We start from the raw sequence: 71,867 nt of genomic DNA on the forward strand, positions 1-71,867 counted from the left end.
AAATTTGAAAATTGTTAGTTTAACAAAACCAAACAGAAGGTCCGTCCTGTGAAAAGATTAGAAGATTGCAACGGGGTTAGCCACCAACTCTACTCCTCATCAAGTTTCTCTGATCTCGGCAGGACAAGCGACGAGGCTTGAGCAGAAGGTACTAATGCAAACCAAAAAATATTTCATGAACTTCAATTCAAAAAGAACAAGACAAACGAATAAACTGGCACAAACGTATCAACTCAAAAGAAATATGGCATACACAAAACACCACTCTCTCAACAACTATGTACTGAGTCATAGAAAGTTCGGCTAGCTATGTACACCTCTTACCTCCTATCTCTGCCCTCAGTAGCAACGCAGCCATACCGTGATGGGGATGGGCACCTCTTTAACGACAGGGGTGATGAAGTGGGCAGCGATCGTTTCTGGCAGCGCGTTCGGTGGCGCGTGCTCATTGCTCTCCTAGAGGTCTCCGGGCACAGGGATGCCGCTCCTAGTTAACTCGCTCACCTTCTCGATCTTCCCCTTATGCCAGCGGTGCAAAGCCGCTGGTGTGCTGGTCGTCACCGAACACCACGAGGCCAACGGAGCAAAGCCGCTGGGGCATGGAGGATTACGGGGCAGCAGCACCAACTGATCACCTGCGCGCCACGTTCCACCCTTTCTTCTCTCGATCCTAGTCCGCCTCTTCAACTCACTTTTCTTGTGTCGGCATCTAATTCACCGCCACTTTTCTTTTTCTCCTCCCTGTACGCGTCACTTCTCCATTGGTCTATTTTCAAAACTTGCCTTCTGGTCTTTTCACTGGCTGGTTTTCCTTCCTTCTCTTTTTACTTTTCACCGATTCTTTATATATTCTCTTCTTTGTGCTCTTTATCTTCGTTCCCATCTATTTACCACATATTGCCCCCGGTATTGTAGGGGCTTTTCCCAAAAAACTGCTAAGAATACCGCTGTTGTTAGAGAATAACACTTCATAGTCCTTGACGCTCCACAGTCCACAGTCCCCATTATTTCTACAGGACTACTAATGTGCACCATTACACTCCCTTAGTTCGCCCTTCACCAAAACACAAAATTCAAGCCCTGGACACTAACACCTGCCCCTATCACCTTCTACGCTAATCTGCTCCTGCAATCTGCTTTTACATTTTACCTTCCTCTTATGTACTCAACATGAAACCATTTTGTCTCGTGTCTCGACCGGCAGAAGGAAGAAGAGGGGAAATGGGCAGACTTAACAAAACAGACATTTATTTTGAAGACAGTACAAAAACAAAACAGCAAACAAATGCACGCAAGCTAAAAAGAAACTCTAAACCAACAAGCAAGATGTCATTCCGAGATAAATTGAACAGACCTCTACTAGTAAATATGAAGTCTTACAGTATAAGTCGATGGAGATGGTAATCTAATGGACCTACTCTGACCTGGAGTCACTGTATGGCCGTGAAAAGCAGGTGCCCGCTGTCTGTGGTTGCTACTAGAGCAGCCTGCGTATGTGCACGTCGGTTCAGGAGCGTTGCCGTTGTCGCGGCCGTCGTAGCGGGAGACGACGGAGAGATGCCGCTGCCCGAAGACAGTCGCCCGTCGCCCCTGGGGCCGCCAAAGCATGGGTTGACGGCGCGTCTTGAAGACTGGAACCAAAGAGTCACCGGCCCACTCCTCTCTCCTCGCTACGCAAGCCGTCCAGGCTTCGGTAGCGGCCCCGGTGCCCTGGCCACGTCACCGCTGCCTTGGCCATTCCCAGAACGTTCTCACTGCATGCCATTCTTGGCTGGATCTCTCTTGTACGTCTGCCTTGAGCTATAAGCTTACATAAGCTCTTCTGTCCCATCGTGGCATGTCTTAGTTGGTTCTTCAAGGTGCATGTCGTGCTTTCCTTGAGGGTTGATGGCTGATTGGTCATGCCATTCTCGCGCTCTTCCCATCTGTCCTCTTTATTTTCATTTGTACAGCCTCCTCTTCACGTGATTTCCTTTTCTTTTTGTCTCCGGTGATTCCCCCGGCTCATGGCAATGCCCCCCAGTTAACTTTCAAAGTTGTGCTCGGTCGCCGAAGTAGATGATCGAAAAGATGATCCGGGTATCGATTATCGCTGAAACAATGACTAGCTGGCTCGTTGGCCGACGGCACATAGCCGACGACGGTCTACTCCAAGTAACCTCAAAATGTACAATATGTGCACTTTATTTACACCGCGTATTTACAACTTTCAAGGCTCATCATCGCATACAGGAGGTCGGGCAAGGCCCGCGTCGAGCGGGGCTCGCCGCTCTCCACCTTCCTCTCTCCTATTCCCCTCCTGTGCCGTTCAATCCTCCAAAACATCAAACTCTTCGGTTTTGCCACTAAAACCGCGCCAACAAACGGGACGTCACAACTTGAGAGTGAGGATGGCTCATCGATTGAGCCACCCTAGGCCACTCATTGGCCACCGTGACAAACAAAGCTAGGTGCGTTCAAGATACCCACGTGACCCACCTCTCTCACTCTCGTACAGAAACCCAAAGGTATTCCGCAAAACCCAAATATAGCAGAAATGAAACTAAACCAGACCTAACGACGGTAAGCGGCTGTCGGGCAGCACGTCTTAAAGTATTGTCATACCGTGCACGCCTATGTCCCTGCGCCGCCAAAATTCCTTTTCTTTGGAGACACGTGGAGCGCTTAACAAAGCCTGGTCGCCTACCTGTTGACGCATCCCAGCCGCCGAGTCGACAGGTTCAGACGTGTGACGAACTCAAACTTCGCTCAGTAATTTTGAGCAGTGCCACTGTCACAGACAGAGCATCTGGTGGCCTCTTCCTGTGTTTGACCCAAGGTTTGACCCCTTGACCGACCTTGAGCTCCCGTCCGGTTCGGGGATTCTCGTGGCGGTAATCGCGGTCATTAAAATGTCAACGGTACCCCTCCGCCGGCTTCCCAAACGAACGCAAGGAAATCCTTTTTGAAAAGCTGACATCGTTTTCAACTATTAGGAGGTTACCGACGCGTTTGTATACGTCGTCTCCGGGCCCGCTCGTCGGGTGGACACAAGAAGCCCCCGCCGTTTCTCCTTACGCCCCTCGCGCCCAACTCAGCTCCGACGGCAGGGAAACAAACACAACACAGGTAAACAAGCTATCCCCAGCGAAAGATATCTAGTGGCCGGGCAGTTTTAATTAATAAGTGAGAGACCCGAACTTAACACCCCGTCTTTGAGTTTTCCCCATAAAGCTGCGTTTCACGCACAAGCAATTTGTCCTCTTTATGAGTCCGATTTCTGGCCAGATCTAGTCCGTGAATGCCGTAGGCTCTTTAAACAGAGTACATTTTCAGCTTCTTACGCTGCAGCCATTCATTATCTTTCTACTGCACTATGTCCCCACGATACCTCCCTGAACGGCGTCTGGAGACACGGGTACCTTTCGATTATCCTCGCTGCTTAGCTGTCGCGTATACGATTCTCGGGCGTGTTACTGGAGCTTGTTCCGCAACCACTTTTCCATCACGCACCGGACCTTGCTTTCGGTGCTCACTTTCAGCCGGCCATTGCTCTTTCGCATTGTCGTCACTCATCCTTCATGGCCCTCTCTGTCCTTATCCGAACAGTTAGAAGAAACAGCACCCTAGCCTTTCATGAGAAAAGACTACCGTACGTACCAGCAGGTTTGTCTCTGCGGAACGTGAACGAAATCCCTCAGGCCTCGCGCTATTAACGGACGCTCACTGTACAGCAGACACATAAGTTTCGGGCACTTATCTTACGAAGTCTCCGAATAAAACTCGACCCCTCCGAAATCATTGAGATGAGCCCCTCTTCCCTGCCTGCCGTATTCTCAACACGTGGATTTCCCCGGGTCTGGACTCTTGCCGCAACACGCTCGCGCGTTCACCACCACAAGCTACAAACGCACCCTCATCTCGGTCGGTGGCGATCAAGGAGGTTAAAAAAAAATTGCTGGAGTGGAAGGGGCGCCCGTAAAGTGAAGCCGCAACGCCATCTTGCTAGGGGAGAAGACGCGTAGTTGTTGCAGCGCGCGTTCCTTGCGTGCACGAAAAAGTGTTGTTGATTCGTGTGCGCGCCATGTAACGAGATCAAAACAAGTATGGTTGGTTCGTGTGTGGCTTACGATTAACCTTTCTCTTTGTCTTATATTTTCTTCTCTGCATCATCACTGACTGAAATGCCCTTGCCTTTCATCTCACGTGCGGCGAGTTCCATGATCTCTGCTTGCTTGTAACTTTCTTGCACAAGGCGCCGCTTTGATTATGCCTGTTCTATTTTCTTGCGTTAATCTTTTTATCTGCCTCAAAGATCTCCTGCTCTCTGATACTCTTCCTCGATTAATGAAACTGCCTGCTCTTTGTTCAAACCGAGCGTTTAGGCTAAAATTAGCCATTTTCCCAAATGCATCTTTTAACCTCGTCGAGACAAGTGACTGGGAATGGGCCAATCCTGGGAGGCTCGCAAAATAGTTGTTACATGCGTCACCAGGCTAAGAGCCCAGGCTCGAGTGGAGAGCTTTGATGGCAACACATTAAATTTGGCGAACTAAAATTCAAAACGAATAGCACAAACCAATAAAGTTGCAGAGGCGTATCAGATTAAAAAAAATAGGAGATAACACAGAACCGAGCGGCACATACCCAGGTCGCTCTACAGAACGCGGGCACCATCTTTTCACAGCCGCGCTTCGAACCCACGTCAGCGTCAGTCACTTATGGTTGGCATGTTCGTGAACTTACACTGCAAGACTTCATATTGACTGCAATTGAGGTATGTTCAGTTTGTCTCGGGACGTAATATTACTTTTTGTTTTGGAGTTTCTTTTTCGTTTGTAGTGATACGTTTGCTGTTTTGCGTGCATACGCATCCTGACGTTGTGGTAAATGTCAGCTTAATAAGGCTGCCTCTGTTTCTTTTCTTCTTCTTCTCTGCTGGTGGAGACACATGAAAAAGTAATTGGCGAGCCTGCCAAGTACATAATCTCTTCAGTCCTATTGCGGCATGTCTTAATTGTCTCTTCAAAGTGCATGTCGTGCTCCCCCTGCGGCTGTAGCGAGTTGCTTCGCAATCTGCCGGTTGCGGGAACTGTCACCGTCGATCCTTGCGAGTCAGGACTAGGCAACATCTTCGGGCAGAAATTCAACGAGTTTATTTACATGTTTACAGTGAGCTGATCACATGAAGACAGGAATACCTCGGTGAGCCGCGGCCCACCCTTCTTGTACAAACCCGCTCCCTAGGCCCTTGGTTGGGAATCACCATCAGAAACAATGCAGACCAATGGTGATGTCAACCTCTTCATTCGGCAGCATTGCCCTTAGGAAGGGACACACCCTTCAAGTAAGAACACTTACACAAACGCACAGCACCCTTGTGATAGCGGAGACTGAGAAGGTGCGGAAGACGTTGACGCTGCCGCGGCGGAACTCTTCTTTGTCGGCGACGTGACTGTCTTCGCACTGGTCGGCCCTTTCCGCACAGCATTTCTCGGGCCTAACAACACCGGTCCTTAAGACGCGTGGGAATACCAACTTCCTTAACCCCAGCGCAGAGCGAATCGCTTGTCGTCAAAACAGTCGTCACTCTGCCGCTGCCCCCTCCGGGGTCCTATTGTTTTCTCGGTCGTTGGTTTCTTACGGTAAGCGCACACTTCGGAATTTGCAGAGGTAGGGCGCCTGAGGTCCCTGACTCCTTCATCGCCTCAACGGCAGCACCCTTCGGTACTGCAAAGCCGCCGCTTCTTCTTGTCGGCGAGTCTATGGGTTTAACGCCCGGCAGAGAAAGGATTTTTTTGCTAGCCGACCTGCAAGCGGCTTGTGAACCGTCATCTCATTCTCCCTTTCTATCTTTTTTCTGTCCACCCTCTGTTCTGTCTATCCTCCTCCTAGACTCAGTCTAGACTGAGTTGCCCTCAACTCGAGAGTTAGTTATCGGCGGAGTCGACTTTCGTTTCTCTTCCCATAAAGCATCTCTCTCTCTCTCTCTCTCTCTCTCTCTCTCTCTCTCTCTCTCTCTCTCATGCGAACCACGTGACATTTGCTCGGCGGGAGGTCGGACGTCGGACACGATTTGTAACATGCTTGCCAGCGGCGGTGACGCGATGCAAGATACCAGCACAGTGGCGCGCGGCGCCGTGCGTGCGCTGACCACGCGACCGCTTCCTGAGACGCACCTGATAGCGATGAGACTGCAGTTGGCGGTACACACAAATTTCGAATTAAGACGTATAGTAATTGTCAGTGCATTTTCCCCCTCTTGGTCTTCTTTTGTGCCGGCCGCCGCTCCTCCTCTTTTTTAATGTCTTGGGTGGTTGCCCCGGCCTCATGACATTAAGAAATATTCGCGTGTCGCATGTCTTTTTCACGTTGTGCATGCATTAACTACCCTTACATTCATAATGATTACAGCAAAAAACAAAACGGAAACACGCAAACGAAGGACAGAGACAGTGTTTGTCTGGATCCTTTTTTTCGGTTTCAATTTTTTGCGCTGTAATCACCATGTATCCCTTCCAAGTAGCCCAACTCACCACACTCCTTTGTGCTCATCCCTAGCGTACCACCGAATGTATTCGCAAGTTTTAATAGCATTTCCCCTGTGTAAATTATGGTTTTGCTGACCAAGAGCAACACAGGAGGCGAAACAGGGATTCCGACGGCGGCCACATAACGTCACAAGCCTGTTTCCGGCTTTTGGCATCTGTCGCGGGTGGATAAACTGCGCGACTGCCGCAAGGAGCATTTCAGTACGGGCTGCGCAAATGAATTGCGCTTGCTATCACTTCGTCTACCCCACGCCGATGTTTCCTTCGCGGTCGCAACTACTAAACTTTGTAGTTGGCGCTTGTTTTTCGTTGTGACGTTATCTGGTTTCTTAACCGCGCCTGCCGCAATGGCCCATTCCTCTTCCTATATTTATACTAACTTCGTGGGCTTGCCTCTCTACGAATGTATATATGCCGAAGTTTAAATGACACGGGATCCAGACAAGAGAGAGACGTGATTCTGTGTTCATAATTTAGCCTTTAAAGGGACAGACAACCGATTTTTCTCGAGTATATATTCTCTATCCCAAACGAAAGGACCTTGACGAGAAACGTTATTGCTGATAACGCCCTAGAACTTTTTAAATCTAAATTTTGAGACCCACTAGCCGTATGTGTCCCTGCCAAAATTAATGCTGGCAACCAAGACATAGGGTACCTCGGCAACATGCTTTTGTCTGTATGCGAAATAAAAAACGGTATTTAAAAACTTGTCCACAGCTAAAAAAGTTTGAATCGCAGGCTTTTCTGTTCCTTTATGTGTTTTTTTTCAATGCTACGATCTATTATTGTGGGCATGGAGGCTCAGTTAGCCACACTGAGAGCAACCCAGCGGACGGCGTGTCTTTAAAATTCTCAAAATAATGTTTAGAAATACATATACAATTTAACCTTGTACAAATACTTGTGTTAAAAGGTTTTCAATACGTAAATAAACGTTTCAGCAGCTACAGTAGCTGCTAGGTTTGCAGGTCACGTGACAGGGACACATATTGTGGTGTTAAGTTTCGACACTACGAACCGCCACCCTTCCGATGTCAGGAAGTTTGCTGCCAAAATAAGATTATTTCCGCCAATTTGTTTAAAAATTGCTTGTGGTTACCGGGCTATATAAAACGCTGGCTTTCATATGAGCTACAGAACATATACGCGACAAAAAATGGTTGTCTGTCTCTTTAAGAGTGGCACAAAGGCATAATAGACGCGGTGATTTACTGGGCGTTCTTAGATGTATGTACCTTATAGGGATTTCACAATTTCTGAAAGCTCTGTGGCCGCAAAAGTTCGAGTGATCCAGCGTCTGCTTTTATGACCTCGTCGTCTGTTGCAAGAGGATTTGTTAAATGCAGAGAAAGCAAAAAAAGTAAGCGCGAAACACGCTAAGACTTGCTGTTCGAACAGGTGAACTCCTTTCACGAGTCGTAATGCTCTCGCATTGACGCCACGAAAGTTCTCTCAGGATTTTAAAGGGAGTCTCTGTGCCGTTGTACACCGCTTCTTCATAGATACTGTTATTTTTGAGGGACTTTGTGACCCGCTTATTGCATCTTCCTTTATGTACAGCCTACCCCGAGTGAAGGCCTTAGAGAACACTCTCTCTGAAAAATTACATTACACACGAAGAAGGAGTTCTGCAGAACCGCGAGTGGCAGCACTTGGATATTTGTCCGCACATGCAGGGTTCGTCTGAACCGGGAGATGCTTGCGGCCCTGTGCGTATGCGGCAACATGACCAGCGTGGCAGGTAGCATCGCCAGTTACTGGTTCATGCCGGCCGCGGAGGCAATCGTCGCCAACTTCGACGGGTACGTGTTGTGAGGATTGGTTTGACTTAATCACGTTGTTTCCTTTTCCAGTACTGAAATAAATAAAAAGGCCAGCTTTAATTGCTTATGGGCTTTGAAAGAGCTTGTGAAGACCATTTTCATGAAGTATTTACTACCCTTCAACGATTAAGTGTACCGTATTATCAAAAAATAGCGATATGATGGCTCTTCATGGGGAAAGTAAACTAGCTCTAAACGAATCTACGACCTCTCACCGGAAAATCCAGTAAGTGTAAGGGGAAGGGGGGAGGTTGTTAGAGAATCATGCGACATTACTACCTGCGACCTATTTTTTTTTAAAGTTGGCAGCGATTGAATACGTGTTTGCATGGCGGATTGTTGAAGTGCCTTTTGTCTGAATGCGGTTGGTTGCGAACCCATGATATAGACAAGATGCTTAACGCATTCAGGCAATTTCTGCTCAGAATCGACGATGATGCGTTTTCATGCCGAAATGCCAACAAGAACAAATAGCGCCACGAATACCAGAACCAGATTCACAAAGGCGCGGAAACGTACTTTGAATGACCACTACATCGTTCCACTTGGAAGAAGACCGGACCGTAGGCAAAGCCTTCCCATCAAATAAGACGTCATCTACTATAAACAAGAATTTGTTTCGTCAGTGGTCCACAATATCACCCCTTAAGCCGATTGCCATAAAACAGCACAGCAATGCTGAAAATGGGAGAAATACGCTAATGGAAGAGTGCCATTCATACACGTAGACTTGATGCCTTTCCAAAACCGGTTGTAATCCGCCTCGTGTATGAAGGAAAGTTTGACATCCACCTGAATGCAGCCAAACGGCTACAAAGGAAAGCTATACAGCTTTCTCAGAAACTCCGCATTTGAAGAAAAATTTGTCCTGGTCGTTAGCCCAGCGAGAATGTCCCCGTCTCTTCTGTTGCATGCCTCTGGATTTCTTCCTAATGGAAGGAGCGTCGCATTTTTGGCCAAGTAAATTATAGGAATCTTTTTGCATAATTGCTAATCGCAACATAATTTGTCACACTAAACTAAAAAACTCTGAAACCCAAGCTACACCATCTTTTCCCATGAAAATGAATATTTTTTGGCGGATAGCATAATTCTCTTTGTTTGGTGCTTCATGTTTTTTTCGGAACCCTGTTTGGTTCGCTGAAGGTGTCTACAAATACTGGGTTGGCAAGCATGATACAGACAGAGGCTCACTGCCAGTTCCTTCTCACACCTAGCCGATTTTCACTTACGCACAGATGGCCGCTTTCCTTCTGGAGCTGGACGCTGATCACTCTTCCGGTGTCACTCGCAGCGTCCGCACTCTCCTCCATCTGCGTGTACTACGGCAGCCTGCGAGGGCAGTAAGTGTTGCAAGACATAGCTGGCTCACATGCTACAAAGTTAAAACGAAAGCGGGCACCTCTTTACCCTGTTTCTCTTGCATTTCTTGTGACTATAAAGTACGTACTAAATTGTACAGGGCAAGCTGGGGACCTATTCTTCATTTTGCGGTGTCCCTGCCGTCTTCCCTAGTGCCTGCACTCAGTGACTTAATTATTTACTACAAAGATTGGAAGGATAAAAGAAACGGGTTGTTTCTTGACGCCATCTTGAAATGGAGGGGCCATTCAAAGTCGGTAATCAATGCCTAACTGGCCTCAATAGAATGGGCTTGATTACCAAGGGACGAGCAAAGACACAATACCGCCTGGCAGTAGGGACAGCAAAGCCACAATTGCTAAAGCAGTTGTCGACTGCCTCGTTTCGAGCTATTTGCGCTGATAGTGTTCTTTCATTTTCCAAATGGATTTTGTTAAACAGGGGGCTATAGCAATAAATGAGCATATTGCAGAAAACCTTCCTAGCGAGAGCTACAATGGCTGTATTCTTGCCGTTTCGCTGCGGCCGGTGGCCGCACCGCGAGCTGAGCGGTTGCATAGCTACCACCGCAACTGGCAGCGCCGCTCGCCGCGCTATATGGCATGACGGCAGAGGAGCAGCCGGTGAAACCGCGTTGCAACAACAGAGCAGAAGCCGGCGTTGCATCGTATATGTAGAAGGGGCGGCTCGGTCGGATTCTTCGTCAGATATGCAAAATGAGTCGGAGGGACTTAAAGAAGCCAGGCTTCGTCGTCACAAAGAAACCAAGAGGAGGAAGCGAGCTGAGGAGACGGAGGAAGAACGATCCGGACGCCTCGAGAAGCGTCGTAACCATGCAGAGAACCAAGCTAAACAATAACATTAACCGAACCTCTTGCTACACACACCCAAGCGTAACTTAGTTAAGCCACAACCAATTTTTTTTTCTAAGCAAACCGCTGTTCTGCTCACGCTGAAACTTAACACGAATGACGAATTTTGTGGGCTTTTTTTGTTTACCAACACGCTGCTCATGCGCTTAATAAATTGGTCGTGTTGGTCAATCATGGGCAGAATGGTGTTACGGTTATAACATCCCCTTGATGAACCTGCGTTTTCTGCCTGTGAGTGTGGGCTAAATGTGGGTTTGCGTTTTGTGTTGTAAGCCCGGCTTTTTACAGAAGTTCATGGCGAAAGAGCCACATGCGCTGTGTTTCTGTGTGGGGTTGCCAACACGGTACAATACTTAAGCCTTCCATGTACTTTCGGATATATGCGCAGCAACTCACAATAAAGAAGTAGGTTCGCGCGCATAAGACGTTTATTCGGGGGCGTTTCCCTGTGTTGTTACCATTCAAACATCCTAAGGCTTTTAAATCACATATAAATGTAGAAGTGTCTAGCGTTCCGTCCAGACGGAACGCTAAAAACTGATAAAGTTCCGTCCTGACTGAACGCCATATCAAAACCAGCCGATTAGCCGCCATTTCTCGTCCCGGGATTTGGTGTAGCATTTCCGCCGCTGTCTACGGACGCTGTAGTCCGTGATTCGATTCTTGAAACTTTTTTTTTTTTGCTGTTGTGGTTAGCGCTTTGTAATAGATATACTTCACGTTCGCTTTGCAATTCACGCGATGAAAGCAGTCGGTCTTGGTTTTTTACTCAAGCGGGCGAACCGCTCCCGCTCACTGGAGCTAAGGCCGACGTAGCCATCCCCAGTTACGCCCGATCTCCTGTGATTATTACCAGTGATTAATAATTAACAGTGACTCTGGCTAGTTAGTGAACGCAAGCGGTTTGGCCGGTTGGGTAAAAATCAAGACCGACTGCTCTCGCTTAATTAATGTGAAGCGGGCGTCGGGTGGCGGCTTTGATATCCGTCCGGATCTGTATCATCTGTACTTATCAATAATGATTAATAATTATCAGTGATTCTGGCTAGTCAGTGAGCGGTAGCGGTTCGGCCGGTTAGGTAAAAATCAAGAAAGACTGCTCTCAACGCTAGTTGTGTTTCCGCTGGACGAAACTTTAGTGACAGTTGCCGTTCCGTCTGGACGGAACGCTAGACACAGCCTATAAATATTGCTTACCTTATTGATACAAGCGCTTTACTTTCATGAAGGGGAGGAGGCGACGGCAACCGTTCTTCTACAAAAAATGTATAAGAGCTAAGTGCCTACGTATCGGTAGGAAGACTCGTAGGTGGCCAGCGTAGATATGCAAACACCGCCTATCGGGGCTCTCTACACGTATAATACACGTGAAAATTGGTTCCAACTGTATCTAGCTAACACACCGTGAAACAAAGGCCGTTGACCCGCCGCGGTGGCTCAGTTGCTGAGCCGTTGTGCTGCTGAGCTCAGGTACGCGGATTCAATTCCAGGCTGCAGCGGCCGATTTTCTGATGGAGGCGAAAAGCAAAAATGCCCGTGTGTTTGAGATTTTGAAGCACGTTAAAGATCCCCAGGTGGTCAAAATTATTCCGCAGCCCCCCCCCCCCCCCCCCCCCCATAACCTGTGTACTTTCGGCGGGTTAAACCCCATAATCAAAAATACAGTTGCACCGACCCAATATTAGTCGCTTTTAGGACACACGCTTTTAACGGGCCATGATGTGTTTTACATGCCACGCATAGCTCCATTCATTGTTCATTCCTTACGTAAACCTCGGTTCGAGTGTGCATTGCTAGCATACTCGTACTTTGGTGGTGCTGAACAAGTTACAGTGGGCCTCGATATCACAAGCCCTGCCGTATGTCGTTGCACAGCTTTCTCTTCTTTTGCTATCCGAAGCTGGCCCGCTTAGCATTTTTCTTTTTTCACTTCCCTGGCCACGGCCGCTGGATTTAAACACCTTTTTCCATCGAGCGGCCCTGCCTTGGCGAACGCCACGCCTAATCGTCCTGTTTGGCACCCGTTTCTCGTAAGCGCTGGAGGTGGTTTGGCCAGTTCTTACTGTCTTATATCTTGGCCCTTGGTGGTACATCGAACCCGTGTGTTATGTAATTTTAACTCATGTCCCTTCGATTATGGAGGATCATTAAGTATTGAGACTTTACCTTTCTGCATTGTTAACGCTTGAGAAAGTTGCCCACAATCGGAATCACTATAATCCAGCCGCTGCTGTCATGTGTCGTTGTAAAGACCTGCCTTTAAATTAGTGAATAGTTTTGGTTCAGGTCAACCTTGATTATTTTTATGATGATTGGTTAGGTAAAAAAAACTTTCATCACCGTACCTCTGCTGTGCAGTCTTTTTTTCGTACAAACAGCGTGCCAAAAATACAGCCGCAATCCAGACCCGTCGGCGCGGTCAGGAGAAATTTGTCAGCTGCATCATGGGCGCGTGACCCTTCTTCACGGGACGAACGGACCCATGACGGAAGTTTACAAACATGCTTACATCAAGCCACAAGAAAAATGTCTTAGGGTCGAAGCCCCTTAGGGGTTCAACCTGTCGGCGTCCCCTGTCGTCGTCATCGTTTCATGTAGTCACGGTACTAAAACACGCGGACAGTCATTTTCCAACGCCTTGCGCCAGAACGTAACGCGTACTAAGAGAACATACTATAAGACACTCGTTTTCCAACGCCTCGCGCTAGGATGCTTCGTGCTTCAAAGACACGAGATTTTCACCGCAAATCTCTATACCTCTGCTCCCCAACGGTTTCATCTCTGTGGGCAAAAGCGCCAATGCGGCAAGAATACATTCATACACTGAATGCTTCGCCGCTCCCCAGGTTTCAGGCTAGTGGAATGGCCCGGTGGCTGTCACTTCAAGATGTGGCAATTACAACATGTAGGTGTTTTTAGATGCGACGCTCAGAGCATCTCTTGTCGGCGGCCCTGTCCTTCCTGCGTGCGTCCGTTGTTGTCCGCGTGCGTCCGTTATCCGCAGCCACTCTCCCCCTCTCCTCTCCGATAGCGAACACTATCTCGCGAGGGGCATTGGATTGGATTCGATTGGATTGGCTTGGCTTGGCTTGACTTGGCTTGGATTGGATTGGATTGGATTGGATTGGATTAAAGTGGATTGTGTTGAATTATGTTGCGTCATAGCCGCGGCAATCTCTCCGCGGTCTCCTCTCCTTCGGGCGCGCTGCGCATATGACCGGTGTGCCGCTCTCCGGCGGCGTTTCGGTCGACGGTTACTCTCTTCTGGCGCTTGAACCCCCCTCAGCGTCGCATCACACCAGGCTTCCCGCGAGGGGAGGTGGGGGTAATTTTTATGAAGTGGCGCAGTAATTGAATAAAGTTCCACTGCACCAAGCCGCCGCCTAAGTAAATTTGATAGGATGGCATAGTAAACACATTTGGAAAGAGCAGGTATCGTTTCTACATTGTAGTATCTTCGCAGGAATTCATAGCAAGTGTGAATTCGTTTGGTTGTAGGGTTGAAAAGCTAAAGTGTGTACAGTAGAGGAGGATTGTGTGTTCGTATGTCAACACTGTAATGGAATCCTAGACACTTTGTACACATCACAGGTGCGTGACCGATTCAATTTCCTTTCTTTCTCATAGATATCCTAATATAGCACCAACCTGCTTAGGCTAGTTTCAAATGTGTTTTACCGAAATAAATCTGCTATGCTTCGCTGTGTCAATTAATTCAATGTGCAATACATGTCAATCTGAACTTTAATGTTCTCTTACTTTCAGTGAAGGACAGTTCACTGCGGAAGCGGAGAAAATCATGTGCTACTACGCAAAACTGAAACTGAACCAGCTCGAGAGATGCAAGTACGTCTTTTTGCGCTCTGTATTGGTTTCTTGGACGTTCATACAGCATCGTCACGAAGCCAATATATTGTTTAGAACATGCAGTTAAGCTATTTGATGGCGAAAAAATATAAATATTGGGTGGTTTCAAGGCATTTTCAAACAAAGCAAGATTCATACCTTTTGGAACTACGTTGCGTTATGGCTGAATACTCCAGCTCTGTGGTACACACCCCGATCTAATGCAGAATAATGAACAGCCAAAACTTGCGTCTGTTTCACAACAAAGCCATGGCTACCGCGTCTTGGTACGCAATATGTCCGCCTTTATGCAAGGTAACCATTCTGGACTGATTAAATATTGAGCATCATCTCAGCTGTCCTCTTCATTTCCACAGCCGCCACCGCTACAACTGCCGCAACCACCGCAGTTACCAAGAGGGGTTTTCTGCTAATTAAAAGGAGGACTTTCCAACATAACCGGAATCGCCCCTGCATCGCGGTGCCCAACTCGTATTTTGTCTTTTTTTTACTTTATGCCTCCATTTACTGCACTTTGCAGTTATGTGTTTAGCTAGCTGTCTACCCGTCCAATTGTCCACCTGCTGTCAGTTTTCTGCATGGCACGTCCAGCCCAGATACCTTTTTGGTTAATCTCAGCTTTCTTCGGTAGGTGCTCCAACAGAATTATCTTTCTAGTGTCCTCTGGTCTCCCAATTCTTCCACTACGCGGTGGGGCCAACGGAATACTGCATATTTTCGTCATCCAGAAACGCCTTGTTAAGGGTGTTGCTATATTCACAGGATCTGTTGCATTAAACCGGTCACCTATTGAGTCATTCATTGAAGGATTGTGGGGGCAACGCTTAGGAACAGGAAACGAGTGTCTCGGATATTTCCGCGAACCGCGCCGTAGACAAGGTTGTAAAAATGAGGAGGAGTTTACGAGGTATCGACATGTAGCGCAGCGAATTGAGGGCCGGCTACAATTTGAGTAACAGAGTAGATACCCAGATCGATATTGGACTTAAATTATAAAGTGAATAAATTATTTATTTATAAATAAAGGGTATGCACCCTCTGTCTAACGACGACAATGGTTAACCGCGAAGATTTCTTGTTATGAATGCGTTGGTTGGCCGATCCCACCCTTCGAGTATGTGGTACTTGGAGGTACGCAGCAATTTTCTAGAATTCCCACAGCAGTTCTCGGGTGTGCACTTCGTAGGCCTAACGTTTGGGGTGTACGGCGCGAATCGGTACCTGTTGCTTGGCGTTCAGTGATAAAATTTTTGATTGGGTGCCGGTTTGAGATGTCAAACCCTACGATATGACCCTAGGTCTAACTTCCTAAAACCTCATAATGGGAACTCAGGCCTAACGTCGTGTGGCTAACAGACTTCAGGCGCGCAGAGCAACATCATTGTTCTCGCGACGGATGCTTCGTCGTCCGAGTTTTCCAAACCGCTTCGACCATGTCCAGATGGAGCAATCGGATAGACGCCGCCTTTATAACGGGAGGGACCCAGGTTCGGTTCCACCACGGGAAGCGTTTTTTAGCGGTGAAGACCCTGAGGGGCTCAGGCTGTCGGCGTGTCCTCCCGTCGTCGTCTCATGTATACGTGCAAAACGCCGGGACACTCGTTTGCCAGCGCCTCGCGCTGTAACCTAACGCCTACTAAAAGAAGAGTGTATGATCAATAAAACCACCATCCCTGTCCGCTCTAGCAAACGGAAAGCACAAACAGTAGCTGTTTGTAGCCGGGTTATAATTTGTGCTACAGTCAAACACCCTCCGGCTCTCATCGCAAGGCGTGATCGGGTCGGGCGGTCGGTCGAAGCAAGAAGGGGCATTCTTGAATCATGCCGAGGTCTCGTTGTGCACGGAGAACGACCCCCCAGGGCGACGCGCGGGCATTGCACTGCACTCGCTTTGGCTCCTGCCACTACCCTAAACTGAGGCAGATGGGGCTTGCAAATTGCTTAAATCTAGTTCAATGCAAGAGAGGGCGCCACCGCCTCTCTTCAGCCCTCGCAGTGTGGCAGTCCGCGCAGTGCGGCAAAAGAGAGAGACCCAGTCATTGAACACAATTATACACTGCATGCTTTTCCCCTCCCCAGGATTCACGTTAGTGGAGTTGGCCCGGGATTTTTTCTTTCACTTCACCCACTATCATTCATCATCGTCGTCAGAGACAGTTGGCTTTCTTGCAGGGCGTATTGGTGTACAACGGCATTCGTGAGGACACTAAAGCTTCACTTTAATAAGAAACTAGGAGGGAGGCAAAGAACGGGCTCGAGCGTAACGCAACAGAAGCGATTTGTGGTTGATAAGACAAGCCAGCGTCTTGAAGTGGACATACAAACGGCAAAGAATAGGACAATAACCCAGGTTATTAATATCCACAAATTCAACGAATACCTCAACTAGGAAACTCCCACTACCTATTTAAAAGCTTCCCCCCCCCCCTCGGTCCCCTACATGCCTTTTTATTATCCCTGTACTACTGCTTTCCATAGCTATCGTTCACGGCTGGTTTGCCAATTTCATTGCTGGTTCGACAGCTTCATAGAGTCTCTCAACAGCCAAATCACCGTCGCTACACCTGAGTGCGTAGGCTTGTACCACCAATCACTTGCACTTGTACCGCCGTGAGCTTTTCTCCAGAGCACATTCACAATTATTCCTCATACCTCCTACTTTCATGAGCAAGGGCTTCGCTAGATGGGAATCCAGCTTGCCTCGTTAAATAGACTTCTGGTGTCTACTGTGGCCAGTTGCAAATTCTAGGTGTCATGTTTTGGGCAGCAACTCCTTCGAATCACCAGCTGAATCGCTGATCTGACGGCCGCTTGAATGGGTGGTGGACAGCTTCCAGAGACCGAGCTGCCAATGTTTAAAGGTCGCCAGTTGTAATTCCGACGAGTAAAGCCGAAGGAGTTGAGGGAGTCTTCGCAACTTGTTTAAGCTCATCCGGTGCAACCACAGACGTTTCCTGGGTGTTCTTTCACACAGGCAAAGTCATCTCCTGAAACCTAAGATTGTGCTGTCAGCCCCGTGCTCCTCAGCGGTACCTCATTCTGAGGAACATCGTTGCAATATCTCATTCGTAAAAACGATATCGCCAAAGATAGGCTCGAGATGACAAACGTCCCATACCCCAAAAAAGCAATATTTGGCCTTTTTGCGTTCGCATATCACTCTGATCAACCGAGCCTTTATACACGCGGTTTGGAGATTCTCTGGAAGCAGCAGGCAATGGATTGAGGGGGTGGGAGCGGAGTGTAAAGAGGAACAAATGGGCCGGGAAGTGTGATACAGAGTTGGATGGAATAGATAGAGTGTGAGTAGGACAGGAAAATAGTGTAGCCTAAAGGACTGTGGAAAGGGACGACTTGGGATGTATAGTTGATTAAGTGGACGGGACGACAGTAATTACAGGCATAACAGGAGCGTTTTATATTTCCTGACGGTCATGCATTCCCTTAGGTGTTATTTGCTGTTTCCCGCACAAATCTCCTATTTCACATTGCAGAATCCTCGAACTACTGGTTCTGTCGTTTTGGATTGGATACTCCGGCATTATATTTTCGTGCAGGCTGATTCAAAGGCGGTAAGTGTGGGGGTATGCATGAATTTGTTCGTTTGGTTTAACTAGACGGAATGTAACATACTAGACTATAACACGTTGCAGAAAGCCCCCGTAAAAGGAACGTTTGGTGAATGAAACGCGGTCAACCTTGAACTATGTATAGAGCAATTGCAATTGCCACATTACGATTTCGGGTGAATTTTATTTGATTGGGCAAATTATTGGAGAAAACTTTACCTACACACAACAGATTTGGGCGAAGCAAGTTTAAGACCATGAAACATTTGTGGGAGAGGCCTTCATCCTAAGGTCTTCTTAAGTTGAAAGCGTTACCGATGGTGCCTATAATAGCATTTATATGCCATTCAAACTAAGTAGCTGCAACAAGCTCACATTTACGGACTCCTGAGATACCGGAGTGCGGTCCGGCGTTGTAGTAGCACAGTCGACGGAAATCTGCTTCTTTCATTCCAGACGCAAGGGCGTCCCTGACTGCTTACCTTTACAACACACACCCAATAAAGAGGTTGCATCGAAACAAAACTTGAAACTGCACAGTTTTAAACTTCGAGAACTTCATTAGTGTATGTAGCACCTTACCAAACATGGACATCTTGGCTTAGGGTATTCGTGCAGGTATTAAAGTAAACTTCACTTGACAAACCGAACAGGTGAAAATAAGCAATCAGCTTGATTTTAAGTTTTTATAGTTGCTGTAACCTGTATGCAGAAAAGGTGCTTTAGACGTAGCGATGTAAAAAACACTACTTACTCGAATTGTGCTGAGCGGTTTTCACCTAATATATTAAGTTAGCCAAGCTTTACTAAAAACAGCTAGGGAAAATTTATGGGTGATTTTTAACATTAGATGCACTCGCGTTATTATAATTTATCGGTCTTTACTGTTTCTGAATCTGCTCGTGTTCAATGCTTGATCAGCGTTTGCGAATTTATTGCAGCTGTACACACAGAAATATTTTCGTTGCGCATTTTTACAGAAAACATAGCTGCTGAAATGCTTCTTTTTTGAATCCTGCTCAATCTCGCCTCCTGCAATAAAAATCTAGAATTAATAACTTAAACACAATTTGGTAAGAAATTTTGCCGTAGTTCTTGTTATCTTTGGGGCAGTTTGACTAAGTAAATGTAGACAAGTGTCATCAACAAACATCACCAGCAGCCAATGCACCACTGTTATAGTGAACTAGAATACTTTCTAGTTCACTGTACCACTGCAGGAGGTAGGACTAGCCCTTGTATCTCCTACCACTCCTATCCGGTAATGCGAGTTGCTCATTTCCTCTGAATTTTCTCGCGTCGTCCCTCCATCGAGCAAATGTTGTTCCCCGTCTCTGCCCGATCTCAAAAGCTTTGTTTCTCCGGTGGTGCACCAAATCCCCATTCTCAGTATCACAGCTGCCCATTCTGGGTGAAATTCTGATTGCACTATAGCCATGACGCGTCCAACTTCAAAAAGAATTGTAGACGGCAACAAAATATACGTTCCGGCCGAAGTAAAGGCAAAGGTAGGAAGCCATGTTTGGTTGATTTTTTTCTCGCAGTATGTAGTGAACATGGCGGGACGCAACGATGATTTAACTGAAGAAATGCGTGCGTAACTCTGAGAAGATATGGGAACAGAAACAATATATTTTTATGGAAACCTGCAGAACACAGCGGCAGGAGCAGAAGACCTTTCCCGGGTTTATTTTTGCCAGGTGGAATGAGTCTATTATCATACAGGGTGTCATTATGCAGTACATCATCTAATGGGCATGGTTCCTGTTTTCACTGAGGCTTGAAACGTCTAGCACTGAGAAATTATGAGAAACAAAACAAAATTCACCTACACATTGCTTGAACAGAATAGGCGGAGCTCAAATATTGCTGTAGGTTCACCCACTTGAAAATATATATTGCCGTAAGGCATCCTCAAAATTGAGGTGTAATGGTTAAGTGACTGGTTAAGAATGTTTTGAGAGGCTCACTATTAAAAGTGCATTCAAAGTACTTTCACTTGCATCGCGGGTTCGATTCCCGGCCGCGGCGGCCGCTTTTCTGATGGAGGAGAAAAGCAAAAACGCCCTTGTGTACGAGATTTCGGCACACGTTAAAGATCCCCAGGTTTTCAAAATCAATCCGGAGCCCTCCACTACGGCGCGCCTCATCGTCTGCGTTGCGTCGGCGCGTTAAACCCTACAATCAAGCAATCAAACTTTCACTTGCATTTTTTTTTCGGTGTTGGATTATGATTTAGATCATAGAGCGTCTTTAATGGATCGCACGTCAGGTGGTGCTACACGCGATTTCGAAGTTCCTTAGCTCAATATTGGTTGGCCGTCGCGATGACTGGTTGTTAGGTTAGCGAGGGGCAAGTGGTCGCGGTGCAGCTGAAAGCCCCCTTACAGATGAATCTACAGCAGCCCTCTATGATATCCCCCGCCCAGGCCACATTGCGACATATTAGTTCGTCACCCACCAAATAAGGCAGCGGACTCGCGTATTATACCTGAGTACGAAGAAGGCACTGCGTGAATGCAGCACAATGAATGCTTATTAACTCGCCTTTTGCTTGTTTTGTTCACGCAGAGATCTGGAAATTATCTTTCTGAGCGGGATTGTTCTGCTGGCGTCGACGGCATTTTCCGCGTCGTCCACTTTCGACGCTCGCCGCTGCCTAAAACCAGAGATCAATCCGAGCGTGTTCCGGTACAAGGTGGATGTGGACGGGGACGACTCGCCCGACTTCGAGTCAGTGTTTGGCCCCAAGGGCCTCGTGACGATCACCGGCAAGCTGCCATGGAGCGTAATCGTCATCTACGGCGCGGCATCAGTCATCACGCGTGTCGCCGAGGTTCGTTTCCGACCGTCAGAATATTGTTTCTAACATTATTTTCGTGGCCAGAATGCTATTCTGGACTTCCTACTAACAACAAGAGAAGTATAGATTACGGAGCGCAAACACGGATATTTATTCACAGATGAATATGACCTTTACCAAAGGATGAAATGTTCCTAAATGAGGGGAATAAGGAAGTGTTTTATGTCCCCCTATGACAGCTTCAACGCTGTAATGCAGGAAATCCTTCCATAGAGCTCATCGCTCGTCCCAATCACCCTTTAAAGGAGCCATGAAGACAAAGTACAAGTTTGTTTTCGTCGAAAGATTTGATGTTTTATATTGCCCCCAGCGCTTGTCCGGCAGCAAGCGATACTTTATTCAATAAGAAATTAATCAATTTATGTTAACATTTTTATTCTCCCGCCAAATTCTGTGTTTCGATGACGTCAGAAAAGCACGCCTTGAAGTGAACGTGAACGCGGCACTAGGCATCCAACGAACTACAGAGCCTTGTTTACAGTCACTCCTCCCAGATGGCGCTACCATACAGTGGCTGACTTTTGCCCGCCTTTCCTTTGTTTTCGAACGTATTTGCGCCTGGCTTGTTTTTATTACGGTAGAAAGCACTCGTGTTGTGAAACATGGGGTATACTCGACAAACATGGTCGCGTAAGACAATGTCGCTTACGCTAATCTTCCTGTGTCGTGTCGGACAACCCGAAAGCGCCATACTGCTGTGCAGCTATGACAAGCCAAGAGTGCGCAGTATTAACAACAGCACGCCCTGGTACTTCAATGTTTACGTGTACTTTCGTATCTTCCATGCTTACCCTACCATTCTTACGTCTATAAAATGAATGTATATGCTTTACTTTTAAGCAAAAATATCTCGGGAAAGAAGGTTATAAGTGCTGTATAACTTGCATTTGCTTTTGCCGGCCTCCGCCAATGGCACAGTTCTCTGCTATGACATCATAGGTTCTGTTGCGGGAAATGAGCTAGTTAGTCACGTGACCATTGCCGTTTTTCCTAATTATGAAGTCTATTGAGCGAAGTTTACGTTAAAAGTGGTGTCAGTACGATTCCAACGAGTCAATTTTCGAATGAACCAAAGTCGTGTTTTGTCTGCATGGCTCCTTTAAACGTTTCTGCCGAGCCATTTCAGCATATATTTGCTACTAGCGAAAATAAACTCCATAGTACCAGCAATCAGCATTGAAAGAAAGCAGCAACCTACGTAACTGTAGCAAGTACATTTGATGATATAACGTAAAAATGGTTTTTAGTGCGGCTCTTTTGCTGGTCAATGCGTATAGCGAACTAACATCATCATCATTATCATCATTACCATCACCAACCTACTCGGGTACACTGCAGGGTGAAGGCGTCTCCCATTGACTTCCAACCACGCCTGTCCTGCGATGCTCGCGTCTACTGCTGGCCGCCGAATATCGTATCTTTGAGACAGCATAAAAATGCGTTTGAAAGCATTACATGTTATTTGGTTAAGGATTACTGAAAAGATGCGAAACATACTCAATGGCGCCGAGATACTCGCACTGAGGGATTGTTCGCTCACAAAAGGAGTCCGAATGTCATGATTAGCATCAACAGAATAACGACGTAGAGAATGAAGACTGCGGTGAAGGAAAATATACAATTGGGCAAACTGGGCCAAAACAAGATGGCCAAAACCAGCATATAGAGCGGAGTTACTTCTAGTAGAGCTCGAACTGGGAAAAATAAATTGAAGTTTAGCTTCTCGTATTTACGAAAGCAGTCAGGGCGGCCTCGATATTTCCTACGTCACGTGCCCACCTGGGTAAAGGCAGCAGCCCTGTAAAGAAACCTTAGCGTTTGAAGCCACTCTTTTGTGGAGACTCGCTTCTCCGAACAGTTGCTTACCTATAAGTAGTGTTTTTAGTTTTTTGCGACTAACGTTACATCTATTTCGAAGGAAACAGCAAAATATAAACCCGGTTGTCTTAGGTTATTCTCTGGTATGAAAAAGAGGATTCCTTGGGATTTTCGGATTTGAATTTTAATGATTTCCTCGGGCTGAAGCTCATAAGGTTTTTCACATTTAATAGCTTCGTTTTCAGCTAACTTTGATGGACGAAGCCTACCTTCCAACGGTATGGTAATAGTAAATGTAGGTTTCGTCCTTCGCAGGGTGGTGTTCATAGAGGAATGGGACTGGTCGACGTTCAGACAGGAAGAGGACTGATTATGGTCCCAGTCCATTCTTATATAATACAAACACAACTCAAACGTGTGAGCCAAAAGAAAACAAAAACCAGGAGAGTTCGCTTAGCACCTTTTCTTCACCATGTTCCAACTCCTTGACCACGTCCTCCTGCTGGTATTTTCTTGACGTCTAGCGGCCACTCTGTTCCTAACGAGGCATTTGTTGCCATAGACGAAGGCATCATGGCATCCACATCTCCACTCAGTTCAGGCTAGCGCCAGCCAGTACTGTGGGGATAGCAGATGCCGATTAAACGTATGGTCGTATGTTGAGCAGGTTTTGGGGATTCAAGCTTAGTTTTCCTCACCGAAGAATTAAACACGTGAAAATAATCAGTGCAAATAAATGGGCCTATGAGGCCTCGTAATTTCCAAAAGATAATGAACGCCCTTAGTCTCGGGCCCGTATCTTGTTTGAATCTTACTCTTCCGTCCACCTCCATGGATAATTTAATATTTATTATCGTCGCAGGACACTCGAACAGTGATCTGTATATTAGTTTGCGCAATCTACCTGCTGCGCCTGGCGAAATACGTGGTGGTGTGGTACGAAAGTCCTTCATTTGCTGGGTAGTCCAATTCCTTCCGTGGGCAGCGTGGATGACCTTGCCAGAACAGGCGCCGGCTAGCAAGAAATTGAGGAGGTGCGCGTCCGCCTATACATACCTCATCTCTACACTCTAAACTTTTTTTCCTCCCATATACTCCCTAGAGGTTCTTTTTCGCCTGTCCTCTAGTGGTCCTCCTTGTAGGAGTTTTTTTACTACATAGAACAGGGAGGTTTTGTTTACCTCCTCAAAACAGGGAGTTTTTAGGTTATAGAAAGGAGGTATTTAGGGAGTGTTAAGAAATGTTCGGGAGAATTTAAGGAGGTCAAAATGGAGTATTCTTTACTTCCTGAAGGGCGTTTTTAAGTGACGTTTATGGAATTTTTAGGCGGTTGAATAGGAGCCTATTATGGCTCCCTTCGGAAGTACTTATGTTAGTTTAGGGGCGTTTTTAGGAGGATCAAGGAAAGCATTTACTTCTTTTGAATGGAGTTTGACGAAAGCTTGGGGAGTTTTGTAGGCCTTCCGAAAGGAGGTTTTCAAGGCCACAAGAGAGAATTTCTAGTTCCCTGCGGGAGTAGTGATTTCACACGGTTTTTCTCAATTTCAGGTTTATTTCAAACGAACTTTCGCAGACAAGTTTACATGGTACATGGTGTACACAAGGAGGTTCCGAAATAAATACTTATGGCGACCTCATATTAGAAATCACAAATGGTACATTGCTAAATAACACGCCAGTTAGCAATTGAAGACAGCAATACGATGCTAGTTGAACAGACCGTAGAAACAATATTACTACAAGAACTGGAAATACGCGAAAAACAAAGATAGGCACAAACACAACCGCATGGTAAGTGAAATCATTATATAATACTATCGGATCGAGAACGCGTCAGTACTTATCAGAACTTATCAGTACGCATCAGCACTCAGTACACAGTGAAAAAAATGGTTGCAGTGGTTTAGAACAACAACAAAAAAATTCAGTAGGTGGTGAAATGAGCGAGAGCTGTGTGCTAGTTGAACAAACTGTAGAAACAATAATAATACAAGAACTGGAAATACTTGAAAAACAGATAGGCACAAACAAACCGCATGGTAAGTGAAATCATTATATAATACTAGAGGATCGAGAACGCGTCAGTATTTATCAGAACTTATCAGTACGCATTAGTACTAAGTACACAAAGTGAAGAAAAAATGGTTGCAGTGGTTTACAACAACAAAACAATTTTTCAATTTGTGGTGAAATGAGCGAGCATTTGTAGGTGGTAAAGGCACAAGAGATAAATGATGTAGGAGACAGACTGCAGTGAGATGGCTATGGATAAATGAGTAATATAAAGAATGAAAAATATTCTGCCGAAAATACCAGTGCGTTTTGATAAAGACACAAATGCGCCAAGAAAAGTGACCGAGTCTGGCGGGTTTATTGCAATGATATAGAACAGAATGGGTGGTATCGCGACAGCTTCTTTAGAGTGAGAACAAAAAGCCATGAAATTCGTGTTTTTCGGATAATTTTTAGTTGATTCATTTCGCACCAGTTGCCAATATTATTTAGATAATTGTTTCAAGTTAAATTAGTTTGTTAATATTATTGCTTCACTGAAAGATAGCTGTATTATCAGCATACAGAACGGCCCATCAAATATCCCCTTTCCAGTAAAAAAAGAAAAAAGAAAAAGTCAGAAATATAATACGGAATTCTTTTTGACTACTATCCAATGATTACAGGATTGAAAAGAAATATTAGTGAGCGATATTGATGCGATAAAAGTTAATTAGTTCTAAATCCTTCACACGTAGTTTGGTGCTGGCAAGGTCCAAAAAGGCATGTTCCACAAACGTTACAGCTCTGTGTGCCTTCTTGGGATATTGAATGTTGAAAACCCAGAACGACGCAAACAGACTACACAGTCCTCCCAGTAAAGATGATGCAATCAAGACACGCTGGCCATCGATGTGGAGGCTAACTTCCCCGTTCACGGAATGCAGGCAGGGAGTCAGAAGAACATCTGCCTGAAAAAGCAAAAAAGAAAAAAAATGCCCCACACGTAAAATTCAAAACAGAAACTATGGTTAGATGAACTTAATAATTCGGTACAGTAATAAAATTGTAAGGCCAGGTTCCCTCCAAATTCTAGTACCTAAATTAGGAATGCAAAGGCTTCATAAAACCAAGTGCCAGTACATTAACCGTCGTGGCTTTGGCAGCAATAAAAAAGATATTACTTCCGCAGAATATACTCGAGCAGAACTTTAAATGACAGTGAAGATAAAATGCAAGTCCCTGTAGGTTGATAGATTAGTTTTTGTTTTTGACTGAAAAACACTTTGGTATTGCATGATTTTGTTAACTGCTGTCTCTTGCTTTAAGATGCCAGCTTGCATCTATTCAAGTGAATGGGCACACAGTTAAAGATGCAAACCCTTACACTGCCTCTCCCCTACCATGGTGGCTCACTTTCATAGAAAAAGTGCAGCTTTTTCGAGCTGGACGGCTGTTGCAAGCCGTGGCAATACTCACTTCTGCTGGAGGGGCCAACTTGGTTTCCGAATGCAGCCTTGCCTTGTACAGCACAGCCTATCCTGCCTTAAGATCTATGAAGTCATTCAACTCGATCATGCATCAGGATCTGCAGAAGAAAATCGTGTCAGCAAATAATGAATTCATGCCGGGCAGGCACCCACTGTTTCAGTTATACTTGCAGATACCTCCACCTATTTCCCTCCTGGTGTTACATCCAAAGCTAATTTGTTACGGCTTGTCTCATCAAGTATGGTCATCTGTCATAACACAGCTAGTCATACAGGAAAGTCCTTCACTGGGTCAGAAAACACTTTCTTTTTTTACAGTAGTGATAAACTAGGCGACTTAGTCATCCGTATTCTGACAACTTAATATTCTGTGTCACCGAGCTGACAAGCATGATTGGTGCATAAGGTCATTTGTAGCCGCAACCGTTACTACAGCCTTGTTAGCTAACGTAAACCTCGTTCATGGCACCAAATTACTTGTGATTGCATGGCAACCAAAAAAAAACAGCTGAAATGGAAACGCTATTCTCGCAAACTTACCAACGCTGCATGCCACACACACCTGCCTTAGTTAATTTACCGTGATTGTAGAAGTTTCCGTCACGCAAAACCACAGTGCACTTTTTGGAGCCGCAAGCTCCGTGTCAAAATCGAGTGTCAGATAATCGAGTAATTTTTGTGTATGGTCTTACTATTGATTATGACAAAGTTATTACCAACAAAAGAAGAGTGTGTGCATTGTTCTTCTAAAAAATGATATTCTTTTTTATGCCCGGCCGACTTGTGTCATGCTACGGCAAACTCGGTTCTCTTCCATAAGGGCATGAATTTGTGTTTTTAATTACGTGGCCTTAGCTGGCGACTGACGGGCCCCGATTGTATACAGACCCCTCATTATCATCCGAAAGGGAATAAAAACATTTCGGTTTCGAACCACGTCGCCGTCGTGGTCCACACTATATGCATTTAATCGTTCGATAGGCTCATAGCATCTTTTACGCATGACACCGTTTCCTTAATAGGGTACGCTGTTAGATGTGAAGAGTCGACTCAAGCGAGCAAACAAACCCACCGAATCTACAGGGCACAGTTTTCGAAGGGGGTGGCCGTCTGATCTGCGGCTTTCGCCGACCAGAACGCTAAGAATGAGTCAGAGCCTTGAACGAAAACAACACAAATACTTATATTTGGACATGCAAGCCATCAGGAGCGTTAACAAATAGATATTACAAAGTAGAGCAGTTAACTAAAAAGAACACGAGCAGTTCGATGCATATGAGAGACAGAGTCCCACAATATTCACCGACCGGGCCCGACGATGCACCGCTGTCGGAGGCGATTCGGCTACCTGAGTAACCGTCACGTTGCTTTGAAACGACTCCGCGCGCGACAAACGATTTCATCTCGAATGCCCTGTTACAAACCGGCCTACAAAAGAATGCGAATGCATACCCCAAAAGCCACAAACAAGTACAATAAAACGAGTGTGCGCTTTTTTCTTTGCCCGTGCGTGTACGTGCTGTGTGCGGCAAGGGTACTTCGCAGTTAACCCTATCCAAACGTTTGACAAACGCATCGACTGATAACAGACCACTTAGCAGCGAGCTGTCCACAGCTGTCGCCGTATCCAAATGCTGTTAGCGGCCGTTCCTCGTGTGACAGGGGCACATAAAAATCTTTCCACCAAATGGCACTACTAGTCCTTCTCAAATAACAAAAAACGATGGCCCAAGGCAAGGCTTGAAGCTCCGGCCGCACCGAGTCACCGGCCGCGCTGTGTTGATAACACCAGAGTCCTTCAATGCTTTACTGGTCACGAAACTGCTCCGTAACTCAATGGGAGAGCTTCATATGCTGCGTTTGGCCGCCGCGCGGTGGCGCCACCCTCTCACTGAGGTCACTCCTCGGGCGGCGTTGCGCTGGCTCGAACGGCTGAGCCGCGGCGAGTTGTGTTTGTTTTGTGCGGGAAAAAAATGTAACGTGCATATCGCGCTCTTGTGATGCGGAGTTGCGTCCCGGGATGTCGTTCCTTGTAAAACGATGCCACAGAAAATGTTTCCTTGTTCTGTTGACCGAGCGACGGGCAGCTGTGTGAGAAATGGAGGGGCGCCATTCCAAGGCAAGCAACGGGAGACTTCAGCTTCGATTGTAAGTGTGCGACAGTGTGTGGAAATGCACTGTGTGTGAGAATGGAAAAAGCAAAGTACCCTTTTGACAGCATCGTGGACCTAGAACTGTACAAGGCTAACTTAAAGCCGGATTTGTGTCATATCAGTCAGGTTGTAGCGGTGCTTCATTACCTGTTTGCAAACTTGTATTACCTTGCGCTCAGGCTCGCGTGTAAAAAAGCTTTGGGACGTCCTTGTGCTTTTACTTTTCATATTTCCGCGAATTATCCCTTAGGGTTCGTTTTGTTTGTTTTGTAACCGCGCGTGGCCGATTCCGGTTTCTTATCTGGCGTTTCAACCGGAGCGCCCGTTTGATCTTTTTGTCGTACGTCCAGTCGGGCAATATTGTTTGATATGGAAAGGGTGCCACCTTGTCGCTAACGTGATTTTTTGTTTCTTCGACAATGTTCTCGATCCTATTTCCATAGATCTCAAATTAATAACGTTCCAAGATTAATGCATGCATAGCAAACGCCGCGCAACTCCCTTTATCGACGTTCTCCTGTTCACGTCACACTACGGACTGCTTCTTCGACGTTTGTGTTTCATTCTAGTCTTTTGTAGTGCAGGAGATTGCTAGCTCGCTGCGTTCAGAAAAGCTTTGCGTCGTTCTTGGCTACGTGGCAATATTCTGTTTCCTCCGTGTGCTCCACCGCAGCGCGAAAAAATAAATTTTTGTACGCTGGACCACGCTCTTTTGTCTCCCTTCGTGACATTGACATTTTTTGTTGCGTGTGATAAAATCAGTTTCATTTTTCTTTTTTCGCTTCCTGTTTTTGCAAGGATTGCAAAGCGTGGAAGCAGAAAGACACATGGTGCAACATATGTCTCTTTGTGTTTTGATCCTTCGCGTTTCTGCAGCGTTTTTAGATGTTCTCAAGTATGTACCCACTCATCGAAACGACAATACTATTGGGATATTTCTTTTAGCGTTCTGTGCATTCCAGAGCAATCAACGGATTCATTAAGCGTAGTCTGAACGACGCGTACTTGGTTTCTTTCAGTTTTTTACTGTATTATTGATAGGCCCGCAGCAGTCCGTGACTACACAGCTACCGTATGTGTGGTATTTACAACTTTGCTTTAAGAAAAGAAGCAATATAGATTTAAAATCCGTAAACACGACGGCGCAGCGCTTGTGCCAGAGCACACAGAAGCCGTTGCCGTTCGCGGCCGAAGTTTACGGCAACTTACTCTGAAAAATAAAACCCCATTGAAGGCAGGTGTCGGGCGCTTCGACGCACCAACTGGAGCGGGCCGGGGGACAAGCAGCGCGGAAATGGAAAGCACGTGTTGCGCGGCGCTTTCCGCCTGCTCGCACCGGATGTCCTAACCGCCACCACATGGGACGGCCACCGACGAAGAGCAATGGAAATGAAGACAGAGAGAGGCGGTCCGAGCGCAGGAGAGCTCGGTCCGTCGTCTTCGAGCTCCGCGCGAGTCCTGTTTTTTAGTCGCCCGCCGGGCTGTAAATAAATGTACAGTTTTGTATCGGAGGCTGAGTTTGTCGGTTGAGGATACCCGGGGTCAGATCCTCAGCGCTACTGCGGCTTGGAGGAGAAGCCCCGGGGAAAAGAACACCTAAAAGATAACTGGCGCAGTCGGCACGATCTTCAACAGCGACGACTCAGCCGGCCGGCGGGCGAGACGGGCTCCTCGACGGACGGAGATCGCGGAGAAATCGCGGCCTGCTGAACGGGATCGGCGGGAGCAGCGAGCTCGTCAGCCTGGTGGAGAAGCGGCTCGACCGGCGCTCAGCGGACTTCTCAACGGAGAGCGGCAGCCTGCTGAACGAGATCGGCAGGAGCAGCGAGCTCGCCAGCCTGGCGGAGAAGCGGCTTGACCGGCGCTCAACGGACTCAACGCTCAACGGAGACCGAGGCAATCTCTGCGGCTTGCTGAGCAGCGGAGAAGCAGCTTGGCGAGCGGTCAGTGGAGGCATCAGCAGCCCATTGAGCGTGGAGCGGCAGGAGCAGCGAGCTGTCGGCAGGCGAGAAGTCAGCTGGCCATTGTTTGGTGGACACCTCGGCTGACGGAGCCGTGCCTAAATGGATACCCCATCTGCACCAGTGCGGCATCTCTACGGGCACCGAGCTATGCAGGTCAGTGCCTCTCTTGATCCTGGGTGCGTGGCTCACCCTGACATGTAGGGAGTGCTGCATGAGTAGCCCTGAGATAATGGGGGGCGGTTAGGTCGGTATGGTGAGATGGAGCTGACTGTGAGGGCTGACGAGACAGCGAGCGTCAGGATTAGGTCAGCCATGTCGTTCGCTGAGCAGAAGGCGCTATTGCTGGCGAAATTGAGAATCGCTGAGGCAGAGTTAGCAGCGGAACGTTCGAAGAGTGAACGTTTCAAGAGAGCTAACAATTTTCCTGCCTCACCGATTGCTCAAACAGTAATGTTCAGCACTGAGGGAGAGAGTGGACTGGGGTGCGCCAGTTCGCCGAAAGATGTGCGAGGTGGAACCCATTCACTGGGCGCGCGTAGTCCTCCTGTTTCGCGGGATCCGGCACGATCAGATTCATTCGGGACAGGCGAAGAGAGGATAGTGGCGCGCGTTCCTTCGTGGGCGTTCAGTTTTCCTGCAACCGGGGAGCAGGATAGTGAAGCATCCCGCGTAGAAGGCTTCACCGAAATGAAGATGGAGGTGAAGGAAAATGTTACGCGCGAGGCTGCATTGGGAAATGACAGGCGGTCAAAGGTGAATGAGAGTGTGCGCATGCCCGTGAAAAAGCTGATAGCCAGAGAAACAGCCTCAGCTGCGTCGCATGTCCTCGTTCATGTGACCGATGAGCCCCTCTCTAATCATTCCGCCACACAACGGTGTGTGGTAGAGAACGGCGCTTCGCGCGCACGCGGTGATTCCGTGGCGGCCGAACGCGAGGGTTCGCACAGAAAGGAGCGGAAGAACTGTGCAGTTCTTAGATCGGCCGCTGTGAAGGGGCTGGGGCTGGCTTCAGGTGAGCGTGAGTGCGTCGTCGCAGCGTGCAGAGACGCAGAACATTCCGGTAGCATGGCCGAGCGGCCAAGAGCTTTGCAGGATGCGGCAGCCCGGGAATCGCGCGAGGAATGCGATGCAGTTAGTGTCGCGCACACTGCATCTCTTGTTTCTGGAGATCCCCAAATGTCATGTCGCGAAAATGTGATCGCCAGGGGGAGCTCCAGCGAATCGAGCGCGGAAAGTGTAAATCAGGCTACGGCCGCTCAGGTAATGCAGCCCACGGCAGTTGCAGGTAGGTCTGTAGGAGTGGCTGAAGAGATAGCCTCTCCAGCATTTCATGTCAGCGTTGACGTAGCCGCTAAGCAGCCCTCTGCTGCTTACGCTGACCAGCGGTGCGTAGTGGAGCACGGCGCTCCGAGCGCAGAAGCGGCCGAACCCGAGGGTTCGCCTAGAAAGAGGCGAAAGCGTCAGTCAGCTTCACCTCAGTGCAGAGTGGCTTCAACGCATGGTGACGAGCCAGCAGTGGTCCCTTCCCGAGCGAGGAAGCGAGGAGGAGAGGGGCCCCTGCTACTGTTGTGCGACGGGGTGCGCCGCATGGCAAGGGGGTTTTCGGACGACGACGGCCGGTGCGTACCACCTGCTAAAGGTCGCTCCCTCTGAATGAGCTGGTGAGGATTGAGGGTAATTTGTCATGGTGACCTGCAGCCAGTGTCAAGAGGCACTGACCGTGCTGATTGTTGTGTCGCCAATTGAAGGAACGATGGATCACGCGCGAAAAGTGTGTGGTGTGTGAGACATCCCTGAAGTTATGTTTCACAGTGGCGGTGGAGGTGTCGGGCGCTTCGACGCACGAACTGGCGATCGGGGCGTGGGACGAGCAGCGCACAAATGAAATGCACGTGTCGCGCGGCGCCTTGAGACGCCGCGCATTTCGAACGCCTGCGCGCACCGGATCTCTTAACCACCACCACATGCGATGGCCACCGACGGAGACAACTGGCTTTTCCTTCTTCCCCGGCCGTCAGTGTCAGGAGGAAGGGAAGAGGAAGACAAGAGAGACGCGGTCCAGGCGCGGGAGAGCTCGGCCCGCCGTCTTCGAGCTCCGCGCGAGTCCTGTTTTTTAGTCGCCCGCCGGGCTGTAAATAAATGTACAGTTTTGTATCGGAGGCTGAGTCTGTCGGTTGAGGATACCCGGGGTCAGATCCTCAGCGCTGCTGCGGCTTGGAGGAGAAGCCCCGGGGAAAAGGACATCAAAAAGATAACTGGCGCAGTCGACAGGATCTTCAACTGCGACGACTCAGCCGGCCGGCGGGCGAGAAGGGCCCTCGACGGACGGAGCAGGCGGAGAAATCGCGGTCTGCTGAACGGGATCGGCGGGAGCAGCGAGCTCGCCAGCCAGGTGGAGAAGCGGCTCGATCGGCGCTCAACGGACGTCTCAACGGAGACCGATGCGATCTCTGCGGCATGCTGAGCGGCGGAGAAGCAGCGTGACCAGCGGTCAGTGGAGGCATCAGCAGCCCACTGAACGAGGAGCGGCCGGAGCAGCGAGCTGTCGGGAGCGACAAGTCAGCGGGATTTGTTGGTGGACACGTCGGCGGAAGGAGCGGTGCATAAATGGATACCCCGTCTGCACCGATGCGGCATCTCTACAGGCACCAAGCTATGCAGGTCAGTGCCTCTCTTGATCCTGGGTGCGCGGCTCACCATGACATGTAGGGGGTGCTTTATGAGCAGCCCTGACTCTGAGATAATGGAGGCCGGTTAGCTAGGCATGGTGAGATGGATCTGAGTGTGAGGGCTGACGAGACCGCGAGCGTCAGGATTAGGTCAGCCATGTCGTTCGCTGAGCAGAAGGCGCTATTGCTAGCGAAATTGAGGATCGCTGAGGCAGAGTTAGCAGCGGAACGTTTGAAGAGTGAATGTTTCAAGAGAGCTAACAATGTTCCTGCCTCACCGATTGCTCAACGAGTAATGTTTAGCACTGAGGGAGAGAGTGGACCGGGGTGTTCCGGTACGCCGAAAGATGTGTGGGGTGGAACCCATTCGCTGGGCGTGCGTGAGCGTCCTGTTTCGCGGGATTTTGTACGACCAGAATCTCGCGGGAAAGGCGAAGAGAGGATAGTGGCGCACGTTCCTTCGTGGGCGCTTAGATTTCCTGCAACCGGGGAGCAGGATAGTGAAGCATCCCGCGTAGGGAATTTCACCGAAATGAAGATGGAGGTGAAGGAAGGTGTTACGCGCGAGGCTGCGTCGGTAAATGACAGGCAGTCAAAGGTGAATGAGAGTGTGCGCATGCCCGTGATGAAGCTGATGGCAAGAGAGAAAGGCTCCGCTGCGTCGCATGTTAGTGTTCATGTTGCCGATGAGCCCCTCGCTACTCCTTGCGTCACACAACGGTGTGTGGTAGACAACGGCGCTTCGTGCGTGAACAGTGGTTCGGTAGCGGCCGAACACGAGGGTTCCCAAGAGCGTGAGCCCGCCGTCGCAGCGTGCGGAGACGCAGAACATTCCGGGAGCATGGCCGAGCGGCCAAGAGCTTTGCAGGATGCAGAAGCCCGGGAATCGCGCGAGTTGGATGCAGTTGGTGTTGCGCAAAGTGCATCCTGTGCTTCTGGAGATGCCCAAATGTCGAGTCGCGAGAATGCGATTGCCATGGGAAGCTCCAGCGAAGTGACAGAGGAAACTGCAAATAAGGGTACGGCTGCTTATGTAATGCAGCCGCAGGCCGTTGCAGGTAGGACTGTAGCCGTAGCTGAAGGGACAGCCAATGTGAGCGTTGATGTGGCCGCTAAGCAGCCCTTTGCTGCTTACGCTGACCAGCGGTGCGTAGTGGAGCACGGCGCTCCGAGCTCAGGATTGGCTGAACTGGGGTGTTCGGACAAAAGGGGGAGGAAGCGTCAGCCAGCTTCACCGCAGTGCGGCGTGGCTGCAACGCAGGCCGACGAGGCAGCAGCGGTCCCTTCACGAGCGAGAAAGCGGGGAGGAGAGGGGGCCCTGTAACTGTTGTGCGACGGGGTGCGCCGCATGGCAAGGGTCTTTTCAGACGACGACGGCCGGTTCGTACCACCTGCTAAAGGCCGCTCGCTCTGAATAAGCTGGATGAGGATTGTGGCTATTTGTCATGGTGACCTGTAGCCAGGGTCAAGGGGCACTGGCCGTGCGGTCGTCAACTGAAGGAACGATGGTGCACGTGCCAAAGGTGTGTGTGGTGGGTGTTTCATGTGTGAAACATTCCTGAAGTTATGTTTCACAGTGGTGGTGGAGGTGTCGGGCGCTTCGACGCACCAACTGGAGCGGGCCGGGGGACAAGCAGCGCGGAAATGGAAAGCACGTGTTGCGCGGCGCTTTCCGCCTGCTCGCACCGGATGTCCTAACCGCCACCACATGGGACGGCCACCGACGAAGAGCAATGGAAATGAAGACAGAGAGAGGCGGTCCGAGCGCAGGAGAGCTCGGTCCGTCGTCTTCGAGCTCCGCGCGAGTCCTGTTTTTTAGTCGCCCGCCGGGCTGTAAATAAATGTACAGTTTTGTATCGGAGGCTGAGTTTGTCGGTTGAGGATACCCGGGGTCAGATCCTCAGCGCTACTGCGGCTTGGAGGAGAAGCCCCGGGGAAAAGAACACCTAGAAGATAACTGCAGGTGATAAGCACAATAACTGGACTATTCATCGCTAACTACTACGAAAAAAAAACACTTAATCAGCGCGCAGACACCAAAAGCAGCGAGCGTTTGCACGCCAAGAGCTGGCCAATACGCCGCACGCGCGGCGGATGGATGACCTTCGTGCGGCGGTGGCGCCTGTAGTGGCGCGCGCGGTCCCTATATGAAGCGAGCGCCGAAGTTTCGTGACCAGTAAACCGAGGTTGTTTACATCCGGGCAGCAAGTCGTGCCGCCAGGGCAAGCGAAGCAGATGAGCATTGCAATTGTTTGCAACGGCGAGAACTGTCTCTTTGTTATCAGCAGAGTTTGACAACACCTATCGCGAAAATAAACAGATTGAAACAACACGGCCGCGCTGTCTGCCTGTGATTGCGCTGGCTGAAGCATCTATACGGCTATACGTACGGTATGGGGTTTGTAGCTGCATGCAACCGTCGCGTCCTGCTTACTCGTTCTAATTAGCATTAGGCCACGGTTGAAGTGCTGATACACGGAAACAACAGAAGACTAACATGGCGACCGCCCGCTTGAGATGATTATCCCAGATGGGGAGTTTATTTTGGACGTGGTAGTACACAAGTAACCGAACGCCATCTCACAAATGGTGTTAAGTGGTTCTAAATCCTCCCTTTTGCTACACAGATGGGCAACGGTACTACCATGGAGGTTCGTCCACATTTTTAGACCATGCCTAGGGAGTACATTTTTTGCTATAAGTACTTTTCAGGGCACATTACTTGATTAAAACCCCATTTCCGGCTAGTTTGCGTTTACAGTGTAGCCGGTTCCTGATTAAAACAAGAAAATGAGACCCTGCACCTTCGACGCTGTTGTCACTACATTGACTTCGGATTTAAATTAGCTCCAAAATAAAGTGCCGAAATTGACAGCTTGGGAATCAAAGAAATAGGCTTTACACGTTTAAGGGATTACACAAGACAATGGCTCGTATTTTCGTGATTGTGAGTAATCACGAGCACGTCGGAAGTCATACGCAAAATGTGCTAACCGTTCAAGAAGTAGTCGAAACGTTCAGTATTTTGCCCCATACACGCTACGTCCACCAATCTAAAAGACACAAGCTCCTTCCATGCTGAACCTAACTATTGGCCGCGACGCCCAGAACTGGAGAGGCCGGCGCGGCGATCCTTTTGACGTCACTTGTACGATCACCGTTCCTATACTGCTGTGTAGTTGGCTTGCAGCGCATGACACGTTGCTTAGGAAGCGCGTTCTAAACGTATTTTCGTGTTAATTTCCGTCGTTTGAAATTAATTCTCAGTGCGTCAAGCGCAGTTCGACCTTATGGGGACTTTATACCCGTATCAACTGTGGTACATTCTCCTCAAACAACTTGAGCGTGTTGGTGAATGACGTATGCGACCGAAACGTAAGTTGCTGCTCGTTTCCACGATCAACAATGTAGACTACGACGATCGCCGAGATAAGTTTCTAAATTTCCCTTGTTTGCAACAAATTTATAAAGTAAGAAATTATGAAGCATTACTGCTCGCACAAGCGCTCCGCACACACACACGCCGTGCCTGCCCGCATGGCCGACGGAGCGGCTTGAGCCGACGCAGGTTGCGGCAGCAACGACTTGTCCCGCTTTCTAAAATCACACCAGTCGTGGAAAAGTAATTTTATATTGGTGAATGTGGATGTTAGTGTGGTGAAAAATTGTGCTAGGTAGTGTCATCAGCTGTGGTTTTCAGAGCGATGCTCAAATATCTGCCGCGATCTACACCGACCGGCCACCGAGGTCAGTCCCAGCAACGCCGACCCATTTACGCAAGGTGTGCCGAGTGGCCGAAGGATGGCGATACCTGTGCGCAAGCATCGTCTGAGGCCGTGGCAGGTATCTTTGATCATCGATCGCTTAAATGGAAACCACCTCTGATACAAAGTTACACTTACGAGAAAGGGCCTGATAGTGAGGTGAAAAGTTGTATTTGCCATTCGCAACTGTAACGACAGCGGCGATGGAATATCTGCCGCTATGCTAAGCCTAAAGTTCCCAACATTAGATTACGTGCATCCGAAGCCGGCGGCACGCTATGCGAGAAGGCCCTCTCGTCGGGAGCGCGCGTGTTCCGTTTGGTTTTCCCTAACGTCTTGGGGGCTCCGAACGCTCTCTTCTCCTATTCTAATACTCCCAATTACCCCAAATCATTAACAACGTGTTTCGCCTCGTACACAACCTCGCCTGCTATGGAGGAGGAGGAGTGAAACTTTATTTTTGATCAGAATAAAAGAGAGTTAGAGCCTGTGGCCCTCCGCACAGGTGCAGTCCCTATTCCGGGACCCCATTGGTCAAGGCCGCCACTCTCGCCCGTCGAACTAGAGCCCTTTGAGACTCCAGCCCCGAGCAATTGAGCAGGGCTGCCTCCCATGCCTCTCTGGTAGGGGAAGGGTTGGGGGATAACGCAGGGTTGCGCTGGCATGCCCACACCATGTGGAAGGTGTCGGACACCTCCCCACAGTGCAGACACCGTCCATCTGTTTTAGGGTCGAAATGCTTTGCTACTGCAGGGCACATAAATGTGTTCGTCTGCAGGCGCCGCAGTATTCGCTCATCGGCCTTGCTCAGACCCTTTGCAGGGGCTGGGTAAAGCCGGCGGTTATCGCAGTAATGTCTTACGATTTCTCTAAACCGCAGAAGTGGTTTGCTAATCTCCGAGCCGGGAGAGCATGGGTGAGGCGCCCGGTGGGTAAGCGCTCGGGCAGCCGCGTGCGCGGCCTCGTTACCTCTCAGACCCTGATGCCCCGGAGACCACACAATTTCTTTAGGAGCGGGGTCTACGAACCGCACCACTCGTTTTAAAATTCTGTAGGCCAAGGGTGGTACCGTGCCCGCTAAATACCTTTCACAGGCTCGGCGAGAGTCCGTTATTATTGTCCTTGACTTCGGGTCCGAGGCGGCGAGCGCTATGGCAATCGCCTCGGCTTGCGTGGAGTTAGGAGCCCGGTAGGAGAGCCCATCGACTTGCTGGTCCCTGTGAATTACAGCGGCAGTGAAAAACCCTAGAGGCGACGGTCCTGCCACATCAACGTAGAACACACCTCGCCCATTTCCGTATTTCCTTTCCAGGGTCTTAGCGCGTGCTTCCCTCCTGCCTTCGTGAGTGTGCTTTTCCATGTTACGCGGAAGTGGATGCACCCAGAGCCTGTGCCGCCACAACTCTGGGAGTTTGCACGTCTCCTCTGGGATACACTCATGTTTTATTTGTAGGCGATTAAGCAAGTGACGCCCGGACGCCGTTTGTGCGAGTCTAGTGTACTGATTTGTGAGATGAGCCTCTTTCAGCTCTTGATATGAATTGAGCACTCCCAGCGCCGATAACCTGGTGTTGGAGGTAGCCACCGGGAGGTCAAGGGCTCGTTTTGTGGCCTTCCTAATGATGACGTCAATGCGATTCTCGTGTTGTTTGTTCGTACGGAGGTAGGGTACGGAGAAGAGGATCCTACTGGTTACGAAGGCATGGGCGAGCCGGAGCGCGTCTCTGCCCCGTAACCCTCCGCGCTTGTTGGATACGCGTTGTATCATCCGTCCGACCTGTTCACCTGTTCGCTTCAGTTTGGAAATGGTGGTCTCTGGACTAAGTTTGTTGTGAATAAGCAGGCCCAGGATCCTAATTTCTTCCACTTCTCTGATAGAACCACCTGTTAAAGAGATGCAAAGCCTTGTGTTCTCTTTAGGATTGGGTTTAATGTGCAAAAGTTCTGATTTTGTTGGGGCACATTGGAGGCCGCAGTCATTAGCATAGCTTTCGACAATGCTGGCAGCCCTTTGAAGGCGGTCCTCCATTTCCCCGAGGCTGCCTTCTGTGCTCCAGATTGTAATGTCATCGGCGTAAAGGGCATGTTGTATACCCTCTACCAGAGCTAATTTGTGCGGCAACTGCATCATAGCGATGTTAAAGAGTAGCGGCGATAGGACCGCTCCTTGTGGAGTACCCCTTGTACCCATGTAATATGGACCGTACTCCTCATCTTCGATCCTCAGGAATGCTTGACGCTTGGAGAGGAAATCTCTGACGTATGAGAAGGCTTTCTGACCACAATCCGTTCTACTTAAGTTTTCTAGTATGCTGCTGTGCCGGACGTTGTCAAATGCCCCCTTGAGATCTAGGGCTAGGATGGCTTTATCGTTTTGTTGCATTGTAGTTGGTCGAATTACGTCGCGGTGTAGCTGGAGAAGGACGTCTTGTGCTGACATATGTGAGCGGAACCCGAACATAGTGTCAGCAAAGAGGCCCGTGGACTCAATGTGTGGAGAGAGACGATCCCGGACCATCGCCTCCATGAGCTTACCCGCGCACGAGGTGAGCGAAATTGGCCTCAGATTATCAATATTAACAATTTTTCCTGCTTTGGGTATAAAAGTGACCAAGGAGGTCTTCCATTCTGGGGGGAGTGGACGGCCGTCCCAGATTTGATTTATGTAATCTAACAGTTGCAAGTAGGCCGAGTCCGAGAGGTTCGCCAATAGTTGGACTGTTATACGGTCTCTTCCTGGGGCCGTACCTCGGCGCATCTTAGCTAAAGCTGCCCGAAGATCTTGTAGTGTAAAGGGGGCATCCATGTCAGGGTTCTGCTTGCCTGCGTATTGATACTCAGGTCCATTGGGGTCTTCCGTGCGGCAGAGATATCTGTCACATAGAGTATCTGCGAGTTGGGTCGTCGTACCTTGGTACCCGTGTAGGGCTCTTCGGAGTTGACGTTGTGTTTCCCCTCTCGTCTGAGTTGGGTCAATGAGACTGCGAAAAAGGCGCCATGTCCCCTTGGATCCCATTTGACGCGCAGCCGAATTGCATCTCTCTATCCAATTGGCGTCGCTAAGTTGGACAGCGTATTCTGCCGCTTTTTCAGTCAGTTCACTGATGCGGGCTCGAAGCTTGCGATTAAGTTTCTGTTTGTTCCATCTTTTAGTAAGGCCCCGGCGTGCCTCCCATATATGCATCAGATGGTTGTCCACAGTTGGGTTCTTTTCGGTGGTCTGAATTGTTGTAACGTGTTGCTGTTGCAAGGCGATGATCTGTTTCGCCCACTCCGTATAGCTGCCTGTGAGGAGAACAGGTGGAACTTCTCGCTGCCTAAATTCATGCCAGTTGGTTAGTTTGGCCTGGCCCCACTTTCTTCTAGCAGCCTTCGCCAAGAGGGTGATCCTAAGGAGGCAGTGATCGCTACCGAGTGTCTCCTCCAGGTTTTCCCAAGTAGCGTCTCTACTATTTTTAACTAGGGATAGGTCAGGACACGTGTCGCGAGTTACCGAGTTTCCCATACGCGTGGGACATGCCGGGTCCGTGAGCAGCGTAAGTCGAAGCGTGGAGATTAACTCCGCTAACTTGCGTCCCCTGGCCTGCTCGAAGTGATATCCCCAATGAAGGCTCGGGGCGTTAAAATCCCCAACTATCACGAGGGGTGCTTTGTCGGCCGATTTAAGTGCTCGATAGAAAACTTCGTTAAAAGTTATGCGGGGCTTGTGCGGGGGGCTGTAAATGTTCAGTACATGTATTGGAGGATCACGACGTCTAAGTGGAAGGACCTTTACCATACTGTATTCCTGTTCGGTTTCCAGACCTAGATCGACTTGGAGCGCCGTATACGCCTTGTTGACCAGGATGCAAGTCGTAGGGCCCCCCTGGAATGAGCTATACCCTGGAAGTTTAGCATCTGCTCCAGGCTCTTGAAGAGCCAGAATAGCTGGTGCGGGGCCGATGGACTGGATATATAATTGGAGATGCGACCTTTTTTTCCTATTCCGAAATCCTCTACAGTTCCATTGTATGATCACGAATTTCTCATCTGGAATTTTGCTTCGGGCTTTCCGCTGCGGTCGGTTAGCCATGATTGAAGATTATTGAGATTTAAGAAACATGGCCTCCTCCCTGGATTAACGGTGTCTCTAACGGAGGCACCAGTGGTTCCATGGGGGTAGTGGCCGAACTGAATTCCTGCAAGCCTGTGGCCGGGCGAGGCACCACCTTACGCCTATGCGAATCCGATCGCGGGGATCGTGAGCGGGAGCGATTGTCTCTGAGTTGTGTGCTGACCCAATCCTGAACTGTGTCCATGACTGAGTCAGTTACCGCTAGAATTATTTGCGAGAGTTCCTGCTGCCAGAGCTCTGCAAAGGATGCCCTGACTCCTTCTAGAATTTTCTTTGGCAGTTCCTCTATGGTGCGCTCCAGTTTTGTCAGCCGCTGTTCCACCTGTGGCACACGTTGTACAAATGTGCAGTCTGAGCATCGGGAAGCGCTAGACACCCCAGACGCGACCGAGGCGCTCTCATCCCGCTCTGATGGCTCGGACTGCTGCATTGGCTCCGAAGTCCCAGCTGTTGTTTGGGACTCCGTGAGCCCAGCTAGCCTCGTTTCTAACTCTTGAATTTTGTTCGCAAGAATTTCGCTCTGGCGCCTTAGCTCCGCATTTTGTCGCTGTAGGGCTACTTCGGTTTGGGTTGTGAGGAGGGAAGGGGAAGAGAGAGGTCGGGAAGCAGCCCTAACCCAATCGCTCACCTCGTTTTTGGCGTTTGGCAGGGTTGGAAAGTCCTCGGCGCTGAAAATCTGCGTCCTTGGCACGGTCCCGAATCCAGCGTTGTTCTTGACCGGAGCAGGTCTGCCCGACACTGGGGTCGAAGTCTTGTGGCTTCCCTTGCTTGCTTGAATCTTCTTGAAGTCTTCTTTCCGTTTGTCGGTGGTTGGTGAGGTTCCCGGCTTGATCGGTTTCCGGTATTTGCCGTTACATCCAGAGGTGCCGGTGAGATGTTCGCCCCCACAGATGAGGCAACGGGGAGTGCATTTGTGTTCGACAGGGCCCTCGGGAGTGGTAGCCACCTCGGAGCCGCATTGGTCGCAGCGTCCCGGCTTGGGTCTCGGGCAGATATCCGCCCTGTGTCCCACCGTGTCACAACGATGACAGGCGGGGATCGTTTTCTTGTACAATCTCACCGGGATGCCCTGGTCGTTGTAGTAGATTTGGCGGGGAACAAATTTCCCCTCGAAGATGACCACAGCGACGTTGCTGCTGCCAAGTCTTCTCACGGAAAGAATTTCGCCGTTTTTCCATCGCAGCTTGGGTTTGAGAGAGGCCGACGTATCATTGGGATCGATGGTGATGACCCCTTTGCAGACGTCGCCTGTGGCTTTGGCATGTCCCCGGAAGGGGAGCTGGCGTCCGTTGACTGTCAGCGTGACATCACCGAGCAGTCGTCGGGCGGCAGGCTCTGAGTTGAGACCACACACAATCACGTTTTGTTCCCACACCGGCCACACAGACAGTTCCACGCTCCCGCATTCGCGTAGGAGATTGCGCACTGCGGATCCGACTTGGCCTGGAGCAAAAGTTGCCTTCAAATCCAGCGTTGTGCTCGGCTTGAGAACCACGATGAGTTCGTCGCGCCCAATGTGGGGCGTGTGCTTCGGTCGCCACTGGGGCTTGCTGGATCTGTGAGTGGAGGACTTGCTAGCCACACCCCCTTGAGGAGCATGACCAGAGCGAGCCGCCGTCTGTTGTTGGCCAGGAGCGTCGTTGCCCTTGGGAGCTTTCGAACTGTGTTTGCGTCGCCATATGCGAATCATGTCTTCTAAATATTCTTCCTCGGATGGTGGACAGTCCTCGTGTTGGGCGGTGTCCATGCAGACGACTTGCATTGAGACAGGGTCATATCCCGTGATGGTCTTGGACGCCGCCACCGCCGGGGAGGCTCCGGCCTGCGCTAGCGGCAGCATGTTCGCCGCTAGGCTTAGTGGCGCGGCAGCCGGTGGATTATTCAGTCACTCACAGCTTGCTCAAAAATGAGCACTCGTGAGTTTCGAAATTGATGCTAGAGAAAGGCAGGAACAGCCTTCGTTGCATTTATAAGTTACCACGCCGAAGTCCTAATGAAAACTAAATTTAGCCCTGTCCAAAACCGTTAGAAGGCGTTGAAACTCGCGCTCATACAATTCATACATTGCGGACAAGTTTTCGCGAAAAGTAAACATATCAGCCGTGCAGACTACAGGCTACAGCAGTGATCGTTAATCGAATCCGGGCATAATTATGAAACAAAAACACTGTAGGTAAAATACGCACTGCTTATGCCAAACTGCAGATCATAGCAGCACTAGCATGTGCGGTGAAGCAACCCGATCACCGTTCTCGCGTAGTCGTTGATTTACGGGGCAATGCGAGCAGTACGCAAGGTGAGATCACAAGTGAGCGACACGTTTCCGTCTGTGTTACAAGGTGTTTCCTAGCACACACAGTCTCGTACATGTCACGTCACAATGAATTTACTGTGTACTTTTCTCTGCATCAGTTGCATCGTCCTTGGCGTTAGCTGGCTCCGTACGAGTTGTGGGTCGCGATACTACCTAAACGAAGCGGTGTCGATGATAACAAGTGAGTCGCTGATTGCTCACCAGGATTATTCGGTCTGCAGACCGCTCTTTTGGATAATTTACATCAAATCCACAAGAAGAGGAAAGACACTGTCAAAAAAACACACGCGGTCACGTACGCAGATGAAATGAGTCGTAGCAGACGACAACCCGACCCGGCGCCCAACAAGTGACGTCATTCGTAGGTGGCGCCAGGGTATGTCCTCGCGGCCAATATAGGTTGGCCTCCTATTCGGTCATTCGACGAAGCTGCGAAGCATGCACTCTTAATATCTGCAAACGCTCACAAAACTATGAGCACGCCTGCCCTTGTTTTAAAATTCTATAGAATGAAACAAAACACAATTCAATCATCCTAAAGATTATTCCCTTCGCAAGAGTGTGAGCTGGAGTCTTCACCTAGGCCAACCTCATCCTGCTTGCATTGCCGCTTGAAATCTCTTTCATTTCTCCCGATCTCCTGCAGACAACTGGCCTGGCGAGGGTGGCATTCGGCACCGAATTCTGGAGCCAGCTGCCAGACTTCGGAAAGCAGGCGCTCCTGACCATCACGTCGTCCCTGATGGCCGAGTTTATGAACGCGGCGGCCCTCTGCCACGCCATCTTGCCTTTCGTCACCCACCTCGTGAGTGCGCCCTTGAAGCGACAGGGGAATATGATGTACCCTCCTTGAGGCCCGGGCCCGGGAGAAACATGGTTAAAACGCGAAGCTGCTTTGAGCTTGTCAGGGTGGCACACAATAAAGAAAAATATATTCGGAATAGCTGAATCGGATAGACGTCGGCTTCATGATGCGAGGGTCCCAAGTTCGATTCCGATTACGGGAAGTGTTTTTTGGGGCGATTGATGTGCCTCCGCTTATCATCCTCATCATCGTTTTGCCAAACTTATTGTGAAAATTTGGCTTTACTGCAGTGTGGTATGCAGCGACATCGAACGCCATAAATGTGCATACGAAGTTTTGCCTAAAAAAATGTAGTTAATTGGGAAGAGGGTATATGAATTCGTGTACAGATTGCAACCATTTTTTCACAAGACCTTTTATAAATATTATTCGTACAAATTCTTACATCAATGACCAGCACAGCTAAGTTGAAACGCCGGAAGTACCAGGACACCTGAGTGGTTCTAAAAGGATGTTAGTGGCTTTCGAATGTCTGCGATCGGTCTGTGTGTTGCACCGCTCCTCGTTCCCGACGCCATTTATCGCAGGAGGTGATGCCAATGGTGGATTTTGTTGGCTGTCTCTTCGCCCTTTTGGCTTAATTCTCCAACTCCATTATAACGTCCGCGGTGTACTGGTGTTGACGGCCACATTTCTTACTGCCGAGTTTAGGCTATGGAACGCCTCGAGCTATGAAATGCTTCAGATACATTTATTTATTTATTAGATGCAACGCATCTCATGCTCGCCCCTCTGTCCTTCCTGCGTCTGTCCGGCGTTGTCCGCACAGCTGCGCCTCTCCTTCTCTCCTCTCTCCGATAGCGAACACTCTCTCCCAAACAGCTGCGGGTTGCCGCAGCGCACTCTCACTCTGTTGCTAGGCGCCGGTGGGCGGCGCTGCGCGCGCTGCGCATGTGCAGTACTCTCTCTCTCCGCACTCTCCTCTCCTTCGGGCGCTGTGTATATACACCATTTTCCATAAGCAGCCGGGAAAGGAGGAAAATACTCTCAAACCAGTTCTCTCGGTGGTCGACCAGTGTTGCCTGTGTGCGCTGGGCTGCTAACATCGCTCGGCGCAGTGTGCTCCGCTGCGTAGTTCAGGGGTATTTTGCACCGCGTGCTTAGTTTTTGCGGAACTTTCAACTGTTTTAGCCAATGCTGCGATGCCGTTCAAGGCGCAAACGTCGCTTGGTCAGCACTGCGCGGTGGTGGGTTATTGAACAACCAGAGAAAGCGAGAAACAGTCGCTGACAGCACGCACGTGCACGACACTGCCTGGAGAAAATGCAGTGCGGTTGCGGCGTGTTTTTGCTGCATCGCTTCCCAACACACACCGAGTTGAGATATTGGTGGGTGCCGTTGATAAATCGCAACGACTTTGTACCGACGACCAACTCCAGGGTTTGTTGGGTGCACTTGGACGGCAAGCAGATGGAGCAAAATCCATTTATCACACGCAAAGCTGCGACAGGGAACGGAACCCCCTAAAATGTTAGAAGCAACTTTATCCTTTACAATACAGCATTGATTGATTGGTTGATTGATTAATAGATTCATTATGGTGTTAAACGCCCCGACGCTTCATGGGTGGTGAGGCGCGCCGTAGTGGAGGGCTCCGGGTTAGTTTTGACCACCTGGGGATCTTTCATGAGCGCCGATACAATACAACATTACAATAACTTCTTGTTCCCTGTAGTCAATTTAAAATACCATATATTGTTTGGTCCTTACAGCCGATTGGCATTAAACAATCCCCGTTTTCATCTAATCTAACCTTTAAAATCACGGCGTTTTGTTTACTTTCTTTCAGGCCAACGCATTACGCTGTCAAACGATATGAAAGGATAACTTTCTCCATCGCACACTGCTAGTCGATAGCAGAATAAGCAGGCAGCCCGATGTGGAAACGCCGCTCGAGATACGCGTGAACGCTGCATTTGGAAAATAGCTCAACCTGTTCACAACGCGGTCAAAGGAAAAGCTTCTAATCCTTTTGCGTTGTCACGAAATCTAATTATAATTACAAAACAGTTACTGCTGGCCGCGTAAAGCATTTGTGGTGCAAGCAGCGGTTTCGCAAAGGTGGGCTCCGAGCGACAGGCCACATGCGTTGCGCAGAGTTAGGTCAATCATAAACACGATCATGATCAACCAATATTAACTCGCCCGAACGTCGACCCTTCTGCTCAACCTTCGCATAGTAATTTGACTGGTTGTGCGGTGGTGTTATTTTTCCTCCCAGGTAATTTCGTTTCGTCAGTAACCGTCATACGTCTAGTTAAGAAAGATTATATTACATTGCAATGTCAACAGCGTAGCAATCGCCTCGTCGAAAGTCCATCGCGAGCACGTATCACCGTGACTGTGCGCTGTGCGCTGTATCCATGCTGTGCGCGCTTCGCATTCGACGTGCGCGCTTCCGTAAACAAGACTAATCGGTGGACATAACAAGCACGGTGGCATTGAAAACGCGTATTTACTCCCCGATATCGATTTCTATGTCAGTCGGTGCCATACCGGTACGTTTGCATCGCGGAACTGCGGAGCACCACCGGCACCACCACCACACTGCTACTGCTGCTCGCAACAGCCGGGATCGGCATTTTCCGCTCTGGCAGCAAATAAAGACCTGAAATCCGTCCGCAGATGGTGAAAACAAAACAGAACACACACACACAAGCACTGCAACCGCTAACTTAACGCCAAACCACTACGGTTCACTCGGTAATGCACGGGTACCGAGCAGACGCACGGAAAGAACGGAGCACTTAAGAGCCCAGCGCGGAGGTTTTTGCGGTCGCTTCATAGACGGCGCTAGCGTCCGGTCCGAAAAAGCAAATGGCGGCGCCCACCTCTAGCAAGGAAAATGGTGTTATACACCATGCCGCGCTCCGGCGGTCTCAGTCGACGGTCGTTCGTGCTACGCTTGCATTCTCTCGCAGTACTCGACGATTGCTTGATGCGACGGTATAAGCGTAATCAACACGACGGAAACGCCAATGGAACCCCCCTAGATGCGTTGCATCACACCAGGGTTCCCGCTAGGGGAGGTGGGCGTAATTTTTACTGATACTGTCAACCCGCGCTTGAGGGTCATAACAGGAAGGGAGTACAATAGGGAGTACAAAGAGAAAACCGAAACAGAAGAAAAGGAAATCACAACACAATGAACACGGGACAACAGAATTCGCAGTTCTTTAACCATGACTAAAATAATCAGCAATTTCATTGTCACAAGTTTGCACATCGGTGCTATTAACAACATTGTGGGGTAAACGATTCTATTGTTCTATAGCATCCGGAAAAATGATCACTGAAAAATGTCAGTGCGAGCTTTGAAAGGTTTAGTGGGGGCGTCATGATTCCACCTCACGCTACATTTTGCGGGAAGGCGTACGTGCTCGTCTTTAGGTAATTTAAAAGCCCTTGGATTTTACGAAATAATATTTTAAGTTTTCGTTTCCTTCTTCTAATTTTCAGTGATTGTAAGTTGCATGAATTGAGCACATCAGTTATTGAATTCAGCCTTATGTATCTAGAGCATACAAACAGTGCTGCAAGCCTCTGAATTAGTTCTAACGTGGTGACCAAGTGTTTCTGGTGAGAGCTCCAAACCACGGAGGCGAATGAAGTCTAGCAACCACTTTGCTGCTAATTAGGCCGACGTCAAAGGTGGTTTCTTTCGCTCATCTGGTGATTTAGTGCTTTCCAACTAAACTCGACCGTGGGATGTTTCGCTGTAGCACTTGACACGTACCATTGTGCGCCTTGGGAGCTGCGGGTAGGCAGAAAGACGACAAATAACGTGGCTCGAATGGAGGAGCTGGTCATAACATAGCGAAGAGGTCGTCAGTAGAGTGTTTCCTTTTGTCATTGCCCCTTACTTCAAGGTATGAAAAGGGTATGCGAACTTTGGCACCACCCCTGTGAAGTTTTAGTTGCCATAACAGGTTTTTACCTGCAACATATATCTCATAAACCGCTTGTTTTTACCCAATGTACACCCAATATAGCCTAACTGAACTGAAGAGAGCCTGATTTTATTTAACGCGCTTAAAACCTTGGCAGGAGATTTCAAGGAAGGAAGGGCCGTAGTTTTTTCTTCAAGCGGTAGTCATCCTCATTGGTCGTCGTGGACAGCGCTCGGAATTCTGCTTATTTGAGCATTAGGAAACAGCTGAAATTTATTCCGGCAGAAGCTATTCACCTGACAAACAGTAAAAAAAATTTCAACGTACTTACGTATATCGACGCACTTTGAAAGCGAGAGCTGAGCGATACTTATTACCATCTTGTTCTCTCTTAAATCCTCATCGTATCTCTTTTTTTGCATCAGTTTCTTTGTCCTTTGGAGCGAATTAAACCTGCTTCTTTTCTTCTACACTGCGTACGCGTCTCTTGTCCGCTTTCGTTTCTTTGTCTTACGTCGCGAGATATGTCAGCAAGCTGACTGGCACACGCCACAGCTAACCTAGAGTCAACGTTCTGCGTTGCTGAAATGCACCACTTCTACTCACGTGCCATCGTGTTCCGGTATAACCCTGCAGAAACTGATTTATAGCTTTTACGTTTCCATTTAGCAGCTTTGGTCTTTTTTTAAAGTGCGTACATTGCCCCTCAAAGCTTTAAATTCCCGGCCAATCTAGATTGGCAACCAATTGGCAACCAATCCAATTGGCAACCAATGTGGTTGTTGGCTGCCAAAGCAACCAACAACCACAAATACTTTTGCTCTACGCCAGGAGCGTGTGCTAATTGCGAAGTTCGCAGAGCTCTGGGAACCTTCTGTGCAGACCACGCTTCAACCTCCATCCCATCACACATTCATGTTAAGGGCCGGCTTGTCGTCGTAGCTCATCGTAGAAGTCCAAGTTGGTACGCACCCAAACAGAGCCTTCGAAAAGAAAACCGCTCCTCTTTTCCGGGTTTGAACCAGGGTCCCCCACGTTACGAAGCTACTGTCTAGAGGCCGGTTTTAGGGAAATGCCTATTCTGTTCCTTGTGCTCATATCACCCCAATTTGGTATAAGAGCATGAATTACAAGTTAAAACGTACTTTAATGGTGTTTATTAATTCCTATAAACGTGTACTTTGGCGATTCGCCAGAATCTGGGCCTGTATAAACTCCATTTACCATCAAGTTTCGCTTTCGAAATAAATTGCTACTTATGATACTCGGCAGCCCCTCAAGTTTCGCTGTCGCATTAAATTGTCACTTATGATACTGGGCAGCCCTTCAAGTTTCGCTTTCACATTAAATTGTTACTTGTGATATTCGGCTCGCTTTCGCATGCAGCGTCAAATTGTTACTTGTGATACTCGGCAGCATTGACTGTTAGGAACCCTTAGAGTTCAACCTAATGGTCTAGTTTAACAAACGCCTGGAAAACAACGGCTCATTCACACGAGGCACAATTGTTAGTACAGAAATACGGAGATGGGGGTACTTTACTATTCATCCAATAATATTCAGTGATTCTTGAAGTACATTTAGGGTGCTCTAACTTGTGCAGTCTTCAAACTTGTGCAGTCACAACCTCGTTTCTAGAAGGATACTGAAATCCGACTCAAATTCAACGCAACGTTTCAGCATCGCACACGCCTTTATTAGCAGATAATTCCAATATTGAGGAGCCAACTGCGAAGCATCACGACGCAGTTGTATGCCCATACGTCTTTTTTTGTTAATTGCGCCATTTTGGCACAGGGCATAGTTAATAGGAAAACGATGGACAAAACAGGACAGGTGTGCGACAAAGAAGGAAAGCACACACACACACACACACACACGCGCACACACACACACACACACACGCACACACACACGCACACACGCACACGCACGCACGCACGCACGCACGCACACACACACACACACACACACGCACGCACGCATGCACACGCACACACATACACGTACGCACACACGCACGCACGCACGCTCACACACGCACACGCACGCACACGCACGCACACACACGCACACGCACGCACACGCACACACGCACACACGCACACACACGCACACGCACGCACACGCGCACGCACACGCGCACGCACACTCACGCACACACGCACGCACGCACACACACACGCACACGCACAATGTAATGCGGGCGCACTACAGAAAACTATGGAATCAAGTATCATCAAAGAATTCCAACAGTTTCGTAAAGTGGGCCGTGCGTCCACCGATGAATAACGGGAGGGCGGCCTGGGCGATGTCCTGTGGGCCCCATGTGTCGAGCTCGGGCTGGTTGAAGCCATGGACACTTCCCTAGCATGTGTAGCAATGTCGCCTCAGCAACAGGGGAAAGGCAGTAGGGCAGGTCGGGGAGGGATCCGCAAGACTAGAAGTCCAAGGTGCTCGCACAGAAGGCGTCAGTGCGACCCGCAGGCGGATTCTCCGAAGCGCGACCTCTTCACGGTGGGTTAAGCGGCCAGGAAGGTCAGAGCCATGCGCAGGGAAAAGAGCACGCGTGGAGCGTCAAAGAATATCTTTCTTGGTGAGTAGGGTGTCCTCCAGTGAGAGCTGCAGAAACGGGAGTGGGTACACCACTTGCTTCGGGTGAGCGGCTGAGTCGGCGAGAGCGTGCGTGGTCATGCTCCGGCGGGTCCAGAGAATTCAGATTCCTCGGACGGGCTTTAAAGCACGCTTTCCAATTAAAAAACTTTTTCAGCTGCTACACACCCTTTGAAAAATTGTCTATTCAAATCTGTAGCAATGTATTTGGCAGCTTCTGGATGTCTTGCCTGAAACAGTCAAATATCTTTATCGGGAAAATTGCTTTGGAGTTGTACCTAAGAGGACGTCCTCATGTAAGAGCATGTTAATTTCGTAGTAAATTGGCCACTCTCTCGCGGTTATTATTTGTCTCTATTTTTGTTGTGCTGTAATTAAATTGCGTGAGGCAGACATGACGTAGCGATTTGTTAACCACAACTCCCAATTCTCAAATATCCTTTTTTATGCCTGTTTCACTATATGCGACACTCGGGCAAGCGACAGTGGGCGTTGAACATAAATGTGAGCAGTTTGCTTGTTGAATTACGACAGTGTAGCCCTGTTAGTCCAGCAGTTTTATGTACCGGAACTGCTGGAGCCTTTGCACCATTATAACCAATAACATTTTCGGTTTTCCTGTGGTAGATAAAGGTCACGCAGGTCTTTGTTTGGAATTATTAGAATTATTGTAAACATTTATGGTGAAACATTGTTTTGCCTGTATTTTTGGCACCCATAACGCGCTTTTTTAATGGCTAAAAATTCGACTTCTACTAATGTCTACCCACTGCGGCCTTGAGGCACACGTTAATCATAGGCAAAGTGTTGGGAGTGATCTTTACGACATGGCGTTGCCACGGACGCTGCTGTGGCTGGGCCGCAACTAAGTATACTCTAAAATAAGAAAAACATCGTGAAATACGCAATAACTACCCCGAATTAATAAAAACTAAGTCCAGTGTCGCTACATAGACCTTTTCATGGGCTGCGGCACCCGTCTTGACCACTTGATCAACGTCACGTTGATACTGAGTCCAAGGAGGGCACCAGAGCCGCCTGTATCAGGCAACGCCGCCTGTATCAGGCAGTGATACACCGGCAGTGTTGCAAAAAACTGCGCCATACCAGCACACACACTTCCAATAAAGAAATGCTTGACACGGGCGCAGATAATCAACTACATGTTTATTGAAACGAAATAATATATATACAGAGCGTGACAAAAATCAAAGACAGAAAACCAGTATCACAAATGCGAAAAATACACGGAAAGAAAACGTGAACATTCATCACTCTGTCGCCCAACCACCACTGCGTGTGCGACCACGAAGCGGCAAAAAATATTTTTGCGTTCTCTGTGCGAACCACCGATGGCTGGCTCAGTCAAGCGTCATCGCTCCTATCGCCTTTGAAACTGCCTCCATTACCTTTCGAGTCTGCGTATTTCTGTCCCAGTTCTGGAATGGTGTATCCCAAAACCTCGGACACACCATGCGGCACGGCTCGCCGAGGCTTGAATACGGTCCATTTTAACCGTTGTCATGTGTTCCCTCAACTTAATGTGCAAACACTTGCCGGTTGGCCCAACGTAGGACCTCCCGCATGCGACACATACACTATATACTACCCCCGTAACACATTCAACTGGCTTCTTTCTGTCTAATACCACACACTCACCCTCCCGCCCGCCTTCTGCGTGATATTAGATGGTGTTGTATTACTTACAAAAAGCCATGGAATGTGTTACGGGTGTAGTATATAGTGCACTCCTGTCGTGCGAGAGGTCCTACGTCGGACAAACCAGCAGGGGTTTGAAGATTAAGTTAGAAGATTACGTCTGCGGTTAAAAATCGACCGCCTTCAAACCTCATAAAATATTTCCTCGCTTGTAATGACTGTTGTCAGAAGCTCAGTGATACAGCATGTCTGTACTGGAACAGAGATGCGCTGACTTTATATATAGCGAGTTTATTTCCAGAGGTGATAGGGGCGATGATGCTTGCGTGATCCTGCCGTCAGTGGCGCTCACAGAGAGCGAAAGAAGATATTTTGCCTTTTCGTGGTCGGGCACGCAATGATGATCAGGGTAGAGAGTGATGAATGTTTTCGTTTTTCTTTTGAGTTTTGTCGCGTTTGCGTTAGTGTGTTTTCTGTGTTGGTTATTTGTCAATAAAAGTGTACTTGATAGTCTGCGCCTGTGTCGTCCGTTTCTTTATCAAAAATTAGTGTTTTTGCACAGTTTTTTCACAATGAATCATTACCGAATCGCTCAGCTTGGCGTTGTTTGCCAAAAAGCAACGCAAGATTAACGCAAGGAAAACAGTGACGAAAAACTGCTTCACACTTCCGACAGATTTCACGTTGAGTGAAACTGCTTTATTTTTCGTTTACTCTTAAGGGCGGCGGCCATTTTGTTGACCGGACAACTGCAACAGCGACGGCGCTATTTCGCAAAGTGAGGCACTTAAGGCTTTCCCTTCAAAAGAAACCCGGGTGGGTAAAAATTCCGATGACCGTTAGAGATCGCAGGTGGTTTAAAATTTCTATAGGTCCTTACTCCTGCTTGACTCTATCCTAACTGCGATGTACGTACTTAACAGTTCGCTTCTAAGCTTGAATTTTCCTAACACTTCCGGAATGACGTAGAACAATTGTAGAGCCGCTAATCTGGGGAGAGAGGGAAAAAACTCTATATCATTACAGCCAGTAATCCTAGACGTCGGCCAGACCCCTTGGGCTCTAGCTGCGTCTTCGGCCAGCTGAATGGCCAAGACTTGATCCGCTGGGTTGGAGCTGAGCAGTACGGTCCCCCATTGCTCTACACTAGCGATGTTGCGACATAATGTTGTCGCCTATGGACAGGCCCACAGCGTGTGGGCCACGTTTGCCCTGTCCTTACACCGCTAGAACCTTTTTTCTGTGCTCATGAAACATTATTTATGAAACATTCATGTTAGTTTTGGCGGACGACTCTGTTCGTCCGCTCCATTAGTATATACTATTGAATGCTCGTTGTAGGAATAACAAAAAATTCGGTCAGGCACCTAGACACACCCTGTACCAACGCTATCCCGCCGGGATCCATTCCCAGGGTGTTTAAAAGAGCCGCGCGTAGTGTCGTTTTTCTCATGGGCTTCCCCCGCGGCTTCCTGCTGGGATTCCCCCGGCTGCTTTTATCAGCACAATATATCTGCGTCGCATCTTTGTCTTTACAGAGCTTGGGATGGCATTGGCCCCAAAGAGAAACGCGTAGACAAGCATACAATGTGTGCTCTACCAGGGACGTTCCTAGAGTGAGCTAAATCCACGAGTACACTGAGTTGATACAGCAAACGATCGAAGGAACAATCTGTTCACATGATGTATACGTACAATGGGTAATCAACACTCATTTCACGATGCGCAATATTTGGCTCCAGCGGTACACGTAAACTGCCCGCAAAGCGCATATTTGAAGTTACTGATGGTGCCTCGCATTAACCTGTGTATACGTAATCGAACTTACCTAACAATTATATTAAACAGAAAAAAGCTGGTATGCCCTAGGCAAAGCTGATATTTCCATACATAAGCAGTTTACGTATTGATTCGTTTCGTCAATATTTGGAATAATATTAGGATAATATTTGGCTAATTATAGGATAAATATAGAATATTATTAGGATAATTAGAATTATTTAGGATAATATTTACATAAGTCGCTCATCGCGTGCGGATTGCAGTCGATCGGGACGGAACACGGGGCGCTATACTACTGCCTTCCTGTGGCGGTTGGCGCCTCTCTCAACACCATTATGCCGGTCTCCCTACCCCTGGTGATGCTGCATGAGGCGGTGCCAGTGACGCGAAAGCAGCTGGTGAGTGAACGAAGGTCAACACTTCGCTTGTTACAATATATTAACACCGCTGGTAACACATTCCTTTCCCGAAAAACCAACGAATGCGCAAAAAAGTTTGGTGCACTAGAACAAGAAAGCGAAGCAGAGTTCTCAACAGCGTGCCAGTGTACAGATGCCTCATGACACAGTGACTGCATTCGGTATCACGACGCTTCAAAAAACAAATTCCAAATTCGCACGCTAAGGATGCCAGCTGACATTTAAAAAAGCAAATGGCAAATAAACAGACAAGTATTGTACGCAGTAAGAAACATGCCACAGTTACTTACAAAACTAGGAAGTACTATGGCTCTAGAAAAAATAAAAATCACGGCTTGAAAATTACTCCCACCACCGCCATTCAGAAAGTTGCAACAGCGCAAGTCGTTTAGCCCCTGCACTTAACGGTAAAATAAAATAAAAAATTAGTACGATGCTTCTGTTTTTCTCAGAAAGGTTCAACAGTATGACTCTATCCGATCCAGTTTCTGGTCAAGAATTACGAGAATTGTTTGCGCTGGTATTGAGGATTTAGGATTTTTTATTAAACCTAAAGCGCCATCGAAGCCTGCTGCTTTGGGTCACAACGGTCTATTGCTCCTTTATTATAAAATTGTCTTATGCCATGATAACGACCCTGGTGCAAATGAATAGTAGGCGCTGTTGTTTGGTTGAAGATCGTTTGCAGTGCCTAGTACCCCTGAAAGACACAAAAATATACTTCAGTTTTCATTGATCAAGTGCTTTAGTTAAAAATACAAACCTTTTGAAGTGTTGCTCTCTTAATCATGCAGAAACTATTGCCCTCGCCCGGTAACAGCCGCGTTCTTGTTCCCAGGGCCACACAAACAGATATACGCCACAGGACGAAACTGTGACGTGTGCCTCTTTTATACTGTGTTTAGTAACCTTCACGAGAAGCGCGGCCAGTAGAACTTTAAAAGCCTCCATTATCGCGACAACTTTATTTCAATATACACTCTCCCCGCTTTATCGCCTGTTTGAAAGAGGAATGACATTGAAAAAGGAGTTACTTCAAGAAGGAATGACTGCCTACGTGCAAGTACATGCAGATGATCATCGTTGCATGCCTCAAGTACTCACTGTGTATACGTTTGGGCTGAACACCATCATCAATACGAGACCAATTCAAGAATGGCCGTGCAATGTTAATTAAGATTGTATTCGTTGCCTTCAGGCACAAAAGCGCGCAGTTGCAGGCTGGGAATACGTCAAAAGAATTCAAGATTGTGGCAGAGAATATCTGCGGGCTTTGAAGAAAAATATTTCGGGCCTCAGGTTGCAAAATTTACCTCCATGCATTGGCCAGGAGTCCAAATGAAACAGCAAGGCACAGCAAAGACGAGCGAGTTCGAAAACCGAATGACTTGTGAAGCAAGCTTTGTTAACAGCTAAAATACTAGTGACGGAACAGTAGTTGCTATTCTAAAAGGGTTGCGTGAAAAAAATCATAAGGGGCAGTAGTGAAGAGCCATTAACATTAAGAGCCATTTGAACTTTAAAATGGCAGCTGCAGGTTTCCGTGTAGCCAATCGAGTGCTAATTGTTTGGCTACTTCGTGAAAGTTCCCTTGGAGTCCAGAAGTAGTAGAGTTGGATATTTGCGTTAGTGTCGTATCTAATTTGGCATTTACGCACCCCCTGCGACTTATTAGTTCAATCTGGGGGTTGAACGTTCTTACTGCACCGTGTTGCCGGTGAATTCTTACAAGGTGTTCAGTATGTGCGCAGTGATCTTCCGTACCGAAAACACAATGTGAGCGCGTTTCGGCTTTAGCCAATGTTCCTCTCTACTCGTGGTGTGGAATCTAGAGGAAGAATTACTCCTGTAGCTGCAATGGGAACAACCTGGGAAACAGAAAGTGCAACATTAAGGTTTCCACTCGTTCAATCACAGGAAATAATCCGCACCGGCACGCGTGTCCGCTACTAGCATGACTATCTTGCCTCGTCCTTGTATAAAATTTGGAATCAACCAGCCTTATTTGCACTTTTGTTTCTAAGAAGTGGATAGCTTTTTCATGACTGGACTGCACTTTATCCGGGTCTTATATCTTCAATGCCCAATTGGACGTTAGAAAACCGGGCTGCTAAGTTTTCTGTGCACTCTGACGTCTGGTCAGATGACTTAGGCTTTTCGAAAAAATTAGAATGCTTCTGCGATTTATGGTACGTATACCTAAGTTTTTTTTTTTCTTGTTGATGTCGTGGAGTGCTTGACCTGTCTATTTGGAGCACTGGGGCTCATCATCTCTGTTGTTCTCTCCACTTCAGATCTTGACCGGCGCGTTTGTCAAGACATTTGTGATCGCCAGCATCCTCCTCTCGATGAACACAACTGGAGAATATGTTTTAAATATCCCAAGGCCACTTAACACCACCCAAGGCCTGTACCAATTCGCAGGTCACTGAAAATACGCACAAGGTGCGAAAATGGTGTATTTTGTATTTGTAGAGCACATCTTCCCGTATAAAATGCGGAATGTGTTATAATAGACCCTTTTTAGCAAAGAACGCCTTGTGTGAAAATTCCTGTTTCTAATAAAATGCCACTGCATCCTAATGTACCTTCACTGTATGCCGCCCATTCTAAGTTGGCACTAAAATCTCAGCATGGCCGCCGTTTTTACTCATATGGACATGTTCCACTATGCACTAGAGGTCCAGCAGAACCTCACTCTTAGGAAGATTGTTTTAAAATACTCATCACGCGAAAATGGAGAGGCCCGGCGTCGACATGACCAAAAAAAGGCTACTAGAATTCGCCGACCGACAGTACAAAGACGATAATAGCAAGGACGACGAAATTTGGTCAGCATGGAATTTCTACGCCTGGTCTACAGAATGTGAGTGCAGTCCACACAACCTACCCCATCGACAATCAAAGGTGGACCTGGTGGATGCGTTGTTTCCATTGATTTAGTATTGTGTGTTAGACACATGGGATAATTCATTCGAAAATGTGTACATAGTAGCACTTGCAGTGCGATGCAAAGCGTTAATTAAACGCGTTGAAATGCCACACTCAACCGATACACTGACCTAAATGGTACCAAACCTACTTTTATATAACAAAACATTGCGCAGAATGGAGGTAACAGGGGAGTTTACTTGAAAATTTTGGATTTGCTGGGGCTGCAACCCGGGCGTTCACTTCAAAACCATCGATTCTTGAAACGCCGTGATCTCGCTGTATTGAGACCTACAGAGGTAGTATGAGCATGTCCAAAACGGAAGCAGGAAAGCAAGTTTACTTTACAGCAAATATGCAGACATTACGATGGGGGGAAAAATTAGCAGTGGCTTAGCTCGGCTATGCCAGTATACACATAGCGAGAGCTAAGGTTCAGCTGGTTGTTTTTAGCTTTCCTGGTAGTCTAGGATTAGCTTGATTATCATGGTTACTGCTGCTTCAATGACACACACGGTGTACGCATTATGTGATACATGTATATTTATCAAGCGGCTCCGGTGCAGCGTCACCAATCGCCCCAGAGCTAAGCTGGTTCACCAGCCGCACGCCGGTGTTGCTGCGACGCACGAGCCATCGGATCCACACACGGCCACCCCTCGCATGGTCATCAAGAGGACCGGGCCGCTCCGTGCGGAACGGAGGTCGGCGAAGACGCTGGGCGCGTGGGGTGCGTTAGAGACGCCGGGCAGCGAGCAACGTTCTATGCGCCGTGTGACGTCACCGCTCCTCGCGCATGCGGAGCACGGCTCTCCAGAAACCACGCGAAACTCCTCAACCTCGGCCAGTGTAGCTCACGCTACAAAAAGAAAACAAAAAAAAACACTGAAGAAAACGATGCAAACATGAGAGGTCCATGATGGCGGCAATGCCAAGACAATGGTACCACCGCAAGCATTTCGACGCTAAGATTACACCTGAGACTTATATCCCTCGGAAACGATACTCCGTTCCAATATAGGCACAAGCCCCCCACTTCCGGTACGACGCAAAACGTTAACTAGACGTGTGGCCGCGCCCCGAGTCTAAATCCACCCAACCGATACCATACGACTTTCGTAAATATAAGTGTGAACTGGTATACTTTAGGTCATTTTAGATGAATGAGGCTCAGCTATTTTGTGGTACTGTCCACAGAATAGACCTAAACATTACCTTGTGGTCTGGTCCACAGAACAGTTCTGACTTGCATGCACTTAACCGAGCTAATAAAACACGGTATAAAAAAAAATGGCGCAGCCTGCACTAGTGGTGCCAGGCTGGAGAAACAGCAGAGCTGGCCGCTCCTCTCCCTTCATCGGAGACGCGGCTTTGTTTCCGAACTTGCCGGCGAAAGTTCTCCGTGACTGGCAGGCCCGGATTGCTTCGTGCGCAGGATTTCAAATCTCTCCCAAAATGAATCGCGCAAGCACACGCTTGAACCCGCGGGCCGCGTAGAAATCCACAGCCAACGCCCGCACTACGAACCCAAAGGAAATGCTCTGCGCCCGAAATGCAATGGTAGCACCCTGTATATTAAGCGCCAATATTTGTAAAGAGACCCGCCGCGGTGGCTCAGTGGCTAAGGCGTTGTGCTGCTGAGCACGAGGTCGCGGGCTCAATTCCCGGCCGCAGCGGACGCTTTTCTGGTGGAGGCGAAAAGCAAAAACGCCCGTGTGTACGAGATTTCGGCGCACGTTAAAGATCCCCAGGTGTTCAAAATTAATCCAGAGCCTTTCACTATGGCACTCCTCATTGCCTGCGTTGCGTCGGTGCGTTAAACCCTACAATCATCATCATCATAATCATAATCATCATCATCTATATTTGTAAAGAGTTCTTGTATATCTGATTCTGTATATTTGAATTAAATATCATGAAAGAAAGAATGATCATAGCTCAATTGGTTGCACGCCAGTTTCACAACACAAGGGACCCAGTTTCGACTCCATCCATGGGGACCGTTTTTTTTTTTTTTTTCAATTGGCTGCACATGTTATTGTTCCCCGCCGCTGCAGTCTCTTCCCTTCTGGCCTTTGGGGTGGCCCAGTGGTTACGTTTCCGGTTTCACGGCGTAAAAATCCCGGATTCACTTCCCGGCACTTCTCTAACCACATTTTTTTCTTCAGGCGTCAAGGTTTCTTGGTGCTACAGCAGATGTATGAAAAAAAAAAGAAATCGATGAAGTGATGATTACAATAACTATGATGACGATGATGCGCTAATTAATAGAGTCCTGTTCAGAGAGTCTGATCCAGTCATTTCCTTCGCAGAAAAGACAATAGAGCTTTTGTCACTCGGGATCCTCGTTTAAAGTTAGACCAAGGGCCTAACAGGTCCCCTGGTTAGTCCGCTAGAAAGCGGAAGGCCCAAGGACACTAAAAGGGACGTTCTAGCTGCTCTATACCGCGTACATTCACATAATACGTGGTTCAAGTCCTCGCGCACGCCACAAAGAGTGCGGAAGGGGGAAGCAGCCTGTTTCATCTGGAAGCGTCCCTGAGAGAACTAACGCGTCGCTTTAAAATAGATAACGTATTCTTCTATGCTTGCCATAACGCTCTTTACTGTTGCCTTTTTTTCTCTTCATTTAACGAGCTTTTTTCCTCTTTATTTCAAATTTTGGATATGTATATGCTAATAAAAGGTAATTGTCATAAGTGACTCTCAAAATCTCGGCTCCTCCTTCTCTAAACAAACATGGATCATGCCCGAATTTCGGATCATTCCATGATGGACTTCCTCCGATAAAGCAGCTATGGTAAAATGGTCCTAAACCGTAAATTTTCTAACCGTTTTATTTGAAAAAAATATGTGTATGTTTACGCATTTCTGAGCGGTTTTTTGTGCACATGGCCGCCTACTTAATTTTTTGACGTACTCTAGCTTTGCACGAACAAGCGGCGCAGCACGCATTACCCTCACTAGAGGCCCGTTAAATTTGAAAGTTCTCGTGCACAATCCTGTGGTAGTTTAATAGAGAGATACAAGAGTCACGAAATAGGCCAGTTAGTATAGGTTCATAACAACAGAAATTCACGAACTTTACGGGATCAAAAGAAAGCAACAACACCGCAGCTGTAGCGTGACACGACCGCTGTGACGTGACAATTCGCGCTGTTACACCACGAGAAAAGACTGGTAGAGTTAGGCCTCAAAGCCTCGAGGCAAATATGCAATATTTGGGGTGTTTTTTTTTAAAACAACGACCCCATATAGTTCAGTGGCTTTGTACACCAAAGATGAGTGTAGATTTACACTCACAAGTGTGGTGGAACACTCACCACAAGCACGGGCAAGTCGAATGCCATGTGGAGGTGGGGTTTCGAGGAAGCAAGGAAGGAGGCAGTTACGCACACGGGGTGAGCATGAAATTTCACTGATAGTTTCTAATGTGACCGCATAGTTGGACTGCTTTGGGATGCGTTTGCATGAGTGCACCGTCATTTGGAGTCCTTTTTTAGGAAATGCGTGTTTATTGAGCTTAGCACAAACTTACAATATGTACGCACACTAGTTCGATATTGACTGCATTATTTTGTTCTAGAGAACCTTGCCACCGCCTCATATCACTTCACATTTCAACAGCTTCTACTCAGGCGTCAAAAGCACAAGTATATACCCATGAATATTCTTTTACCCGAGCTTAGATGGTGGCAGGACACTACGAAACAAAAGAGGCCGCGCTTCTTAACTGTATTGGAAGCGACACATGGCTACATGAAAACTTCTAAAAACCAGCAAAAAAAAGAATCGATAATACTGGTATTACCCAGCGAAAAAGTTACAGGGGCTTACAGAGAAGATACGGAGGGAGGCCGAGTATTCTTGTATCCCGTAAAAACTTTACACTGGTTGGTACTCGCATCGTGCGATCAATAAATCACTGTGCTCTGGACCATCGTAATAATCTTCAACCTAGTTGTGTGCAAAGACAAGAAATGTGGTTGATCCCTCTTTCATAGAAATCGGCAAAACACGAAAGTTAGATGTGCCTTCACAGGATCAGTTGAATGTTCATTGTGCATCGATATGAACTTGCACATCGCTATTTATATTTTGACGATATGGCACCGTCAGGCTTATCAACGTTAGACACTGGATTGCACGCGCCGGAGCACTACGTAGACGCGAATGAAACCACACGCGCTCGCAAACCATGCGAACGAAACCGAACGGGTTGCCAGCGAATCGTTCGGTGAACTCTGTGTCCGCTGCAGCGAAAGAGCATGATTTGCGGGGCTGTCTTGTGCGTATGCTTGCCGAGCGACAACGTGCTGGCGCGTCGCTTTCGCAAATATGGGACCACTGCATCCCCGCTCCGTGGAGTGTACGGCAGACGGTTGCGTTGCGACGAGCTCAGTTGGCGCCAACTGTCGGCGCTTATTAGCATCGTGATGCACTACTTCGCTTCACCCCTCTTAGACGGCAGCACCATCCAAATAGAGGCGGTTATAATAAAGATTTATGGCGCGTTCATACGGCTGTCAGCGCTTCAACTCGTAGCGGAGTCAGTAAACCGTCTGGCACCTCCCTTTGCGGCGACGGAGTACCCGGCTCGAATCCTGCCGCCATAGAGTTTCTCACTAGGTAATATTGAGAAACTGTATGCCTGCCGCAACACCGTTTTTTCTGGCGATGCCGTTTCCGTGGCGGATGTGACGCCAGTCATATTTTGGTGGACCCCGGCATAGAACACTTTCGTGTTAAAAAGGTCCTCTTAAACATTTTCAGCCACTCCTGTCCTGGGTATGCCGAATTCATTCTTTGCCCCAGGAGTTATTTGGTTCACCTCACCATCCAGAAATATCGTCTCAAGCTATTTGGTTGTCGGATCTGCCTGTTGTGCATCATCCGAATTTAGTACTTGCCGAGTTTCACCTAGTTTACTTTATTTAAAGATGGTTTACTTTCCCCAATGCTGCTCGCTAATCTACACCGTCTTGCCTCAAAACTTTACCCTTTGAATATTTTTTCGTTGCTCGTTGGGCTCGTCAAAACTTCCTTCAAGATTTCTAATTCAACCCTATATTTCTGCATCATACATCAACACCGGAAGCAGACACTGGTGAGCACCAGTTTTACAAGCGCCAAAAGTAGTTCACGGCCAACAAAAATACAAAATGATTACTGAATTCAGCACCGCCCAATTGTTTGTGGACTAATTTCTTTCTTGGGTTTTTTTCTGAGCCTTTCACCGGCTCTTCAGAGACAAACACAGTCGCTCCGCCCCCGCCCCCCCCCCCCCTTGTCTCAAGGGTTATCTACACCGTGTGTCGTCATTGGCCTGCTCACCTTATTTTTGTATATTAGATTGTAGTAGTATGCCAATAAACAAACCGTTCACACTGGTATCCCAGCAGCAGCTGGCGCAGATATCTCGGTTGGAGCCCGACATGGCTGAGAGAGCCCTTCTAAAAGTTGGTGGGGTGGATGGTATCCTATGCAAGTATTTTGAGAGTTGCTTTATTCCGTAAAATATTCGGATAGGTTGATGTTATACTTTGCCATTGTTCCCCTCGCCAAAAATTAGCGCGCGTTATGCACATCAGATTGGTTGTAGCTGTCTTCTGATTATAATACGTGGACCTCGAAAGAAGGCTTTGGTGGCTGAACACTTAGAATTTAGCCGTTTCCCTTGTGTCGTCCTTCAGGGTACGCTCCAAACTCTGCGCCAAACTGCACGTCGTCTGAAAAGTCAAACTTCGGGCTTCCGGTAAGGCTGAATAAACGCCTCCTCACGCAGCCCAAAAACAAGTACATCGAGCAGTCCTTGGCAGAGGATTGTCTTGTATTTTTACGAGGTTCCAAGGCTCCAAAGCGCACTGGCGAAGACCAGGAAAACTTGTTTCTGTTGTTCATTCCGTCAATGAAGATGAAACCCCTTGGTGATGGTAATTGGGTCCGCCTAAACGTGTATCCCCAGAGGCAGGTTAATGTCTTTGAATTTTTTTTTCTGGGGGGGGGGGGGGGGTGTTTCTCGAGTGGGATAACACCTTCTCGTCAGCGCAGCGTTCTTGACAGCTGCTACGACAGCATGGTGTGTCCATGCTTGGTTTTCCGGACTTCAAGGGCCGCCCAGAAGGTCATGATGAGTACAAATAATGAACTCTCCACCAGGCTTTTCAAAGGCGCATTTGAGAGTCGCAGTTGAGAGAGGATACATGTCACTGCGAGTTTTGTTGCGGACCCGAGTTTTCTGCACTGTCTCGTTTGGGGTCGCTACAGGTTGCAGTCCTCTTCCCACTCTTGTGCCGGTGTAGTTATGGAGCTTCGCCGGCTTTCAGCAAGCTATCCTCGCAACAGCATAGAGCAAACGGAATGCGTACTTATCGGTTATTTCAGGCCACTGAAAAGTCTTGCATCACCAGCGAAGGTTGTTTCATTAGTTCTCTGTATTTCTAGCAGGATAACAAGTCTTGTTCCTGAGATTTTTGTAAGTTTGGCTAATGTTCTTGTACAATAGTTCGTTTTACCTGCAGAGTAGCAGAACCACCACTTTTTATTTTAAAAATCAGTGATAGGAAAAAATTTTTTTACAATTTAGGAACCCGCAGCAATAGCTGCGGCATTGGGAGTCACCGCTGGGAAAAAGGAACGTGTTACGTTCATATGTAATAGCGAAAAACTTGCATTGTTTTGTATTCCTTATAAAGGCGCATTGCCTTGTGCTGTTAACGTAAAATGCAAATACCAGTCTCTCATCGAGAGCCCCTTTCTTACACTACCGGATCCCTCTGTCCCCTCTTTTTTTCAATTTTGCAAAGTTTCGTGTCTTCTGTTTGTCATTTTAAAATTAAAAAAATCCCCAGGCATAATGCTCGCAATCCTCTCCATGGTCTGAATCCTCTCCGTGGTCAGAATACTCTCCATGGTCAGAATCCTCTCCATGGCACAAAAATTCGGCCTGCAGTACTGCTGATTTTCGCTTTTCTACCTTGAAGTGGAAGTGCAATTTCGTCTGTGTTTTATCTCTAGTATCTATCTCCGGCCAATGTTATATGTTTGCCTGTGACTGAAAAATGATTTTAAAATGCCGTGTCAAGCATGATGCACTGTTCTCAACAAAAGAAGAAGGAAAGAAGCACGGGGCTCCATTGCTACGTGATGCCGGTGCGCGCGCCAAAAAGCGTGAAGCGCATGTAGTGCACTCCGAAAAGCTGGCATGCTGAAAGCAAGACCGCTGTTCGGCTGCCGCACTCCTCGGCAAGTCGTCTTGTTAAACACATATAGTCCGGTTAGATTGGCTTTGCACGTACAGCTGGTTTCGTCTCCACAGCAGTACATATGACACTTGCGATCTGGTCCCGTTAGAACATGAAGAATACTCGCAAAAGCGCAGGCGAGGATAGTTGTGCCGGTGGTAATTCTCAAAATAAAAGTTAAAAATATTTCAATCACGGGACTACGATGGTTTCGCTTTCTTACAGCCTCCATGCCAATTTAACCTTAAACCTAGCCTTTGATTTGTAGCGTGCCCCATACACTGTCAGTATGATTCTTTCAGGCCATCCAGTACTTACGGCTGATCATATAAACATGTGGATGCTAGCTTCCTGGTTCAGGTTATTCAAAGGAAGGGCTAAAAGTAGTACGAACAATATGCCCTCTCTATTGTCAATACAGCATCCACCATACTGTAACGCACAGCTTACCAACTCAAAGTTAGTTGCCACGGTGGCATACTCACTCCCCTACACCCCTCAGGGGATTGGCTCATGCCTATTAAAGCATCCATCAGTAACGCACTCTAGTATCGCAGGAGGACGGCCGCTAGATGAAAAGGTCCTCTCATTCATGGAGTGACAGCGGGATAACCACAGCCATAACTATACTAAGCAAGAAAATCAACAAATATACTATCGAAATCAATAAAATATGGAAATTGATTCCGCTAACGCAATTCGAAGCGTTCCTCAACGACCATGTGGCATGACGTAGACAGGCAGGGGAAGGAGGGGGGGGGGGAGTCCAGAACACTCCTCTTAAAAAAGATTTCCGTATTCGTTGTTGCGCGAGGAGTAGGTAAAAACGAGGCCATTGATTATACCCCAACAAAACACTGCTATTAATTATTTGTTCTCTCACTAGCGCAATGCACCAAGCTTACGCGTTTCAGACGTGTGGTCACCCCGCGACAAATTTTATAGAGCAAAAGTGAAAAGAATTAAAGAAAATATTTGAAGAGTATTTAGAGCCCACCCACTGCATACATATGTTTTAGTTTCCTTAGGTTTAAAGTGTTTTTTTTTCAGTTTTTATTTCCTTTTCTCTTAATGTCCTGCCTATTTTCTTGAATGGGGAAAAACGAGCGCAGGCTTCTTCGTCCCTCAAAATAAAATTTTGCGTCGTATTCATCATCATCATAAACAGTCTATTTAGGTAAACTCGAGGGCCCTCCACAGTCTACTTCCACCCGATATTCGTCCCTTCGTAGTACGAGTTGAAGTAAGGACGGGTACAGACCACGATGACAGGTCATGGCTTATTCATATTATTATGTGAGAAGAACATCTGCAGGCTCTTCCCTTGGATTTTGGTGGTGACGTTGATGACCATGCCGATGCCGTGACGTCCGTTCGTAGGTACGCACTAATTTAAGTGCGGGTTAGTTCTTCCTTGGAGCTGGAATACGTCGCATTTAATAACGAAACGTGTGAGGACGATGCCCACGAAGAAAAGGGCGATGACTTTTCACCTTCAAAACCCCGACCTCACTCACTCAGCAAATTACATGCTTCAAATTCACCTCAACCTGACCTCACATTATGGGGTAACAGTTAATTTGAGGTTGAGGTGAACCTCATGAGCTTACTACCTCGTGAGGTTGCTCACCCGATAAACGCGCAGGGCATCCACCGATTTCCGCTTATTACGCAAACAAGATATATGCTGTAATTTCTTCGATGGCTATGAGAGTTAACTTTCAAGACATTTAATTACTTTTGAGTGATCTGTTGTGAAAATAGCATAGCACGCCCATAAATGTCAGATAAGAAGCAAGGGAGTAAAATGTCGTTGTTCCGACTTTTATCGTGCATAGATTCTTCTGTGAAAGAACGAAGCAGTAGCGAACCAAAGACGTCCTGCAGCGCGTTAACGAACGCGTATAACGTACAAGCACGCTCATACAGACAGACAGACAGACAGACAGACAGACAGACAGAGCTTGAAGAAAAGTCGTAACTGTTCATCGTCTGTAATACGCCCCCGCTGGCGGCTCTGTTTTATGGCCACGCTGTATTTGAATAAGTACGTTGAACGAGAAAAAAAACAAAACAAAAGCGAACAGAAAGACTTTCAAATCGCAAGTGGGGGGGGCTGAAGTCCTGTCGGGAACGTCAGTAAACGGTTAGAAAAGAGCTCGTTCACGGCGCCATCGGCGTACCGACCGTCCCGACAACAGCTGATCCGGCGGGACTGGAGCGCAGCCAGCGGTCGTTTATTGCCCAAGGCATTGCCACCGCTTTCGGCCTCGCCCTCTTCCTCCGCCACCTCTCAGCCACTGTTCTTTTTCTCTCTTGGGGCCCTTTTCCTGCCCTTTTGTTTATTTCTGTGCCATAAAGAGCCGACCGGAAACAACGAAGCGCCCAGCAGACGGCGCGGAGCCCTCCCGCCGAGGGCAGCCAGGAGGCGACGCGGCGGCGGCGCAGACGACACAACTCGGCGAACTCGCAGTTCCAACCGAGAACCCCCGTGTTTCCAGGAAACGGTGTTGACGTCCTGCCAAGCAATCGCCCGGCACTCGGCTGCATGGCCGTACGATGAGAAACATGCACGAAAGCTATTGTTTGCCTCGCAAAGTATTAAGCGGAAGCCCTAAATCAGTTTCATTGAATTCGTGAGGTACAAAAAAATTGGGCCCATCTTCCCGCGAGGGGGACTCTAGTAAATGAGTCGCATAGGGGGTGAGTGTATTGCGTTAACGTTTAGTGTTTGGGGAGTTGGTGGTAGTGAATCCGTTGTATCAGCAGCTTCTTGACGTAGTTTGAATGAGTCAAGGACATAAGGCGCGTTCGTAGCCTTCCATTCTGTGTCGGCTTTGTGGCGCAGTGGGAAGAGCACCATGTACCTTGCGTTCCGCCCGCGGGGTCGTGGGATCGAAACCAGGCGCCGATAAGTATTATTTTTTTATATTATAGTGTAGGGGGAGGGGTGCGGACCTGTTGTTGAGAGCGAGGAGGGTAGCGTGATTCGGGAGAGGAGGAGTGGGGAAGAGGGCGCACCTGCGCGCTGAGCTGTTGCGGACGGACGGCGGACGCTAGATGTGAGTTAAAGAAATGCTCCGCATTTAAAAAGCGCTGGGGAGTCCACAGAACCACACAGAAAATCAGAGCGCGAGGCGAGAGCCGAGGTTCGCGCTGAGCGAAATAGAAAGACCAGTCGGAGGAGGGCTCAGAAACAGTTTAGTTCGTTCGTAAGCAAGCAGCGGTCGTCCCTTCATGAACCGACAAGGCTTAACTTGTCACCGAAGGGATTGTTCAGCACGTTCTTTAATTTGCGCGCGTTTTGAAGGGGGAGTTCATATACAAGAAACTACTGATATAATGACCATTTTTCGCGGCGCTTTCGAGTTTGTTGCACGCTGATTTGACGGTATTTCATTTTGCACGTCGGCAAAAACGGACGTACAAAAACGTTCACTCAGGGCAGCGTCCTGTATTTTAAAGTTTACAAGTCGCCTTTGCAAAGTTTGATGCGCACAATAAGGAGGGGGGGGGGGTGACCGGTTATGCAAAGTTTCCGCGTAAGGCCTAACTTTTTCATGCTAGCCGGGGACGTCTTAATGCTGAACGTAAAGGTTAAATTACGTTAGGCCTAAACACGAGGCTAACGTAACGCTGTGAGGTCTAGCGTCGTCAACCGGTACCCTTTGTAAAAAGTACTCACTGTACGTCAAGCTATCGCTACAGGTTTACGTATGAAAACTTTAAAGGGAGACGTTAGGCCTCATCTCGGGCGCATACCCGAAAGTTGCTGCTGTTCTGGCAAAGTCATACATGCACACAGAGCTCTGCACATCTCGCAATTTTATAAACAGGAATGTATGCTAATCGACCAGATTTAGGGGAAATCCCCAAGGTGGAGTAAGTTTCTGCGAAGGAAAGTTTGACATCCACCTCCATGCAGCCATATACGGCTACAAAGGAAGGCTATACAGCTTTCTCAGAAACTTCGCGTTTAAGAAAAATTCGTGGTAGTCCAGGATTCCATCACAGGTTTCTTCGCAGGAATGTATGCTGCATAGCCCGATTGAAAGTTGGGCCAGTTGGAACGGCAGGAGTTGGGAACTTTGGACAGGGCAGGGGAAGTTGGGACGAAAGGAGCGTGTCGTAATGTGTGCTTTTATGCGGCATCGTCGTCTTTTCCGCCCTTTTAAAGACCGTAATCTTTCTTAGGGAGAGATGGATAAGCAAACCCTTTCTAAACGACTAAATCTCGTGGCAATGTTGAAACTTGTAAAAGGCATATTTCACTCTTCATAAAAAGGCCATAAAATGGTAGTAACCGCCGTATTTACTAAGTCCTTACGAACCTTACTACCCCGCGGTACGGTACGTAGGCTCAGCCACTACCAACTGCACGGTTAGGAAATTAAGTGGGTGTAGGAAATAGTACACTGTAGATTAAGCTCGTGCTTGTGACTAGGTTATGCATGGCCAGTTAGTTAACGCATGTAGCTCAGAAGAGTGCTATCGCTAGGATAAGGCAGGTAGTGGTACTTACTGCCTGCTTCAGTTAGTAACGCTGACTAATGCTGCATTTACTACCTCCAGTTACTAAGTACCTGTTGTGTACAGAGAAGTAACTTGTTAGTGTTCCGTTAGTGAATGTCACAACCTTTTTTTAGGAGTGTGAGGTAAAACATGAACACAGGATTGACAGTAGCAGTGTTGTTTTATTTAAAAATACGTGGCTGCTTATTTTTATTTATATTTATAAAAAACCTTACAGGCTCCAGGTGGAGCATAGGGTAAGGGGGGCATACAAAAAAGAGGAACTTGGGGCATATAGCCAACACATTCTAAAAGGGAAATATAAACAAGATTAACAGGACATCATTATACATTTTTAATGAAAACGTACCCACAAAATTTCATAAACACTCAAATCAAAAGAAAAATTCAAGGAATGTGTAAACAGAGATAGAAAGCATGGTTATCGAGTATGTGGGAAGCACACATGTGAAGTAAAAAGATTAGGAAAAATGCGCATTTAGTTGTTCACGAAATTTGTCACGGTTTGTTATAGAAGCGATAGCGTCCGGAAGTTCATTCCAATGAGATATGGCGCGAGGTAGAGCCGATGAATTGAATGCAAGTGTTTCCCCATAGATACGCTTAAAGCTGAATTGATTGTGTAAACGTGACGAGACGCGTGAAGGGGGTTCGAGGGGGAGCGGGGATGGGTTATCACTATGGGCGTATTTGTGAAACAAACACAAAAGAGCGACCATGCGACGAACTTGTAGTGGTTGGAATGAAAGGTCAATTTTAATCTGTGTGATACTTGAATTGCGACTATAGTTCCGAGATATAAAACGGGCGGCTCTGTTTTGGATGGACTCGACCAGATTGATGGAAAACATTACGCTTGATGGAAAACATTACGCCTCGAAGGAAATATCACCCAAAAATACAAAACGCACTCGCGGCGCAGCTTTGGGTCGGCATTCTAAGAAGTCCAACAGCGATGAAAGGTTACAGTAGATGGACTGAAAGCATTGGAACGCGGCAAAATTGAATGGGCCTGAGCAACCTCCACCGTTCTTACCATGGGAGGAGCGAGACGGGAGGGGCAGAGAGTGAGAGGTGGACGGGAAAAAGGAGAGAAGAATTTGCGTGGCCGGGGCAGCAGAAGGCTATTTTATTTCGACATTTGCAGCGAAGTGAGCGGGTGCACGGTCAATTTATTTTTTCTTAGGTATGTGCTGCTGCATCGCTAGTTGCTACAGATGCTGCTGGGACAAGCTCCAAGCAATCAATAAGTGATTCAATCGATTACTTAAAGCGGAAGCACTAGATGCACCACAATAATCTGATGTCTGTGTGTGTGTACCCTATAGGTGTTGTATGCCCAAAGAATTCGTCCCCCGAATTGCAAAGCATGCTTTCCGCACTGGGCGAACAGAGTAGAACCGTGGGCCTGAAAATTAATATGAAGAAAACTAAAGTAATGATCAATAACCTCGGGACAGCACAGCGGTTTGAGATAGGTGGCGAGGCAGTGGAAGTGGTAAGCGAATATATCTACTTAGGCCAAGTTGTGACCCCAGATCCCAACCATGAGGCAGAAATAATTAGAAGGATCAGAATGGGGTGGGGTGCATATGGCAGACATTCTCAGATAATCAATAGCAGCATACCATTGTCGCGAAGCCCCCGTCCCGATTGCTTTTTATATTTTTAGCATCCCTCTTCGGCCACCGAGGCCCCGCTTTTCTAAGAAACGCATGCCGAGTGTGTTGGCCCGTCGGCCGACCCCGGAGACGCGGCTCTCGAGAGGGACCATCCACGCATCTTCTGTTACCGCGGCCGCGGCGCTCCCTTCCCCCCCTCCCCGTGGCGTGCGCGCTGGTCGCGTTCGGGCTCCGTGTCTTCAGTGTTCTTCCGACGACTTTCCCTTTTCCCCTGTTTACTTTAGTGCGTTTTTTCTAAACTACTTTCTTTACACGCGTGGTTCTCCGAGTGCGCGTTTTCGAGTCGAAACCTTGCGTCTGTGTTTTTGGTCCTTTTCACTTTGGCGGGGACATGTCTGATTGGAGCTAAGAAGCGTCTTCCTGATTGGCTGCGGGTGTGCCTTAGCCTTGTTCCCTAGCGTCCGCACACGCTAGGATGCGCTTTTTCACCCAATGCGTCCCCCCAAAGCAAATATAACGCGGCGTCTCTGGCTATTGCGGGGGAGCGAGAGGCGAGAGGGCGGCCTGCACCAGCTCACTTCAGAATCTCTGCCGCCCGTCGTCGTGCCCTCCCGCCGGGAGCCCTTCGCCCGCCAGCTATGTCTCGCTAAGTACCCTTAATCTTTTGACTGTATTTCTCTCATCTATGTAATAAGTGTAATTGTTTCAAGTTTGTATGTGCTAAATGTCACCAATGTCATCCGTAAAGTAAACCTTTAAAACTTCTTCGACGCCTCGACCTCTTCATTCCGATCGGCATGCAACAGTAGCGGCAGTATGTAACCAAAATACTACGTTACACCATTCATTGTCGCTGAAGAAGAAAGTGTATGACAGCTGCATCTTGCCGCTACTCACCTACGGGGCAGAAACTTGGAGGCTCACTAAGAGGGTTCAACTTAAATTCAGAACGACACAGCGGGCAATGGAGCGGAAAATGATAGATGTAACATTAAGGGACAAGAAGAGAGCGGAGTGGGTCAGGGAGAAAACTGGTGTTAAAGACATGATAGTAGAAATTAAGAAGAAGAAATGGACGTGGGCAGGGCATGTAATGCGAAGGCAAGATAACCGCTGGTCATTAAGGGTAACAGAGTGGCTCC

The 71,867-nt window shown here is 48.1% G+C and overlaps 2 protein-coding genes across 2 annotated transcripts; one reads left to right on the plus strand and one right to left on the minus strand.

Moving 5' to 3' along the window:
* The first annotated feature begins 14,341 nt into the window (after positions 1–14,341).
* On the plus strand, positions 14,342–56,939 carry LOC144149562 (putative transporter B0285.6). The gene is made up of 6 exons (XM_077681199.1): positions 14,342–14,436; positions 17,952–18,029; positions 20,598–20,862; positions 43,814–43,972; positions 54,240–54,374; positions 56,690–56,939. The coding sequence occupies exons 1-6, from the start codon at positions 14,390–14,392 to the stop codon at positions 56,825–56,827; spliced, it is 822 nt and encodes a 273-aa protein (XP_077537325.1). The 5' UTR covers positions 14,342–14,389; the 3' UTR covers positions 56,828–56,939.
* On the minus strand, positions 37,198–38,930 carry LOC144149398 (uncharacterized). The gene has a single exon (XM_077680957.1). The coding sequence runs from the start codon at positions 38,928–38,930 to the stop codon at positions 37,254–37,256; it is 1,677 nt and encodes a 558-aa protein (XP_077537083.1). The 3' UTR covers positions 37,198–37,253.
* Positions 56,940–71,867: the final 14,928 nt, after the last annotated feature.

The sequence above is a fragment of the Haemaphysalis longicornis genome, unplaced genomic scaffold, assembly GCF_048455015.1.
Source record: "Haemaphysalis longicornis isolate Haplotype H1 unplaced genomic scaffold, Haemaphysalis longicornis Haplotype H1 scaffold_8, whole genome shotgun sequence".
Classification (NCBI taxonomy): Eukaryota; Metazoa; Arthropoda; class Arachnida; order Ixodida; family Ixodidae; genus Haemaphysalis; species Haemaphysalis longicornis.

What these genes read in the sequence shown, in the direction of transcription:
- LOC144149562 (XM_077681199.1), top strand. Translation starts at nt 14,390, where the DNA reads ATGTGCTACTACGCAAAACTGAAACTGAACCAGCTCGAGAGATGCAA. An exon ending in TCATCACGCGTGTCGCCGAG is followed by an intron (nt 20,863 to 43,813) that starts GTTCGTTTCCGA and finishes GATCTCCTGCAG; the next exon opens with ACAACTGGCCTGGCGAGGGT. An exon ending in CAGTGACGCGAAAGCAGCTG is followed by an intron (nt 54,375 to 56,689) that starts GTGAGTGAACGA and finishes TCTCCACTTCAG; the next exon opens with ATCTTGACCGGCGCGTTTGT.
- LOC144149398 (XM_077680957.1), bottom strand. Translation starts at nt 38,930, where the DNA reads ATGGGTACAAGGGGTACTCCACAAGGAGCGGTCCTATCGCCGCTACTC.